This window comes from Leptodactylus fuscus, chromosome 11 (genome assembly GCF_031893055.1).
Source record: "Leptodactylus fuscus isolate aLepFus1 chromosome 11, aLepFus1.hap2, whole genome shotgun sequence".
NCBI classification, from domain to species: domain Eukaryota; kingdom Metazoa; phylum Chordata; class Amphibia; order Anura; family Leptodactylidae; genus Leptodactylus; species Leptodactylus fuscus.
In genome coordinates, this window is record NC_134275.1 from 2,537,905 (window position 1) to 2,609,993 (window position 72,089).

The window sequence follows — 72,089 nt, forward strand, 5'->3', positions numbered from 1 at the left end:
ACACAAGCAAGGAATTGAGCGTGAGAATGTGCAAGCACATAAATAATATGAAGAATTATGTCAGAATGGAAATAGAAGCGAGGAGACTGAACAAACATCCCCCGGAACACGACAGATTAAATTGATGTATAATTCAAATTACGGAGAATTGGCTGCTAAGACAATTTGTCACCTTGCCACAAGCATTCAAGGAGGCGACCTAGACAACATGCTATTGAAAGAGGAAAGCCAATGGATTTTTTGGATGACGGACTAAATGAATCTTTCAACTTCAGTTGTTTTTTCGCCGAATAACAATGTCAGCGTGCAATTACCACCTTGATATACTGGAGGCTTCCATGCAAAATAATGATCAGTCTTCAAATAGCAATGTAGCATAATGCAGGGTTTAATATGAAAAAAAAATCAGAGTGGGTAAGATTGCATAAAGACACAAAAATCCCCCATAAGGAGAACAGTCAATAGTCCATTTTTATGTGAAAAAAAAATCTTTTGCAAATATGACAATTAGAATAAATCCATGGATCGACGTCCCTGTGAATGGTTTAGGAATTGCAATAATTTTTCTAAAGCCTCCTCATTTCAGGGGTTCCAAAGTAATTGGACAACTCAACATTAAATGTTTATTTTTAATACTTTATAGAGAATCCTTTTTAGGGACTGCTTGAAGATTGGAACCCATGGACAGCACTAAATGCTCGGTCTCCTCCTTTGTGATGCTTTCCCAGGCCTTCAGTACAGTTGTCTTCACTAGTTGCTAGTTTGGGGGTCTTAGGTTTCTTAAGCATGCTCAATCGGGTTGAGATCTGGTGATTGACTCGGCCATTGCAGAAAATTCTACTTCTTTACCTTTAAAACCTCCCGGGTTGCTATTGCAGTATGTTTTGGGTCATTGGCCATCTGTACTGGGACGTACCGTCCAATAAACCTTGCTACATTTGGTTGTATCTGAGCAGAAAGTCTATCCTTGTGTTGATATCCCATACACAGCAAATACTTCAGAACATATCACTGGCCCTGTAACATGCATTTCTGATAGGACTCCCTTCAAATAAATTGTGCTTGTGATATAACATTGTAAGTGTCAGAAATCCTTTGCTATGGAACTTTCTAGTCCTCTGATAAAAGTATTCATGTGTCAGTAGTCTTTGATTTCTCAGCTGTATATTATATATGGTTTGTGGTGTGATGACTGATAGATAAAAAGATGATCCAGTTCCTACGAGGATGTAGACAAATACCGGAAATAGTATCTGAAATTCAACTAGATACAAAATAATACTGAATATACTGTATATTATAAAGCAGTATAGGTCTGAAATGGATCCAATACGTTTCCAATAGGATCTAATCCTATAATATATTGCATGGGGCAGATTTGTGAAAGATTTATAGCGAGCGCTACCTGATGTTCATGCCGATGAGTCCATAGATTATCATTATTTCAACGTATACCAAGAATCCTTAATAAACCTTCCCTGCCTTCTCTCTGTGAGCTCCGGCTGAAGTTACAGCCAACTTGTGCCGCTGCCGAGTTCTGCTTGGGTGTACCGGTACATCCTTGGAGAACAAGGCAACCACCTTCCAGACATTTATGGTCTATGGACGGCCGGAAGTGGTTAAAGGCTATTTCAACATTTAAAATTTTTTTCTGATTTCTACTGCAACTATTATATTAGCCAAAGTTACAGGAGGAATTCAGGTTCCTAGTAGGGTTGAGCGATCCGGAAAGATCGGATGCCGATCGGCAATCAAGCAAATTTCATGATCGCAATCGGGATCGGCTGGAAAATGATCGGAAATCAGATTTTGAACTCTCAAGATCAGCTCAACTCTGCTGTATATATAATATACAATTAGGGTTGAGCAATCGGGATCGAGAAGAATCGGATCCCGATCGGTGATCGAGTAAATTTCATGATCGCAATCAGGATCGGCTGGAAATCAGATTTTAAAATTGATCCTAAAATCTCAAGATCAGCTCAACCCTAGTTCCTAGCACTGCTGGATCAACCAGGGCCTTTTGGGTCCTAGAAGCTCTTGCAGTTCCCTGATACCTGGCAATCACATGACTACTATGCTGGTATGTCAGTCACAGGTAGCCTCCATAGCTGTATACATAGCACTCATTGAGCACTATGTTTATAGCATTTGGGAAGGTAGAGACATTAATAAACTTTCCTTTTGGGACTCCAGCTGTGGCAGCCTTCTCCCCATTTTCCTACAAGATTAAAGAGTTTAAGATGTATATAGTCACTGAATGGTCATTAAGGGGTTAAGAAACCGATACTTTGCACACAAATGCCACTAGTCGCAGCTTTAAGATATAGATCTGGCTACTGCTAACCATCCAGATACACACAGACATATTGATTTCAATGACATTTGCATCTTTTAAATAATATATAAAAGTCAATAATAGGCAATAAAATGCATAAAAAACATCTTCAGTTCTATCGAAATAGACCAGCTAAGTGTTTAGTCATAACTCTGCATCATGAATTTAATCTAAAAAAACAACTTTGAGGACTCATAAACCATAATAACCAAATCAATGTTCACCCCTCCTCCTTATGTCCTCGTAAAGTTATTATAAAAGTCCAATCCATCAAGTCAACCTGTTCCAAAAAAAATTCTGTCTTTGCAACTTTATTAAATTATTTTCCATATCATCTGTCAAATGTATCACAAGCATTAATAATGCACAGGAAAAAAAACATTAAAAATTCATAAGTAAAGAGACTTAAGTTGCGCACTGAAAATCATAGACAATTTAATACAGAATTTTACGGTAAATTGAAGGGAACGTAGAAGTATTTTAGCTGCCATTTAAACATCTTATTTGCTTCAGTCTTGAGAAATAAGTTGAAGATAAAATATGTGAAATCTCATCTCGTATAAGACTTTATGCTTCTGCATTGACTTACATTGTATCGCCTTATCAAAGGGTCAAATAAAAAAAAATAGATATAATACATAATAATATAAATAATACCAGCAGAACAATATCGTTATGGGTTACAATGTATTCACTTTTGAGAAGCGGAATCCCATTTTATTTAGTATACTGTATGTTGCTTTCTTTGAAGGTATAGAAATAAATACAGAAAATATCTGATCCATATTTCTGACGGTGCAAAGTGAGTCAATAATCCTATCAGTATTTAACAGAACGTCTTCTAATAACATCACCTTCCTACCATTTCTCTGTTATTTCTCATGAAATATGGATGATGTATCCGACACTGTCCAATCCTTTGTAATTGTGCACATTTTTGAGAAAATGAACAAATGGTTCCAAGGGAAGGCGGACCAGATGGTTCATTGTTTTGTTCTATAATGTTATACTTTTTGCAGAATATTATATACATTGTTACACAAGGGAGCTGCAACTCTGCTCTTGCTTGAATTGGAAAAGAGCCACTTCCGGCAATATACCATATATACCAATATACCCCAAAACTGCTGGATATCAGGGGACAGGCATTGACATAGTCAAGTTCCTAGGTGTTCCCCCTCAATAATAAGCTGGACTGGGCTGATCACCTGGAGGCGCTGCACAGAACGGGTCACAGCAGGTTCTACCTACTCAGGAGGCTGAGGGCCTTTGGAGTCCAGGGGGGACGTCTTAGGGCCTTTTTCAAGTCTCTGATAGTATCAGCCATCCTCTTTGCAGTGGCCTGCTGGGGGAGCAGTATATCAACCAGGGACAGAAATAGACTTGACAGGTTGGTTGGAAAGACCAGCTCTGTCTTGGGGAGTGACCGACTGCTTCACCCCAAGTGTGAGAAGGAGTTATTGGAGATCCTTACTCCCAATCATGGTCAGGCTGTATAATCATCATCAGGCTAAGTGAAGATCACTCTGCACAGAGAACTCAATGATCCTGAAGTCTTTCTTTTCTTCTTAGTTGCTATAACTCCTAGGATATTTTCTATCTGCTATAAGCTTGTATGTGTCTTTCTTGTAATATATTACTGTATTGTCCATGCTGCTGTAACACACTGAATTTCCCCATGGTGGGACTATTAAAGGATTATCTTATCTTATCTCATCTTGTGTTATACCTGAAGGCAACTGAATCAGCTAATTGAAGCTGGTGTCAGACCCCAAGTGATAAGATGCCAATGATCTATCCTGGGGATCCTTTAAGACAGAATATATATATATATATATATATATATATATATATATATATATATATTCTCAATTCCAAATAATTGAAAATCTTACATACTTGGAACTGATATAGGGCTCTCCGAAGATGAAAAGACTAAATAACTGGCACTGGAAGAGGAACTTTCACCATCTCCACCAACTCCAGTTCTTTTCATCTTTTAATAGGTTCCTCTCCTCTGATTCCAGCACAGCTGGAATTATTTATCTATCCCCAAGCAATCAGTGGAGTCAGTTTTGGATTCTTTAGTGTCAAGTAGGTGGATCAGGAAAGAGAAGGGAAAAGGACGAGATTCTTGGTTCTGACCCTTTTTGGCTCTGATTGGAGCTCTCTTGCCCCTCGCTTGCTTTGCCTGACACAAGACACTTGACAATACAAAGCCTAATTAGCATATAAATCATCAAAACTTACTGAACTGATCGCTCAGGAACAGTGGGGCTAGATAAATATTTCCAACTGTGCTGGAATCAGTGGAATATCACTTATTAAAGGATTAAAAGATCTGGAATTGTGGCGGTGGTGGAAGGTCCTCTTAAATTGCTGCTATTTTAGTACTTTTACCTGCAGTGAGCTCTATATGTCTTTAAGATTTTTTATTTTTTTTTAAATAAATTTAAAAAAAATAATAATTTTTTCACGTCCCCATAATGCTTGGTATAAAATCTAGTCATAGGTTTACTAGCAAAGAGACATGAGAGTCCAGTTGAGCTGACATTACACCTGAGTTACTTTGTGCATTATACAGTATGTGAGTTCATCTATTACATACACTGTCTTTAAGCAGAAACAAACATGAGTATATGATTCTTTGTTGTATACATCCATCCTATAATTACCCCCCCCCCAAAAAAAAAAAAAAAAAATCAATGCCACAGAATAAAGAAGGGCAAAGCAATTTGCAAATGAGCGATATATTTGGTAACAATAACCACAGGGTATAAAAGAGCTTTGGATTTACTTTCTAAAAATAGAAGCTAATGACAGACTAGTGATTGTACGAGCATTATACTTCTGCCAGACAAACCGAAAACAATTTTTCCGCTACTTTGTATCTGCTCTTTAGAAATAAATATTATTATTGCTATAGACAAAGTGTCGACAACATATCTGATAACAAGTTAGATATTGGTGAAACCCTGAGGATTTGTTGGGCTCGGTTTAGGTGGATCGGCCTCAAGATACAATTTAGGTTAAAAAAAAAAGGGTTATGAATTGGAATTTAAATTGATTAAGAACATTGTCAAGGCTCCCATGACCCTATCTAGCTTGTTTCTAGCTCTCTAGACAGAATTACCTTCCAATTGCCAGTTCTGAAGTGGTTTTCTTTGCTGCAACCATTTAGTTACATTGTAGCTAAAACAGACAAGATTACAATACAAGTTACCAACCCTATAGATAACTCCCATAATCCCTCATTATTACATTCAGTATTGACAATTAATAAAGTCACAGGCTGTCTACCCCCTTCCTTGCACAGAGCATGTCTTCAAAATTCTCTCATAGACCTTAAAGAGATCCTATCATCAAAACTTAACTTTTTCTCACTACCACGTAGGAATAACCTTAAGAAAGGCTATTCTTCTCCTACCTTTAGATTTCTTCTCCGCGCCACCATTCGGTATATAATACTGTTTTTGTCAGTATGTAAAGGAGTTCTCTCGCAGCACTGGGGGCGGTCCTTAGTGCTCAAACAGCACTGGGGGTGTCCCCAATGCTGCGAGAGAACTCTCCAGTGCCAACTCCATCTTCTTCAGGAACGGGTCTTCATCGTGTCTTCTTTCAGAGGTTGGCTTCAAACTTCTAGGCCTTGGGCCAAGGGCAAAGCTGACTGCGCATGCCCAAAGGCAACAGGAAAATGGCCGCTTACACAGTATTGTAAGCGGCCATTTTCTTGTGGTCGGCAGGCATGTGCAGTTGGATGCCTGAGGCCTAGAAGTTTGACACCACCGCCGGAAGAAGATGCGATGAAGACCCGTTCCTGAAGAATATGGAGGCGGTGCTGGAGAGTTCACTGGCAGCATTGGGGTCACCCCCAGTGCTGTTTGAGTGCTAAGGACAGCCCCCAGTGCTGCGAGAGAACTAATTTACATACCAATGAAAAACGGATTATATACCAAACAGCGGAGCAGAGTAGACATTTAAAGGTAGGAGACAAATAGCCTTTCTTCAGGCTATTCCTGTGTGGTGGTGAGAAAAAATTACGTTTTAATGATAGGATCCCTTTAATGAATTGTCTTATTTTTATTGCTGTCTATGGCCATGGTAAAAACATGGAAAATAGGATTTAAAAAATAAAACAATCAGAAAATTAAAACAGATTGGAAAGATGGAATATATTTCAATATCTGGTTTTAGTAAAGAAATACAAAATTTGATGATACATTCCCTGTAGGCTCTTCCTTGACTTGCTCTCAATTTCTCTCCTATCTTTAAGTGCTGTGTGCAGAATCTCTAGTGTATCTTATAAAATACAGTTTCAGTCTGCTCTCCATAGCATCCTGAATCTGATCGATTTCCCCCTTTCAGCTATTACAAGTAGAAGGCAGAGGAAAGTTATATGAAGCAAAATCTTATAGAAAACACTGGAGATTCTAGACAAAGCACTCACAGATAGGGAAAGGAAAGTGAAAAAAAAATGATATTCTGCAGCTAATACAGGGACTTATAAACTGCTACTGTAGTATGTCAGAAAGTAAGGCAGAAATGATATTTTCGGCAGTACATTGCTTTGTGTGAGGGAGGAGGTGCTAACAAAAGCCATGAAAAGCTGCAAAATACAATATAGCCACTAGGTGGTGTGAGAAGGTGACAGACAGAGTGCTGGAGTCCAGATATAGCAGCTCTAGGTTTCTACCATATGTGTGGTCCAGGGCGGATCTGGAGTAGGCCTCAGCCCAAGTGTAGACCCTTGGCTCATTACTGGGCCAGAAAAAGGCTGCAAATCCTGCATTCCAGTGCAGGTCCATGGGGTGAAAGGAGGTATATGGTTCTGTCCTGTAACCCTGAGAGACAATATTGTGCTTGTTTTGTTTGTGTGGCTGGTAGTAAGCCACACGTGTACTTAGGTTATCAGTAGGGTTGAGCAATCGCTGGATCCCGATCGGTGATCAAGCACATTTCATAATCGCAATTGGGATCAGCTGGAAAATGATCGGAAATCAGATTTTAAAATCGATTCTGAGAACTCAAAATCGGCTCAACCCAAGTTATCAGTTCTAATTAGTTAGTTGCTCAGACGAGCAGGATTTTATTTTGTTTTGCTCATTTTGTTTATTTATTTTCCATTTTTTTCTAAATAAACCAGTTTGCTGCATATTTTGTGTCCCTGTCTTGACTGTTTTGGTCCGCACCACTGCTTCTACCCAGCTAATTTCCCCACGGTCAATATACCTAAACATATAAAGAATAGCTAGCATAACACTTTGTGATAATGTATCACATGACCATGCGGTTTTTAAGGCTGCTTAATTTGTGATGTATCCATTTGTGACAATGTTGGGCATATCCAACTTAGAGAATAGGTAAGGAAGAGAAGGATAGCAACTGACTTCTGGTTTACACAGAAAGCAAGCTCTCAATTGGTGACCAGGGTGCGATGACATCGATGCCCATAATGAAAAGTTGTAAAATGTGGGACGAAACACATTACACTAGTAGAATATTGTTTGCAAATGAGCATTATACGTCCAAAGTATACGTACTTCTTTAATAACTACCTGCAACATAAACCATGTGATAGAGCTTCCTATTATACATTATGTACATTTCTTAAAGGTCTTCTTGTAATTAACATATCTATTATGAAAACAGGCAAACATTAAGAAATGTAGTAATTTTCCATATTCACAACTTTATTTCCTAATTTCTTAGAAGAATGCCTGGCAAGCGATTTCATTTTTTTTGCCAGAAGCCAATTTAACGTTTCCCTCGTGAAGACGAATTCAAGTTGTTTACTCAGACTATGGAAATTCTGCATTATATGCATGAAGAAATTTCACAAAGCATAGGCGTAAATGTATAAAGATAATTAATTAAAATACTTAACTACATAACCAAAGTGTAGAATACATTACATTTACCTGGATTATTAAAATAATTACTCAGTCAAGGTTGAAAATCGGAGACTAAATGAATCTTTTAACTATGATTGAAAATCAGCAATACCTGCTGCCGAGAATAGAATTAAGGTTCTCCGAGGACACAAAGGCAACAGGAGTTTTAGAAAGTTAAAGCTACTCTGCCTCCAGCAATCCCTTATTAAACACTTAAGGAATTCTACAAAGATTCCTTCTTTTCTCTATAGTTAACTAATTGTCTCATTTAAACGATATCCAAAAGACTCCTAAAGAATCGTTTAAAATACCGAATTACATAAAATACAAATGGGACCTGGTGTTAAATGGGATATTCATATCCCGGGGGGCTGCTGTACTCAAGAATAGTATCGCTCAGTCCTATATAGGTGGTCTTGCTTTAGACTAAGACGCCAGGTAGCGATCCATAGTGAAAAAGTGCTGAAGGAAAACCGCGGTGGAAGCGCATTATGGTCTTTCTCGCAATGCTTTTAACTGAAAGCCCACAGAGTTTTCCTCTGCAGACTTTTTGCTTCCATTATACCTATAGGGTAATTGTTGGCATTGCCACAGGTAAAATTGACATGGCGCAATTTCCTAAAACGCTGGGATCCCATCCACTTTGCAGGGACCGTAAAACGCCACCGCCAAAGCACTCCTACCTTAAAGAGCTAGAAAGGTGTAATATAGAGTACTAAGGGTATGTTCATGTAAACTTCTGCGCGGCTAGCTGTGATGGGATGCTGATGCAGTCCATCGGAATTCTATCATGGGTTCCCGCTCCTGACAAGGCCCAAATGAATGGGTCTAAATAGGAGTGTGACGCGCCACGGCTGACTCAGCAAGATAGGTCATGTTGCTTCTTTTTTCCCGCTACTAGCTAGCAGAAAAATAAAGCGAGCGGCTCCCATTGAAGTGAATAGAAGCCATTTTTGCATGCAGATTTTGAGGCGGATTCCACATCAAAATCCACCTGCAAAAACTCCATATGAACAGACCCTAAGAGTCCTGAGAAGGACATATCCAACTTTTTAATGCAATTTGCACTATTGGGTTGAAACAAACTGATTAAGACTAAACTGAACTTTTGGTCCAATCACAACCCAAAAGGAATTTTGAAAAGTTAGCTCAAATAGAAACAAATAAATATTTTTCTGAGATGTTCATTCTGACAACTTGTTACAAAGCTATTCTCCTCTAGAAGTAATACGAAGAAGGAATTTGTAATAGAGTGCAGCATGTAACACTGTACAGCAGTCTATAGCCTATAGCTCTCCATCACAACGCTGCAGGAACGCCAAGTGCCTACGAGCCTATGGATATATATTGGATATTTTGTACATGAAAGATGCAAACCAAATTATAAAGGTGTTCTCCTCTAGTAGCAATACATTGGAGGACCATACATTGGCACATAGTGTGTGTACAGGATTGCAATATAGACTCATAAAGATACAATGTAGCACTATGCTAAAGATGATGCTGCTTTAGATAATAAAATCATATCATATTCACAAATTAATAGTATGAATGAGGTCCATGAATACAAATAATGCATATATTAATGCATAAGAGACCATCAGCAGTGTCTGGAAATATTATTTCATTGAAAGTTGGGCCTTGGAACAAACGTCTATCAGATATAATTGGGAAATATACAGTAATTAGTTTACACCTTCCTGGGATAGATGCATGTATATCTGGGGGGCCACATGGTGGCTCAGTGATTAGCACCCGTGTTTTTTTTTTTTTAAATGTAGATAGTGAGCCCCACATAGAGCTCACAATGTACATTTTTTCCCTATCAGTATGTCTTTTTGGAATATGGGATGGAAATCCATGCAAATACAGGGAGAACATACAAACTCCTTGCAGATGGTTTTATGCCCATGGCGGGATTTGAACGCCAGGACTCCAGCGCTGCAGGGCTGCAGTGCTAACCACTGAGCCACCATGTGGCCCCGTTAGGGCCTGTGTTTGCATGGATTTCCATCCCATATTCCAAAAAGACATACTGATAGGGAAAAATGTACATTGTGAGCTCTATATGGAGCTCACAATCTACTTAAAAAAAAAAAAAATACATGTCTATCCTAACATAAAATGGAAATAATCTAATATATATTACTGTATGTGATAGGTGGTCCGCATGACATAAGTCACAAATACCCGTCTTAATCCTGGGTCATCCAATGCAACTCTTGCCATGGCCAGCAAAACTCCTGATGTCCAAACATACATGTCCCAGCGTGAGTTTTGAAACTTGAATTGGACTCAGCGCCGAACCTCCCATGAGGAGACCTGAAGCGACCGCTTCAGGCGGCGCTATGCCAGGGCCACGGGGAGAGCGGCATTTTTGTTGACCTAAGCCAGTCCAGGACAAGCTGTCCTGGACTAACTTAGGGTCACTGTCACTGAGCGGTGGATTGGGGAAGCCGCTGGAGCAGCGCTGCTCCAACGGCCGCCCCTCACGCTCAGGCAGAGAGCAGGTCCTCTCCCTGCCTGCTCTCTGCCTGCTAAAGACACTCGCTCTTTTCGGCCCCGCCCCTCTGTGCGGCCCTGCCCCCTTCCGCACGGCCCCACCCCCTCCTCTCCGCCCCCTCCTCAGGCGGCAGAAAGCCATGGTTCACCCCTGATTGGACCCCATGCTGTTTGGACTAAAAGGAATCTTTCAGTATGAGCTGAACAGATATAAATATCAAACAATAAACTATTGGAGACTAGTCCTTCTTATTTGGTACATTTTCTGCTCTTAATGTATTCTGAAAGCTGACGAATTATTGCTAATCAGGTTTACGAGCACTTACTGTAAATATGGGCTGCTTTCATACCTCACTAGCTCCGGCATGCTCGACCTCACGTAATGCAGTCATTTTATGCTTCATATATTTCTGGAATTGCATGAGATTTCTCACTGTAATAATATTTATTTTTAACTTTATGAAATTGCTGAAACAAAGCCAATCTATGAATGGCGATCACAAGAAGCGTATTACTGCACAGCTGGCTGAAAGACATGAAGGACTCTACCCTAACATCAGCAGTGAATTGTGGACGTTCAGAGGACAGTTACACAGATACATTGATAGCTTGCAATTCTGATGGCTAATATACAGTAGATAAACTTCAGTCTGGTCCACGCCAACCAGGAGAAGTGGAACTATAGAAAGAAACTTTAGTTTTATCGGTTAGCCCTTTCCTTCCATAGGACTCCTAGATTACAAAATGTCTGCCTGTTTTATATTACATTACAAAGATGTGATCTAAGTCCTCAAATCTTTCATCTCCAGTTAAATAAAGGATATGTGGGAGACAATATAATACATCCTCATGATATTAATGTATAGAGCTCATATATCATAAATAACAGGGAACACAGCATGTAATCACTTAAGAGGAGTCTTCATGTCCTCATGTACATGTGGCTTTATATACCGCTAGAAGGCTAACAGTGCGCTGAATTTAGCGTTCCCGTCATATACCCTGGGTGACGAGCTATTGGTTCCATTGCCGATAGCTCATCACTGTCAGAAGAGCGTTCCTGACAGTCTAGCTAGAAACGCCCCTCGTGAAAGTACTGTGTGTAGCACTAGTCAGAGGAGGCATTCCTTACAGGTCAGCCATGATGCTGAGTTGTGAGGAACACGCCCCCCCCCCACATAATAGTCTATGGATGAGTACTGTCTGGAGGAGGGGGTGGAGAGTTCCTCACAGCTCAGCGTCATGGCTGGCCGGTAAGGAACGCCACCACACAGAATAGCTCTACACACAGTACTGTCAGGAGGGGCGTTCCCAGATAGACTGTCAGCAACACCCTTCTGACAGTGAAGAGCTATTGGCAATGAAAGTGAGTACATAACGGGAAAGCTGACAGTGCACTGAATTCAGTCGGCTATCTGGCGGTATATAAAACTGCATGTGCCCAAGGACATGAAAGGTCCTCTTTACAGTACTGTAATCACAGTGGGGGCTCCTGCTCTCCACAGCTAAATTTTCAGGCTGAAATTACCACCATTTGGCCGAAATTTGAAATAACCTGCCCCCACGAAGCAGCTGCCATCCCTGATTGCCGGTTCTCCAACCCTGAAAACCTACCCGAATGTGAGCACAGACATTTAGCACATGGCAGGTTGTCTACCATAGCTCTTTCCTGTTGCTCCTTTCCACTCCAGGACCTATGAAACGCTGCATGGCAGGCATCCTTATTCACATTGCCTACAATGAGGACATTGGAGACCCTCCGCCCTGTTCCTTTCCACTGGTTCTATCTTTGCATTTGTTCCTGACTTCATCTGCGCTCTGTTCTGTCGTGCTGACGGCAGCTACTGAAAACCTCTGAAATCCCAACACTGGACTCTCAGGTCATCGTAGGGTAGAAGGAGACATTGGAATAGTAACAACCTTCAAATTGTAATCTATAGCAATATAACAATATATCAGGTAAAGAGAAAAGGCAAAGCAGATACAATCAAAGCCAGACACAAGAGGATACAAAGAATGGCCGGAGATATGGAGACAAGTAATCTGGTGAGTGTTAGAGAAGAATGAAGAAAGTGAATTGAGGATAATTGTAGAAATGGCTTAAATGTTATATTAATAGGAGAGAATTATAGAGTTTAAATAAATTAGGTCTTAATATGATTTTCTTAGATGGATTTTCTATTTTAATATGATTTTCTTAGATGATCAGTCCCTAACTAATAAATCTCCTCGCTTTTCCTAGTTTAAACTTGACAATGAATTCAGAAACATTCTACAATGGCTGGAATATCAACTAACAATACCTGGCAGGGATTTATCTTTTTATTATTTGCCACAATGTATCCACACTCACATAGACTACATATTTGTACTTTACATCTGCGTATGGGGTTGGTGATAGGGTCAGACCATCCCCTGTAAGGACAGATTTGTCACTGGAGACATAATAAAAGTTTATTTCTTAAGGAACATTGTATGCATTGTAAACCTTATTTGTATAATAATAAAAACTCTCTGTCTTCTGAGGCTATGACATGGGAGACCAATATGGTTGGTGGTAGAGGCCATTGCAATGCTATGGATTCTTCTCCTAAAATTGCAGGGCTTCAAAACAAGCTGTGATGTCTTGAATGAGCGATGTCTACTAACCATACAGAGCGCACCTTTAAACACCTTGTTGATGTTAGTGCACAGATTAAGGAGATAGTGAGTCATAAATGATTAACTGTACAGTGTTTAACCAAAATGTTTAAACAATTTCAGATTCTAATAAATCTGAAATTCTTATGATTTGGCAACTCAAATACAATGGAGGCCCCCATGTAAAAGTATGAAAAAAGTAGAGGAGAAGGAGCATGTGACCTTAAGGATCATGAGGGCTTCCCAAAAACGTCTTGTAGAAAGCTCTTAGCTGATCGTGAAAGAGTTCATTAGTATAAGGTCATGACGAAGATGAAGTAGGAAGAGAAGGTTTCTATTTTATGGGGTCTAAGGAGATAATAATAATAATAATACATTTTATTTATATAGCGCCAACATATTCCGCAGCACTGTACAATTTATAGGGTTCAGATACAGACATACATAACAAAGAACGTCATTTCACACAATGGGACTGAGGGCCCTGCTCAAAAGAGCTTACAATCTATGAGATAGGAGCATCAGACAAAGAGGAGAAGGAGAAAATACAGTCAGTGTGTGAATTTTGACGCGTTTGTGGCCATTGTTAAAAGTCCATCCATTTTGTAGGGGTAGAGATAGATAGATAGATAGATAGATAGATAGGAGATAGATAGATAGATAGATAGATAGGAGATAGATAGATAGGAGATAGATAGATAGATAGATAGATAGGAGATAGATAGATAGATAGATAGATAGATAGATAGATAGATAGGAGAGAGATAGATAGATAGATAGATAGATAGATAGATAGGAGATAGATAGATAGATAGATAGATAGATAGATAGATAGGAGATAGATAGGAGATAGATAGATAGATAGATAGATAGATAGATAGATAGATAGATAGGAGATAGATAGATAGATAGATAGATAGATAGATAGATAGGAGATAGATAGATAGATAGATAGATTCATTCAAAAGCGCTTGTTTTTCAGCCATTTTCCTGTAGCCGAATGTACGCTCGTGTAAGAGGCCGCAAGAAAATAACTGACGGATATGCACCGTCAGCGCTTTTGGATGAAGACGCGGTGAAGAGGTGGCTTCAAGAAGAAGATAGAGGACATCACTGGAGAGTGCGCTGTTTGAGCGTAGCGGGACTGCCCCTGTGCTGTCTGGAGACTCATTTGCATACGTCAAAAATGGGGAATATCAATGGAACGGAGGCGCAGAGCAGAATTATAAAGGTAGGGGGAGAATAGACTTTCTTAAGGCTATTCCAACGTGGTGGTAAGTGAAAAGGGATTCTAATGCTAGAGTCCCTTTAAGCATACATAAAGCTGTTAGCTGTAGCAAAGTAGACTCAGAGGAAGCTGTAATAATAATACTGTTACATTTTATTTCATTAGAGTTTTCTAACCTTTACATGATGGAACAGAACCAACTAAATACACTTTACTGAATGAACTCAAATCTTTAGCAGTTGGATTTGTATGAACCAGCAACAATGGTAACCACCAAGAGAAGACATGAAGGAAGCAGACACAGAATCCGATGATATTAGGGGTTAGGTGGCACTACTATAAGGGGTTAGGTGAGCTCCCCTATAACGCCTTGCACGCACTCCTTATGACATGGGACAGACAATCATAAGGGATTATCATTCAGAAGTCACTGATGACTTATAGGCAGTATAAAAATCTCCACTAGAAAGGGAAAGTGGACATTGTATGGGGGAGAGAAAGTGAGATAAGTCTCAGATAGCCAGACGGAGACAGATAACAATGGTACACACATAATGTATTGAATGGATTCTGGAGAAATGTAGTATCATGCCCGGGCAAGAAGATCCTGATTTAATTGACAGAGAAAGGAGTCACCATGTCAGACACTGTCACTGTGTGTCGGCGGAGTGATGTGCTGGTGTTACTGTACTGCAGCTGATGCATCAATCAAAATCACAAATCTAAGAGCGGAATATTCCAGGTCAGTCTGTACTGTGTCCAAGACCAGACAACTTAGTGATGCCACATGGCACTTTTTTTTTTACCTATCTATTGCAATTTGAATATTTTTATTTCCTTGAAGTTATATACATTACCCGTTTCAATTATTTTTCCCTGTAAGAATGGCGCAGTAAGATATGCCCTGTTTTTCCTTGCCAAACACAATAAAAGAGTGAAATAATGTTTTTAAATTGGCTGTTTGTAACCATCGCTACCATCCATATATCCATCCATATATCCTTCCATATATCCATCCATATATCCATCCATATATCCTTCCATATATCCATCCATATATCCATCCGTATATACATCCATATATCCATCCATCCATATATCCATCCATATATCCATCCGTATATCCATCCGTATATCCATCCATATATGCATCCATATATCCATCCATATATCCAGCCATCCATATATCCATCCGTATATCCATCCATATATCCATCCGTATATCCATCCATATATCCATCCATATATCCATCCATGTATCCATCCATATATCCATCCATATATCCATCCATCCATATATCCATCCGTATATCCATCCATATATGCATCCATATATCCATCCATATATCCATCCATGTATCCATCCATATATCCATCCATATATCCATCCATCCATATATCCATCCATATATCCATCCATATATACATCCGTATATCCATCCATATATCCATCCATATATCCATCCATGTATCCATCCATATATCCATCCATATATCCATCCATCCATATATCCATCCGTATATCCATCCATATATGCATCCATATATCCATCCATATATTCATCCATGTATCCATCCATATATCCATCCATATATCCATCCATCCATATATCCATCCGTATATCCATCCATATATACATCCGTATATCCATCCGTATATCCTTCCATATATCCTTCCATATATCCATCCATATATCCATCCATGTATCCATCCGTATATCCATCCATATATCCTTCCATATATCCATCCATATATCCATCCATGTATCCATCTGTATATCCATCCATATATCCATCCATATATACATCCGTATATCCATCCGTATATCCTTCCATATATCCATCCATATATCCATCCGTATATACATCCGTATATCCATCCGTATATCCATCCATATATCCATCCATATATCCATCCATATATCTGGTTCAGATTAAACTGGTATAAATAAAATCAAAGTTTTGGTCCTAACAGATGAACCTGAATTGAATCCAGACAGTTTTGTTCATCTCTATTATTAATACTCTATTCACATTTATGAGATTGGAAGTAACTGGGTACAGACCTCGGAGACCTCAGAGTCTTCTACATGACTTTCAAGGGCAATTGGAGAACTTTCAATATGGAATGAATGTATTTAAACTGCAACAAATCTAAGGTCCAGAACAGCAAAATCTAAAAGAAATTTGGAAAAGTTCTCACATCTGTAATACGCTCCTTCTGTACGGCAAGCAGAAATACTATGAGAGAAGTAACACATTGCATACAGCTAAACAGCTGGGTAATCAGACAAGTTATATCCCAGGCTCTTCATAAAGGAGACGGCCAGAGATTTGATGAGCCTAATGTCATTTGTGACTATTATATTGCATACATGATAGGCATTGTGTAGGCATTCTGACCTCAGTACTACTGTGATGTATTAATTTATGTTTAGGTGATGTAACCTGCATACGTGTCTTGTTATACTCAGATAGGCAGATATTTCCATGTACAATCCGTGCTGAAAGTGAATGTACAACTTTGACTTACCTGTTAATTTTTTGGATCAAAATAAAGACAAAGTTAGACAATTACAGGATATGTTAAGGAAAACTCTTTATTAACCATACAATATGAAAGCGGGATCATTAAGTAACCGCAAGTAAATAAAACATTGTATCCCAGTAGCTGACAGTATATAAAATACTATATTATATGAGCACCAATGTGCTCCAACGGTTTGTGAAACTAAACCAAGCAAACGTATTTGCTGCCTTTGGGAATTTTATACTTACAATACAAATATTGATTGTCACAGATGTCATTGTGTTCCTGGAAGAAGACCTTGTGTTTTTAAAATGAGGTATTTCCAGGAATAAGATTAAAATATATCAGTGGATTCTTATGAGATGATTGATAACTGTGAAATATTAGCACTATTAGAGAGGGTGGTAAAATGAGAATGGCGCGTGCGGACTATCATTATTCTTACAACGTGTGTTATATGTCGCATACAAGTTACTACTAAATGATTCTGTTCTGGGATGTTCCGTTCTTTAAAGGGGTATCGGCACCATTAAAGACAGTCTATCACCTTCCCCAGGTATATTTACCTGCCACCTCCATGTATACCACACACCACAATACATGTGCGAAGAAGGTAATGGAAAGCGGAGTCATGTTGACATCTCAAATTAAGAGAGGAGCCTTGCTGGGAACCAGGAATGAGAGCAATAACCATGCTGGGATCCAGGAGGGGGAACTATGATAAGGACTACCATTAAAAAGGATGTCATGTTAGAGAAAAGGAGTGCGAGGGAAACCATGTTGAGGACCGTGGTTTAAAAGGCAAACATGCTAGGGTCTAGGAATGAAGAATAAGAGTGGTACTGATGCTGGGATCCGGGAGGAGCGGAGACAACTGTGCTCTGGACCCCAATTTAAAGGGACATCATGCTAGGGACTAGGAATCAGAGGGGGAACCAAGGTGAGGACGACAATTTTAAATCGATACCATGTTTGGCACCAGAAATGAGAGAGCAAGTGATGCTGGGGACTAGGAACAAAAGGAAAGCGATCAGAGAACAAGATCTAGAGAGATAACATACTGGGTACCAAGAATGATGGGAGTGTGTAGGTCACCAGGAAAGTATGAAAGAGTTGCGGCCTCCAATGTTGGCGTGACTTGTGTATAGTACCAAGGCTGTTTTATTAGTACAGTTATAGGCATGTACTATATTTCCATTATCTTGCCATGAAGCTTCTGAAACGCAGTTTTTGTGCCGATGTTAATGCCGGTGGAGGTTAGGAACCCTACAGCTATTGCCAATGTAGACTACATGGCGGCGATTTTATACACGTGGCAAAGCAGCTTAATGAACCACCTGTATTTAATGACTTATGCCTGGTTCACATCTGGGTTTGTTAATCCGTTCGGGGAGTCCACATGGGCACAAGGTTTGGACAAGTGATGGCCTGCAGGCAGCGCAGCTTTTATGACACGACTACCTTGGACTACCTGAAGCCAAACCTACCATGGAGGAAATGTCAGAAATTGTAGTACATGTAGTTTCGGACATATTCTCCATTGTAGGTTTGACTTCAGGTAGTTCAAGGTAGTCGTGTTATAAAGCTGAGCTGCCTGCAGACCATCACTTGTCCAAACCAAATGATGATTATTCAATGTGACGTTTCGTTCTTGACATAGAGACTGAAACGTCCATATAGAAAGAACTGTTTTATTGCACTGTAATATGGAAGGCAAAGTGCACACATCCATTTAAAGGGGTTTTCCAGGGCTTTCATATTGATGACCTATCTTTAGAATAGGTCCGTAATATGTAAGGGCTAGTTCACAAGGCACTGAACACATTGGCAAGCGGTGTGCAGTGAAAGCACATGGACCCCATAGACTATATATATACCCGCACGAGTCATGCAGACAGGAAAGTAGATCACAAAGTAATTTTCTGTCTGCATTCTCCATTATAGTCTATGAGGTCCGTATGCTCCCATAAGCTCTCTGCTTGAGAATGCGTTCGGTATTCCGTTCCAGGGGGTCCCCAGGCGGACTCCCCGAACGGATTACCAAATGCAGGTGTGAACCAGGCCATAGGGGTATCTCCCAATACTTTTGTCTTTACAGTGTATATAATTGTACATGCCCAGCCAATAGTACAGGTATGGAGGAACTGTAGATATGGAAAACCAACTCCCCCAAGCATATTCAACTATCACTCCCACGTTACAGAACAAATTATACTTATAAACATTGTACCTGTGTTATTTATGTCAGTTTTGTAGATTTGGAGAGAAAATCATTTGATGTATAAAGCAATTGAGATAGTTGGTGCACTCAGGATAGACCTTTAGTCCTTGAAGAACTGCTCATGGTTCTCAAGAAGGATGGGTGATGGGTGGAGTCAACTCTCACTGCACAGGGTGGTGGGAGCAGGAGATGGGAGGAGTGTAAGTGGCTTCAGGGAATTGAATGCCCACCCTCAATGCACCGATTCAGGTTGCCTTTTGCCGAATCTACAGACATGACATATGTATATATAAGTGTGTTGTTTATCACCGTAATCTGCTCTGTAACATGTTGCGGCGAGTTAAATATACTTGTGAAATAACATTTTCTCCTAAAACTGAACGGCTTAGATCTGCCTGGAATTATTACTTTTATTATGAGTGTAAAATAACCAATAGAGTTAAAATGTACTTAAAATAATGAAATAGAACAAGGGCAAAACAATGAAACCGAACACCAGCAAAACATAGCCGAATTATTTAGTCCGGTAAATATGAATCTTTGCAAAAAACGGACTTTAATTTTAACGACTTAATAAACGCCATAATGACCAGCGACTGTCAACCGGTATTAAATCTTTTAGAGAGTAATATGGGACTATGTATTGGTTTAGTATATTAGTAAATCAATTTGTAATACTGCCTTGAGGAATAATTAAACTTTTCCCTTTCTGCGTTCAGCCTTAGATTGCGAGATATTCTTACTCTTTAACTGAAGCTTGTTACATTCTTACTTGTGCACTCGTTTTATTTTTATGGGCTCGGTCTTACGGTTGATGCCTCCAAGTGGTACATGCTTGACGAATTAAAATATAACAATAAAAATGACTGCTATTTCTAAATACTATATAAAGTTATTGCTGGAGTCCTGCAAAACGAATATGCCTTTCTTTCTTAAGGGCTTTGGATATACAGGATGGATTTGTCAAGAAACAAATGAAGCAGTTTTATAAGAATCACACAGTAAAACAGTTACGAGACAAGTAGGATTTTTTTTTACTACAAACAAGGACAATGTTGTCAAGTCAATGACAGTATATAGTGTTAAGAATAGTTAGAATAGAAAATACAGGACTGAAGGTCCGATATTATTAGAAGCGTACTAGCTGCGTGTTGTTGGCGTCGATGATCTGTTTATATTGAGCAAATTGCTGCTGTTGTGGTTGGCCTGCTCCGGTGTTTCGGCAGCTCTCAAGCTGTCCTGCTGCTGTACTTGTTCCTTGCGACATGCCTGTGATTGTCCCGGCACCTCAGCAGCTGGCAGGACTCGCGTTTTTCGTGTGGAAACCAGACGAACACCGATAGTCTATGGGATCTGCAAGTTTCCTCGATTACCGCTTTTTATGTGGATAGGTTTCCATTTGGGAAGTCACCAAGTGGACTCCTCAAACGGAAACCCAAATGCAGATGTGAACCGGTCCTTAGTGTGTAAAGTGTTTTATTTTAAGCCAGTGTTAAGTACAATACAAATTGACATAAAAGGCCATTTGGGGCTTCATGGTTGAAACCCCTTCGCCAACATCTCCTGTATATTTATAGTGGATGATAAGTCTTTACACACGGAGTCCACTCAGGAGCAGAGCGGGCACCATAGCCGGTGGGTTTTACCTTTGTACACAGCAGAGATCTGTGAAAAGTGTCCATGGTCAGAGACAATTCCAATTGGAAACAATGTCTCAGATTCCAGGGTCAAATGTGACCAAGCCATCGGACAGTACTAAAAACAAGAGAGAGCACAAGAACGTGAAAATAAATGGTACACAGTATATAAAAGAGCAACAGCTAAATGAAATGGGGCAATTGGCAAGAACCTCATGGGGTTTTTTTTGCCTTCCTCTGGATCAACACTGTAGGGATTATAGGGTTATAGGTTGGACTCGATGGACTGATGTCTTCATCCAACTGAGTACTGAGCAGCTAATAACACCTATAACCAAATGTACAAGTGCAGTGTAAAAAAGTTGCATTTGATCAATCTGTTGTACTGTACCGAAAGATAAAGGACACAAATGTAAAAATTATACAGGTCACCATCTACAGTGACTTTATACATTTTCCACAAATAGACCTCACACACACATAGCTGTATTACAAGCCCAACATTGCAAAAATGCTAATTCAAAAAAGCGCTGCATGTGACACTACCTGCAAAGGGGATGGGATTGTTACTGGTTCCCATTCACATATTGCCAAAAAAAATCTGCAGTGGAAATACTTTGATTTCAAAAACACTTGTGTTTTTGTAACTTTCTGCATGTTGAGTATACCTATGGAAATGTTGGTGTTTTCCATATAGATATAATAGGGGTAGAAAGTCTGCAGAGGAAAACTGCGAACTTTCTGTGAAAAACGCTGCAGAAAAAACTGCGTTTTTGGTTGTGGTTCGCTAAATGGGCGGCCTTAGCCTTAGGGTTTTTTTTTTTTTTTTTAAGGATCTTGAATACTTTTCTGTTACATTTTGTATTGTTATAAACAGATATTTTTTTTTTTGCTCTTGGATTCAGAATAAAAACATTTACTTTCAATGTGATGAGCATATTGTAATATAGGAAGACTACAGAGCCTAACACGCAACGCACAATACTGCAAGACAACAACCTTTAATATGGCCTAAATATAATATTGTCCCACATCTGAACATCTACAATATATCGATTAGTTCCCTGTAATAATTTGGTCAGTCCATGTGTCTTCAGTCTTCAGTTCCTCAGTAATCATTTCATCCTTTCTTAATGTAAAGCAACCACTTACAAGAAAATCTGATGAATGACATGTCTAGTATGGAAACCGCAGTCAATAAAGCAGTGTTTCTATTTCTAACCATCAGCTTGCAGTTAATGAATAAAATCTGGGGCCATTGTATCATGTGAGATTTGGAAGCCTTAGATGAAAACACTTTGTTCTATGCTTTGTTATTTTATTGAAACTAATGGAGAGGGGTCTGAAATTTTTGTATTATTATTACTATTGCTATAAAGGGTTTGGCTATTGATTCCTTGTCAGTATACTGCGAGACTGATAGTTTAATAATGGGTTTTAGTGTTTTATCAAATCAGTTCTGTGGCTTGACCTTGAAAGGATATTAATAGTTTGTTCTTCTGGCTCCTTCTAATTACCGATTTCGGTATGGACGGTACTACACTGATCTGCCACTCGTCAAGTCCACGTGTTTGTTAGCTGGTTTCATTTAACACATCCAATTCAATTTACTTGATCATTTTCACATCTTTAAAGGACATGACTATTAAATATTCGCTCCTCCTCCAGTAGTTCACTAAAGGATATCCAATGAGCAAATTCTAGAAAACATTAGGAATAGAGATAAGTGATTTTTTTTCAAAAATTTAATTTTGCAGCAGAATTTCCCGATACGATTTGATCAGAATTAATTTGTGGTGAATCACATTAAAAAAACAGCTATTTCCTGGCTGAAGAGAGCCCGTATAGGGATGTAGTGGTTTGTGCCTTGCAGTGGATTTTAGTGATGTTCCACTAGGGATGCATAGGCTGACTTCCTCACTTCTGGACAGGATCAACCAGGTACTGGGGGCTACTAGCAGCCCAGGGTCACTGGCCAGACCCAGGACTTCAGAAGATGCATATATTCACCCTCCAACATGTGTGGAACATGTAGCATGGCAGAACCCCTTGGATGCTGCGGTCAATTTTAACCATGGCAAACAAAGAGTTAAAAACCACGATCGGAGCTGTTGCTCCAAACAAGGTTTATAAAGCAGGGTGTTAGATGTCAGTTACAGCTAACACCCATTCCTAATGTCGTGGGCAATCATGAAGGGGTTAAAGGGCTGTGACATCACAGGACTGGCTGCTGGCATTGTGGGTGATCCAGCCTGCCCAGAGTTCCTTGCTCCATGTTCTAACATGTGCAGCAGTTACTGTATGACATAATGTGATTCTTACCACAAAGCATGAGGAAGTCCAGATTTGATGCAAATTGATTATTTCCTGAAATTTGGATTGAATTCCACTTCATCAGCTTTGATTTGCTCATTTCTAATTATGAACATCCATTGTATTCTCTTTCTATTTACTGTGATGTAATACTCACATTCTGAACAGTTACAATCTAAGGAGTCACTAGAATTCATAGAATCCCAAAGCAAAGCTTCCATTACGTGAACTGCTGTAATGCAAAAACATTAGAAAGATTCATAACAGGCCAGGGCCGTGATTGCCATTGTGCAAACAAAGATTGCCATGTTGCCCTGCGACTCCTTCACTAATGTAACTGAATGGGGTCTCATTACGACCCAAGGGTGATAAAAGTGAGATGGATATCAAGTCTTGCTGGAGTTTCTACAATGCACCATACCAGGAGATTGCATATGGAGCCATTAGCCCTATTTGTCGCTCCATGTTGCTTTGTTGTGGCACCGCATTCTCACCATCAAAAGCAGCAATGCACCAAGACTAGAATATGTTTTTTTCTAGTAAATTTCATATGGATCAATGAGACAAAACTGATTGCATCTTCTTTTTCAGTTGATTATACTATGGCTACTGTGTTGCAGTCATTTTCTGCTGTCTTTGATTTTGGCAATGATCTCGGGGCTATCTTGACTTCAAGGTTTGTGAGATCTCTTTCTGACAAGGTCTTATTTGTTCCTTCCTATTTCTTTTATCGGTTCTGATTTGCTCGTTGACTTACAACAGATGAATTCTACGTTGACTTTTATTTGACCCTCCAGATTTTTTTTGAAATAATCCTTGCTTCAATTACATTTCCATCATTTTCTAGTAATGTTTCTTATCGTTCCTGGTCACTCTGGAATTAACAAAGAGAGTTATTTTATGGTCCATCCTTCCTTTTCCGATTGATTCCATTCTCTCTGAGCTTTACTTAAACATATTCTATTTGCTGAGTATTAGTAAAAAAAAAAATTCTGGTATTTATGCAATATAACAAAAACTTGGTAAATTTGGCAAACAATTCAAAGGTCAGGAGCAAAAAAAAAAAAGAATGAAAAATCAAACATTGACTGTATTCTTAAGGGTTTAAGCCACCATTCTGGCACATTCAGTTTAGTAAATATTCCCCATGGCGTTGTGTATGAATCACGGATTACCATGAGTAGTAATTTAATGGCGTACGCTCGGCTCTCCGCAGCTTATTCATTTATATTGTGCCTTATTTTAGTACGTTTAGCAAGAATAAAGCTTAAGAGAGGCATTCAAGCTGTCTGAGTCCTCGGAGCATTCATAGTCATTCTTAGAAATACTTTATTATATGTTTTGTATGTTATTTATGAACAAGTAATTGTTAACATGCAGTGCCGCGCGCAATTGCTTTGAAGATCACAAGGAAAGTGCTAAGATTGCTAATATATGATTTTTCGGTATTAAGTATTTTAATTGCATTTATCAAGGCGGGAGGTATTAGGCGAGCACGGGCAACACAAAGATACAAAGAAGCTATAATTGTTGTGTGCAGAACAATATGAAATGATTTCTAATTAAAAATACTTTATCCATAGAGAGCGGCCACTGAGATACAAAGTGTTAGGGGGTAAATCACCTAAAATCCATATGGACTTAGAAAGTATGGGATATAACGAACTACAAAAGAAAATTGACCCGAGCATTGCATTGTATATTTTATACTTATTCCTGGTTCACATTTGTGTTCAGTATGGGGACCATCCCGAACGGAATAATGAACACATTGACAAGCGGTGAGCAATGAAAGCACACGGACCCCATAGATTATAATGGGGTCTGTGTGTTTTCCACGCAGTGTCCACACAGAACATGTGAAACAAAAAGTACTTCATGATGATCTACTTTCCTCTCTGCATGATTCGTGCAGACACCATGTGGAAAACACATGGACCCCATTATAGTTTATGGGGTCCGTGTGCTTTCATTGCTCACCACTTGTCAATGCGTTCATTATTCCATTCCAGGGGTCCACAAGTGATCTCCTTGAACAGAATACTGAAAGCAGATGAGGAACAGGCCGTAGAATTCTAAGCAATGTTTCCTTTAAGCCTTCTTAGTTAGTGGATTAGACAATTTGCAATCTAAATATTGTTCCTCTAATTTAAGGGTTTAGCAGCAAATAGATTGCTTAGCCCCTTCCTGTGGGTGAAATATTTCAATCTTCATTTCTGACACTCGCCTTCCAAATCCCATAGCTTTTTTATTTTTCCATTCACACAATCATCCACATCATCATTTTCTGCAGTGTTTCCGCTGTGGGCAAACTGTAGCGTTTACGCCATGAGGGGCCCCAGCCTAAAACAATGTTTTTCTTAATGAACAATTCTGGAGGCGTTCTTGGAGATGAGAGAAAACTCTCCAGCACCGCCTCCATCTTCTAAAGTGGCGCTTCTCCTCCATGTCCTCTGCGTTGTCTTCTTCTGGCGATCCTGTCTTCGATCATGCTCTTGTGGCCGCATACATGAGCCTACTGCTCTTCTAAGTAGCCACAAGAAAATGGCTGAACTGACAAGCACAGTCGGTTCTTTCCGAAACCCAAAGGCAGAGCTGACTGTGCACGCGTGGTATTTAGATCCCAAAGACAGGATTGGCAGAAGAAGACAACGCAGAGGACGCAGTGGAGAGGCGCGGCTGTAGAAGATAGAAGTGGTGCGGGAGAGTCTTCACGCAGCCCACGGGACTCCTCCAGTTCTGTTTAAGCGCGGGGGAACTCACCCTGTGCTGTCTGGAGACTCATTAGCATACCGAGAAAAATCGGCTTATCTACGAAACGACGGAACAGAGAAGAAACCTAAAGGCTATTCCTACACGGTGTTAGTTAAAAAAGGGGTTCTAATGATAGGATCCCTTTAAGGTTATTCATTACTGCCTGTGTTTTCTACAATATGGAACACGTGATTGTAATTTATTTAGAAAAGGTTTTCAATCCTTTCTTTTGTACTTTATCTTGTGAACTATGCCTAATGTAAACCATAAAACTATTACTATTTTCTACCGGTACGTTGTAGAATTTTTTTTTAGAACTTGTGTATACACCTTACCTACACAAAAATAGAAAAAAAATCAATGTGTAGACAATAATAATCAATAATGTGGATTGAATACCCGGCATGAATTCTTATCTTGCAGTTAGTTTTAGTTCAAGTATTTTTGTTTTAGGAATTCACACGGAATCGTATTATGATTAGCCTTGTGAACAAGAACCAATGTTCGGAGTATAAAAGATGTTAACATCACAATTCATAGTTTTACCAGGAGCAGTCAGCGTGACACTTTTCCTTTCTTTGTCCTCCAGTAGTTATTGTGTTCTTTGTGTTTCAACACAAAAGTTGCAACCACCTAAATGAATGCAAATTTCACTTGTCAAATAGAACAATATTTAATCATATGCTGAAAATTTGGAACAATACACTTGATGATTGAGGATCAAATTACTGTACCTGCATCACCGAAATGTATTCTTAAAGAGAACTTGTCAGCCTTCATCTAATGATGGTAAATTTACTAGAAATATCTTTCGAAGCTAAATTTTTAAGATTCATAGAGCTAAAACCAGTTGTGGACAATGTGGACACTAGTGTTGAGCGAATCCTAGATTCAAATACCTCCACTCCCATAGGAATGAATGGGAGCAAAGGGGTTGAGAGCTGGTAGCACGCCGACTGCTCCCATTCATTCCTATGCAGCGAGGTATTTGAAACTAGAGTTTTGAATATATTCGCTCATCTCTAGCGGACACCCTGATGGCGTGGGCTATATTCTTCTGTGCTTTCAAAAATAGGATCCGGGTGTTTTTTTGTTTTTTTTCTTTTTACAATGGAATAGTTTAAGAAGGATGGTGGTATTTTGAGAAGATCGCATTGAGGAAGTCGATGATCTTGCACCATCCTGATCACAAGAAAAACAAAGACTGTTGGACTTACTAGAAGGATGCTCAGAAAGCCGCGCCAATGTCTTATTAATCCAAACCTTTCCACAATGCCAAATAAACTTAATCATTCTCGAACGCAGTGGTGGACCAAGATCACACACTTTGCATCTAAAACATATCGGTTTTAATGAGATTTTCCCATTTAAATGATTAAAGTTTTGTTTTATTCTTTGTATCATAATGATTGGATTTATTCTCTAATGTATATTACAAATAATGTATTGGGACAATAAACACAATAATGCGTGGATCATGTAATATGGACAACAAAAACAAAAATACCATGACCACTAAGAGAAATAAATAAAAGAATTTCATGTAATTAGTAAAACACAATAGCAACACAACATATAATAAGGGGAACAAACTGTACTATGATGGTGCAGGGAGGGATGATGGACAATCACATAATAGTCAGGAGATGGGAGGGCAGGAAAGGGGGGACTAAATAGCATAGGAGAAACCTCAGTATAGAATATAGCACATAACATTATAGTCTACCCTTTACCCCATAAGAACAAGGATATACCCCAAGAATAAATATAGGAATACCATTTTTACCTTGCCACACGCTCACCTCAACTCTGTTTCACTCTAAGGCTTCATCAAGGGGGCGAAACACGCTCACCCCAACGCCATTTTGCCCCAAGGCTTCATCAAGGGGGCGACTGGATAATGAAAATGAAGTTTATTTGTCAATAAAATTATTTGAAAAATGTAAAAAGAAACCCCTGAAACTCATTCATAGTATAATAAGATAAGAAAAGATAAGATAATCCTTTAATAGTCCCACCATGGGGGAAATTCAGTGTGTTACAGCAGCATGGATAACACAGTAATATATTACAGAAAGAAAATATACAAGCTCATAGCAGATAGAAAAGATACCAGGAGTCAGAGCAACTAAGAAGAAAAGAAAGACTTCAGGATCATTTAGTTCTGTGTGCGGAGTGTCTCCGCTTAGCCTGATGTAGATTATACAGCCTGACCGCGGTTGGGATGAAGGATCTCCGATAGCTCCTTCTCACACTTGGGGTGAAGCAGTAGCGTTAGATTAGGAAATGTCATAGACCTGTCTGATGTGATGTGTTTTTAGGATACGCCTGAAGCTGTAGAAGGTGGAATTAATTTGATATTGATTTCCGGATAGAAGAAGATATTGAGATATTATATTGGACTGTCCTAATGACAAAAATGTGATCATTCAGTGCAGTATATGCTAAAACAACATAAGTGATACACTGAAGGACCTCTTATTGACCTCTTATTCTGTAAGCAATACTGATATTTTTTGAATTAAGGGTTATGTTTATAATTTCCAAATTTGATATAGAGACGAAGTATCTGTTATGCCTTCTGTTATACAGATCGTATCAACAAGCTGACAACAAACCACACTGTTCAGATCAGTCAAAGAGCATGTTAATGACAGTAAAATACAAACTGATCATCTTTAAACTGATTTCCATGATATTAAATAGGACAACACTTTATTGACAAAGTTCTTAATATAAAGTTATTAAAGTCTATTATATAATTCTAGGACTCAGTACCAGAGCTAAGCTTGGATTTTTGTTATAAAACTGGGTTATTAAGAAAATAATAGTTAAAAATGGCTGTGTACCCTCAGTGGCGTAACTAAAGTCTTGTGGGCCCCAGTGCAATCTTTTGTCCGGGGCCCCCTATCTCACCCTACAGCAAATTCTTGATAGTAATGGTTAAAGGTGATAAGAAGTTTAATCCACCTTAGTGTGGTCGGGTAATCTGTGGGTCTCCTTGGTTTATGGGCCAGATGGAAGCTGCAATCCCAATACTGATGCCAGTGCTTATGGTATCTGTACCCTCTGCACACCTCAAGTGACGCCCCTGTGTACCCTACAATGAAATGATAAGATCTACTCTAGGGTTATGAAACACAAGGTAATAATAAGAAATAGGAAGATCTAGAATGAAAGCCAAAAGTGCAAATAGAAACAACCCATCTATGTTCTGTGAAATGGAAATAAAATGATATTTGAGCAATGACATATAAATGAAGGAATTATGACATGGTTATCAAAGAGAGGACAAAAAATAACCTAAAGAGGATCTTTCACCATCTCCAAGTCCATTTGGTGTCAGTCAAGTTCTTTACATAAATTTATAGGCACTGCTCTACTGATTCCAGCACAGTTGGAATGCTTTCTCTAGCCCCCACCTTTCCTGAGAAACCAATGCTGTTAGTTTTGGTGTCTGATACTATTTAGAGTCTGTACTGTCAAGAGGGTGGTGTCAGGTAGGAGCAGGTAAGCGGTGCGATTATGTCATCTGACACTGGCTGAGGAATAGGTGGGGGCTATAGAGAAACTTCCAACCGTGCTGGAATCAGGGGAGTGGCAGCTATTAACAGATGCTAAGAACTGGATTTGGTGGAGGTGATGAAAATTCCTTTTTTATATAGTGATGTTCAAAAGCTTTAGGCTTGTGTGGTGAATTACTGGAAAGTAAGACTGCTTTCGGAAATAGAAGTGTTAATAGTTTAGTTTATTGCAGGACTTTTTTTTGTCTGTGAATTTCTGATGGACGGAGACTCTGAACAGAGAAGCTGGCTGGGGTTGAGCCGATCTTGAGATTTCAGGGTCGATTTTAAAATCTAATTTCCGATCATTTTCAAGCCAATCCCGATCGGGAAATTTGCTCAATCGCCGATCGGGATCCAATCTTGCTCGATTTTAGTCTAAGCTTCTCTATGGGAAAAGTCATTTTGGGGTTGAGCCGATCTTGAGATTTCAAAATCCGATTTCTGATCATTTTCCAGCCGATCCCTATCGGGATCCAATCTTTCCCGATCACGATTGCTAAACCCTAAAGCTGACACAAATCTAATCTCTTTAAAAAAATAAAACCTGCATTAATGTGTGCTGCCGGCTTTTACACGAAGATCTAGTCCATTACTAGAATATCTGCACTGGGGGAACAAAGAAATGCGTTGAGTTTTTTTAGTTATTGTAAAGTGTTGTGTTTTTAGCTACAAACTTAATAAGCCATTTAGTTTAAGCAAACAAACACCATAACGATAAAAGAGCTACTTATATAAATATATGTGTAATTGTGTGTTAATAAAATGCCTACGAAATAAGTTTGTTATTCTGAAATGGCGTTCTAAGCTCATTACTGTACAGTAAGAATGGATGGCTTGTAATTTGCACTTCTTGATCGTTTTTCATTTTTGCCTCTTAGGAGGATTTACAAATAATAGTTTGCAAAGTATTTCTGAAGTTTTTTTTTTCTCATCACTGTACATGTTCAGATTACGGCAGCCGGAAGCTTAATTACACATCACTTAAAAAACTTACAATATTTATTCTGAGAGCTGATTATTCACATTTTAATAGCATTTCTATAATTTGGTGTTTTATACTAGAGCACAATTAGATGATGACATATTATCATGGCTGTACCCATTAGTAGATCCTTGAACTCTGTAATGCGGCACCTTCATGCAATGTTTTTTATTTTTTTAATGAATATGCATTATATCACTTGCTTTTGTTCAATTTGTTCCTGTGTTGATTTACTTTTCAGATTTGTATTTGTATTATATAATGAACCCACATTTTATAGTCACTAAGAGGCATGCTAAGTGCACCGATGCTGTGCATAAATGATAGACGAGCTCAGGTGCATAGGGGTCACATCTTCACTGCTAGCTCCTTTATGTTCAAATACATTTAGAACACTTCAAATCTGAATGGAGAGGTAAGTTCTATTTAGTAAATAATAACAATAATTCCATCCCATATATTTTGTGGGGATAATGATCCTAGACAATACTAGATTCTGGATTATTGCTGTAATGTCTCTGCCTGTTCGGGTTACTGCGCCACCCTCTGCTCGCATGCTGCGGAGCAGGAGGCATGTGCAGTTTAATTCCTTGCTTAGAGTTTTTGATTCCACTGTGTGAACACGACTCTAGTTCTGTAATTGAATTTCCACCACACCCATCTTCTGCCCTTGTTTGCCTCTGTTCATTAAGTGGTTAATTTTAGCCTTGCCCTGTGATTAACAGCCTGTCCACCTATCAACTCCAGGGCGGGCTCTTCCTCCCTATTTATTCTTGGCTCACATTCCCATTGGTGCTTGCTATTTCCTTGTGCGTGCTGGCTTTTCTCTTGCTGTTCATTCTTGTATTCTAATTCTTGACCTCTAACTTTCCCTATTGACTTCTCTTTTGGATATCGATTCTGACACTTCATTGCTCGACTGTTACCGAACACTTGGCTTGCTGATCTCCCTGCGTTGTTAGTCTTGTCCACGTTTTGTGTCACGTATTTAGGAAGGGTTTTGTCATCCAGTTGTCACCTATTACCTAGGATAGGACCGGCAAGCAGGAAGGGACAGTGGGGGGATTCAGACCGGGGCTCACTGTCTCTTGTGCCCCTTCCTCCAGGGTTCATCTACAGCACCGGGAAACTGCTGTCTGGCACTTCCCTAACAATTGCATAATTTCTTTGATTTAGTGAAATTTGTCTAAGTACGGAGCCCACAAGGCCTAAACACCGCAGTTTGGCTAGAATGGAAATGATGTAGAAAAAACTGCAAACTTGATTCTAGCAAATCCCATCCACACATTGAAGAAAAATGCCATCACAATTTTGGAAATTGTAGCATAATGATAGCAGAAAATCCATGCTTTCTGCTAAAGGCAGTGGACAGGACAAATAAGTATCACTTTGTAACGTCTCTACCTGTTTGGGTCTCTGCACCGCCCTCCGCTCGCATGCTGCGGTAAAAGAGGCAAGTTCAGTTTGATTCTTTTCTTAGAGTTTTTCGTTGCACTGTGTGAACACTGCTCTATTAGCTCTCGTCTGCAATTGAATTTCCACCACACCCATTTCCTGCAGTTTGTTTCTCTCTGTTTATCAAATAGCTATTTCTAGCCTTACCTGTGTGATTGACAGCTTGTCTACCAATCAAGTCTAGGGTTGTCCTGGGCTTCCTAGATACAGGCCATCAGCCCACACAAGTTTGCTGGCTATTGTAACTCTGTCCTTAGACTTTGTCCCTGCTAGGCTCCTCTTTCTGCTACTATTATGTTTCTGACCTCTGACCCTTGGCTACCCATGTGACTACTCTTTGGACTACGATTTTGCACTGTTTTGTCTCTCTGGCTTATGGACTCCTCTTCTGTGTTATTTGTCTTGTCTGCCTTCTGTGTCATCACATATATCTAGGAAGGGCTTGTCGACCAGTTGTCCTCTGTTGCCTAATTCAGTGAGGCAAGCAGGTGGTGGGTTCAGGTTAGGGCTCACTGTTTTGTTGTGCCCTTTCCTCCAGGGTTCACCATCACCAGAACTTATCTCCAAAGCCTCATGCTGGCCCACCTAGTTGCACTTATTTGGCAGATATGCTCAAGTTGGAGATGGTGATAGAGTAACAATTCTCTACTAAAAGATCTGTAGAAGGTTCTTCTCCCACACTTTAGGTCTTTTTGTCTGACTTTGAACCCTAAGCCCTAGTACTCATAAAGATAGAAAATATATTACTCTATGCAGTAGATACAGGACAGTTTCTCTTTTTTCTTTTCCACAATTCTGTATTGAGGCGCCTTCATTTTCTTCAGAAAAAAAACAGCAATTCTCATTTTGAGGAAGATATTTCTCAAGGTATTGCTCCAAGTTTTGATTAGTTTAATGAGGACAGTCAGTGTTTGGACTGTGACATACTCACATTAATAACCCAACCATGATTGTTGCCATTTTGTGGATATAGAAATTGAAGGGAGAACACAATCGATTTCAAACAGGAAGAGATGGTAAAGATGACACAGAACGTAGATAAACAATGATAGATAATAAGGATCGGTGGGATATTTTGAGAATTGATTCATTTTACCTATATAATTACTAGTCTAACAGTAAAAGCAAAACCTCACTGACAACATTACTCTTGTATCAGGTCCATGTCTGGTATTGCAGATCCTGCAGAGTCAAGTCAATAAAACAAAAAAACCTGTGAGTGAAGGAATCTTAAGTGTAAGTTGTTGGGTTTTTTTCAACCTCATGGGAGATACATAGATGTAGCTGAGTTAACCCATACTAGAACCAATGAAAGTCATTTCCTAATGACTTTTCACAGTTTTTGGTGTATTCTGTGATAATACCTGTATATGAGGCAGCAGCAGTTTAACCAATTGCAGAAGTCTGAGTTAACTCTGCTACATCTCTATATATAAAAAGTGTGTTATCAGTATCCTTAGGTCATATTGGGTTAACCATATAAATGCATATATGCTGTGAGAAGGTGACAGGCATAGTGCTGGAGTCCAGATATATCAGCCCCAGGTTTCTAACATATGTAGACCCTGGGCTCATTAATGGGCCAGAAAAAGCTGCAGATCCTGCATTCCAGTGCAGTTACGTGGAGTGAAAGGAGGTGTGTGCTTCTGTCCTGTAAACTGAGTCCAGTGAGACAATGCTGCACTTGTTTTGCTTATGTGGCTGGTAGTTAGGTTATCAGTTCCATTTAGTTAGTTGCTCTGTCGAGCAGGTTTTTATTTTGTTTTTGTCTGAAGTTAAGGCTATGTTTTGAACTCAAGATTTATTTATTTTCCTGTTTTTTCCTAAATAAACCAGTTTGATGCATATTTTGTGTCCCTGTCTTGACTCCTTGGGTCCGCACCACTGCATCTACCGTGCTAACTCTCACATGATCACATTATCGCTATTACTAATACGGATCAAACAGGAACTAAAACATAAAGACTACAATAAAAAGAGAGCTCATGCATTAACACTCCATATATTGCTACATTGTAAGACATAACTCTTTCATCTTGGCTGGCACGGTAACCCCAGAAACTGCCTGCTACTCTGCTCCAGCTATCAAGTTTATATCTTTATTGTGTGGTATACTTATCAGTGCATAATGGCAAAAAAAAGTCGTGTGCAGTTATGGCCCCTCAGACCTAGAATAAGATCTTGTTCTTGTTGTATACAAGGAAATGTGAGAATTGCAACATTTTAATAAAAAAAGTCTTAGAGATTTCATGAGCCTGCAACAACTAAATAAATAACAGCGCTCAATGCTCCCCATAAAAACAATATACCTTATTGGATAAGCCACATAAAACAGAGGTTGCTGACATATTCCTGGCAATGCCCATTCTTAGTCATAGCTATGACTAGGAGCGGTTAACACTCGAAAAGTGTCAGCAAGCTGTGTTTTATGTGGCTTATCCAATAAAAAATTGCTTTTATGGGAAACATTGAGCACTTACTTTTCTTTCCTTGAGTCTTCTGAGACCAGTTATCCCACTGAGTTCATGCACTGGCCCAGAATGTGTTCAAGCCATATGAGTGAGCTGATACTGCTAGACAGTATCTAACTGAATAAAGAAGTCTTAGACATACTGTATGAATAATTGGTATTTGTAACAGCTCACTCACGTGTCCCATATGAAACAAACTTCCATTATTTGTGTGGTGGGTTAAGATGGGAGATGCAGGGATCTTGAAAGCCCCTCGGCCTGGGGTCAAAATCCAGTGAAAAAAAGATGTATCCAGCGATCGATCCCGTTTTTAAAACTTAACTTTTATTTGTAAAATCCAGGAACTTGACATAGTCCAATAAAATTTTTTTCAAATTCAATAGCTCATGATGGTAGGAAGAAAAGCGTCTGGCTGACGCGTTTCGGAGCTTAAAAATGCTCCTTACTCATAGCCTAAGGCACTGGCTTTCTAATTACATTGTGGAAGTCAGATTTGCATATTCTTCCCATATCTCTGTGCACAGTGGAGCACTCATGGCCTAATACGACTCCACACACCTAATTGGTGGTCTCTCCCTATGGAGTGACGATATCCCCTCAACCCTATAATATAATACTGATCCATAGTGTAGTATGCTATTGCCCTATTGCCCTTAAACTTGTAAACCAAGACATAGAAGTTGCAAATTAAATGAGTATGTAACAAAAAATATCTATCTTCTATTCATAATATAGAGGATAAATTGCTGATCACTGGGACCCCTAATGATCCTAAGAACAAAAGGTTTTCACCCCTCACCATTGTGAATGTAGTAGTGAAAGGTGGCTGAACCCATTGTAGACACCAATGCAACCCACTCCCATAGACTTCAATGGGAGCAACGCGTATAGCTGAAGTCCAGAACTCAACTATTTTAGGTGCTCCAATTGAAGTGAATGGCAGATGGGGCACATCTATGTACTGTCATAATTTCCATGACTACCAGGGGCTACACGGTGGCTCAGTGGTTAGCACTGCAGCCTTGCAGCACGGGGTCCTGGTGTTCAAATCCTGCCAAGGGCAAAACACCATCTGCAAGGAGTTTGTATGTTCTCCCCGCGTTTGCATGGATTTCCATCCCATGTTCCAAAAAGACATACTGATAGAGGAAAAAAAATGTACATTGGGAGCTCTATGTGGGGCCCACAATCTACATAAAAAAATAAAATAAATAATAATAATAATAATAATAATAATTTCCATGACTACCCTCACAATGGGGATAAAACACACCATGTTCTCTGGATTGGTGAGGATCTCATTGGTCAGATCTCCACCCAACCGTGTCCTCTATAAATAGAGGATAGCAGGGGGTTTTTTATAACCCCTTAAATAATTTTAAAAAATTGTTGTTTGCTCCATCAATTCTTGTAGACAAGGATAAACTATATCATAATTTGGACCATGGGGATAAAAGTTATATGTTTAATGTTCTACTGAATGTACTGAACTGTAAAATTTATTCAATAAGCCTAATATAGAGATTCTTTCTATGTTTCTTTCACAGTCATTCTAATATACAGCACATTAACACAGAGCTTAGATCATGTTATCAGTGTGCGGAACATTCTACTTGTAATATTGTAACTATGCAAGGAATCTAAAATAAAATTTTAAAAAACTAATATTATCCAAGGTTTTAGTCTAACATGTCAGAATCGCTCTCTCTAAATAATATATTTTTCATTTCTGAGTTCACATTTAGTGCAAGTCATATGTTTCTATAGCATGAATGGTAAATGTCGCCTTAGCCTAGGATTCACTAGAGCGAGCATCAGGAACATGTCTGCACTCTTTATTATTCCAATGTTAGTACTGTCCTTCAGAGGTTTAGATGAAGGTTTAGATTACGGAAATGCTTCCAGTCTTCCTTTCCCCCACAGATATCTGATTATTATCAGACAATCAGATGTATACTTGCAAATGTCTTGCAGAGTTTGGCCCTTCATCTTTATTTGTCTGTTTCTTGACCTCCACAAAATGAAAGGGCGATATTTTTTTGCCGTCGGCATCAAGTGTTCTTAAAGAATCGCTATCACAAAACTTTTATTCTCTGCTCCAGATAGAAGGTTACATGATAGAAGTTTTAGTGTAGTTAACCTGGTTATCTGTGTATTTGTCAGTTATCCACTACCCTCTGGTCCTCAGCTGTGTCATGTGACCGCCAAAAAGATTCTCCAACTGACACAATTTCTTATACGTGGACGGCAAGTCTTTCTCTCTTTTCATTCCTTTGACAGGCTCAATATACGAGTCTTATATGAATGAATAGAGAAATAGAATTCCTGTCCACATAGATAACATTGTGTCAGTTGGAGAGACTGATAGCTACTGAGATGACAACTGCAGGACTTTGTGTCCAGTTAAAAAAAAATGGTTTCCCCGCGGACAGGCAGAAGGCGGACATGGGCGGTCACCTTTACAAAGCCATTCAAGTGAATGGGTTTTAAAACTGCCCACTGGGTTTCCATCCTATGTCCAGTTTCACCGGGGCTGAAGACGGAAACCCAGCGGAATGCACAAACCGGACACCAGGCACAGGTGTGAAAGTCCCCTTGGTCTCATTTCATAGAGAATGTGAATCTGGACCAAAATGTACTTTAATTAATAATGTGGCTGCTTTATGCCTGAAAAACCTCTCTAAAGTTCCTGTCACTAGTTTTCTACCTTCTAGCTAATTTGCTATTCACTCTTTTGTTACCAAGGAAGTCTGTCCATAGATACAAGATAAAGGCAAGGCAGAAAGATGGAAGTGAGTGTAGAAGGCGGTCCTTTTCTCTCTGTACACAGTGGAATCTATAAATCTTATGTCTTACAATGTAAGAAAAGTCTACTACGTACTAATATCTACTTTTGGTTACAGATGGGATATTATTCACAGACAACAAGCAGCTTTCCTGATTGTACCTATAGATTTTTCTTGTATTTGCCCTATATTCACAGTCTAGTGTTATTGGATCTCTGATATTATGGTCACTTGGTCTTTCTTTACCTATTTTCTTGCAATTGTGTAGTTACGCCTGGAAATTTGGCATAACAGTATCAGAATAGATCGGGAAGTGGGCAGACTACATCTTATTGTACTTAGTGGTGTAGCCATAATGTGTTTATTTACAGCAGGGAATCTGATAGTACATCCTATATGAAGGCTTATACAGTCATAGAATAGACTGACCAGTAAAACACTGCACATATTTCAATGTTTCATAAAAAAAATCAGGTACCCCTTTAAATCGGAGAGCCTTTCTATGTTAAGAATGTAAATAATTTTAAATGATTAAAACTTCTGCAAAAGTAAAGTTTTTGCCAACTTAGTTTATTGTTATTTTACATTTTATCCTTTACCCATACAACTCCATTTTTTTTTACCTAAGGCAATATCCACATTCTGTCATTTTATTTATTGGAGTAGAAAAAATCCCTTTAGTCACTTCTTTGACATTACTTTCTTTGCTGTAGGAAACCATAGGCTTTTTATATTAAAATAGGCAGGGAAAAAAAATAAAAATTGGAAATAGAATTTGGAAAAATCACGACTTATTTTGATTGGTATTATGATTAAAATGTGTTTTGTTATATGTGAAACTAATATGTGAATATTGTGCGCTGTAAACCACTTCTCCTTCCACAGTATTTTGCACTTATAATCCCTTAAATGTTTCTTTCATACGAGAATAAAAATTCATAAAGCACTTCTGAGACTATTGATTTAAACCATAAGGAGGTCTTTGACCTCTCTGACCTACTTTCAATAGTTGAGAGTAACCGATCCAAACCAGTGACAGCTGTATACAGAACTCTCATGACATCGCAGTGCAAATTAAACCCATAAACAGTAATGGTTCAAAAAAGGAAAGACATGAAGCATCAATAATAGATTTAAAGAAAAGTAAGACGAGAATAAAAGAGGTCGAGGTTCCCTAGCAGTTAGCCATGAAATGTGTAAATGTCATCAAGAGAGCAGGACTTGTCTGTCCCAGTTCCTCTGTGCTCCAACCATGGATACCATATCTCTAGCTAAGTTGAGTATGATCTCTTCATCCAGCTCAGTAGCTCTTCAAATCTTGCTGCTTTGATGAGACTTTGCAATCCATTGGTCGAGGGATGGAAGGATCTCTTGGTGCCAAGCTTGTGAGATGAGAGTCCTTACTTCCAGGAAATGGCAGATCAACAGTTGTGAATGAAGATACAGGACTAGGGTTGAGCGATCGGGATTGAGTAAATTTCACGAATGGGTTCCGATCCCGCCTAAAAAAGATCAAGAACGGAATTCCAATCACAATTGCTCAACCGACTTACCTGCACAGAACTGCTGACACTCCCCGGAGCTCCTGGCCATTGTTCTCTCCTCTCCTCTCTCTCTTTGCATGCTGGCAGAGCGCTGTGCGCGCCGTTACTGCTGGAAGTAGTGATGCACTCACGTCACCCCGGCCTGTAACCGCCTACACTCTCCTAAGCCACAATAAGCCCCGACTTCTCCCAGAAGCAGTCACACTAGCCTGGAAGGCAGGGGAGCACACAGCGCTCTGCCAGTGTGCGAAGAGAGAGAGGAGAGAACAATGGCCCGGAGCTCGGGAGAACGGCGTACACATCGGGAGAAGAGGCATTAGCAGTTCTGTGCAGGTAAGTGGAGGGGACTAAGTAGCTGGCGGATTTTTTAATCACTACACAGCATGGAGGCTTCAATTTTTGGACTCCACGCTGCGTAGTGAACAGGATCGTTTTTAAAATCCGATCTTTGATCATTAAAAAAAATCCCATTGACTTACATTAGGATCGGAATTGGGATCGGGTTCGAATGGAAAATGATTGTAAATCAGATTTTAAAATCGATCCTGAAATCTCAAGATCGGCTCAACCCTATTCAAGACTGCCATTGGGCAGAAGAAGAATATGAGGTCTGGGGAGAGGGTGAAACTCAACAGGACCACCACAGGTGAAGTAGAATACCAGCCTCTAAGTAAAATCTCCAGCATTTAGGGGAGTCTGCAAGTTTCTGAAAATATAACCAAGTGGTGGACCTTTACCATCTTGTCAGAAGCTTAAAGTGGTTCTCTTGGATGCTTACACAAGTGGAGAAGCCATTCTTTATCCTTCTCTCAGATCTACACTTTAAACAACCATCACAATTGGCAGTCAGTCTATACTCTCTGGTACTTTGGTCAAACACATGATGCAACAGTGAACAGTTATTAATTTATTAAGTTGTGGACTCCTAGATTTGCAATTTCTGAATTTCTATTGGCTGTCTGGTCCTGCTACTCTGGTGCCTTGTTTTTGTGGAAGCGCATTTGATCGCTAAGACCAATCAGTGGCTTCACCGGTCTAAGGAAAGGACATGTGACATCACAAGTGTCATTTTTGAGCGACTTCCCACTTATTTTATTTGGGCCGTGGCAGGCACTTCTGCCAAAACAAGACACTGGAGCGGCAAGACTGGACCATGGTGGCAGACACCTAAGCACCGGGAACAGGGGATTATGTTTTTTTTTTTCACCTTTCCCGGCCTTATATAAAGAAAACAGTTATCTTGGACAGATGCTCTAAGCCAGTATCTCATATGTAACATGAAATCTGCTTGTATTCTGACTTTGCAGCCTAAAACCTAGCCTGTCTTGTCTATATCTGGTATACCCTGAAACAGCGGCCTTATCATGTGCACCCTAAATTCCATGGCTAAATACTATGTGCCAAGACCTTGATCCTGATGTTACTGACACTGCTCCAACTGTCTGCTGATTCCATCTGTGGGCATCTCTTCTTTTATTTGAGGTGTCCATTGTCATGTCCTGCTTGTGCCATATGCTGCCTGTGTGATGTTTTATCCATGTCACATCCTGCTTGTACAACTCTGTCACTTGGAGTGTTGGTGTGTAAGTTGTCACTACTGGGGACATGTAATATACTTTTATTACTTGAATTAGCTCCCCTTCTCACTTCCTGTATTCTGCGGCAAGCTGGGGGGAAGCGGCTCCGACTCTTTGATGAACAGGACACTGTTTAGCATCAAAATATAGATTTTATCTTTACCATTTATTATGATTACTAGAAATCTAATATAATTGCCAATCAAATAATCTAGACAGTAAATGTACATTAAATTACAAATGTTTGTATAGATCACTTATCATGCTTCTAGACAACACACTCAGTGTTATCTTTGCTTTTAGATAGAAAGCCAACACACAGCTCCTTAAGTCTTTATTAGCCGGCAGAACTGTACATAACAGTGACAGCACTCAGCCCCCCCAGAGAGCAGAGTCTCACGTCAACCATCCTACTTATCAGATAGGCCATGCTCCATGGAATTGCTGTGTAAAGAATGGGAGGAATAATTTCACATAGCAGGCAAACAAAGCAGTATTGATAAATCAATGCATTTAGGAAAACTCTTGAATTGACATAAGCTAGCAGTATAGATAAAATCCTTGAGATGGGAATATTCCTTTAATGAGAATTCTACTTTGATGTATGTTGCCATCTGTTAATAAAACTCACAAGCATATCTGTTTGTGTAAAGTTACTATATGTTGCTTTGAGAAAACGTGCTCAACTTGTTTAGACATGTCCATCCAAAAAAAAGGTAAAGAAAAACCTATGGTAGAATAATGCCTTAGTTTTAGTGATCTAAACCAGCCAATGAAGTCTGTAATCAGATTAGGGCTGCCATTGTCTGTTTCATCATGTGGTCCAGGAGGTTACTAAGAAAAGTTGAATCTGATGTTTCAGTTTTGTTCCAGTTTGCGGGGAAGCCATTCTCTATCTTTATTACATTCTCCTTCATTTAACAAAATGGCATCATAAATTTAAATGACAAGTTCTGCAAAATTCCTGCAAAGCTTGTGTCAACCACAACAATGATTAATTTACCTAAGTTACAAAAAAAATCCTCTAATAAGCAAACTAGCCACAAAATAAGTTGATTGAATAAAACTTTCGATTTTGATTAAACATACTGAAAGCTTGCTTTTCTATAATTTTCCAGCGTCAAATCTTTTGTAATTTGATTAAGTTGTACAACAATAACACAAGGTTATCTCCAGCTTATAGAAAAATTGGCTTTAATATTTAACTGAAGGTAAGGACAATGCGTTATCCTGAACTGGCATCTGAAAAAAAACCTAACTTTCATATTTTTTTGCTTCCTGCTTGTCCTTGGAGTAGAATGGAATAGGTCAAAGGTCAAGACATCAGAAGGGGAGACCAATGTATAAGGCAGTTGCTTAAAAATCTCCCATTCAGAGGAAATGGAATGCAGAAAATTTATTAGTAAGTGAGACCTTATGCTGCATTTAACCCTTTCCTGGCATCTGACGGACATCAGACATATGATACCGTAGAGAGCTGGTGGCAATACATTAGCCTCCTAAAAGCCTTCGTTAAAGATCATGGAGGTGACATTATTCCAACAGTGCATAGGCATCACCATTTTGGGGTAAAATACTATGATATTAATATGACATCCAGGAGTCTGTTGAAGGTTCCTAGGCTAGTCATTCAATTGCTTCTATTACAGGAGGTAAAGCAGCCTGTAATAGAAGTACAAGTATTTCTTTGTACATTGCAACGTATTAGCATTGCATTTGTTGTCAGACTTCCTGGGGTTCAAAAATGAAATGAGAAAATAAAATATAAAGTATATATATATATATATATATATATATATATATATATATATATATATTGATGTCCAGAAAGTAAGTACACTAAATGAAAGGGTGGACTTTAGCCGGTATATGAAGTGTTTTTTATTAATGAATATGTGACCGGAAATGCACCGCTGTGGCACTGAAGGTTGACCGAGATGTCGGGTTCCTATCCCTCGCTGCTCCATGTGAAAGGAGAAACGAAGAAGAGAAAGTGCTTTAATCAGTTTAATCCCTATTACTTATTTATAAGAATTGCTCAAAGTGCTGGCCACCTGCCTCAATGCAAGCAGTGCAACGCCAGGAGATGGATAGACACACCTGTTCACAGACTCCTGGCCCTTACAGTGACAAATGCAGCCTGGACGTGGTTCACGAGCTCTTCGTGGGTTGGCACAGGCATTGCTTACACAACGGACTTGACATATTCCCACAAGAAAAAATCAAGTGGGGTCAAATCCAGCGAGAGAGGAGGCCACAGCACAGTTCTGCCACATCCATCTCCCGGCGTTGCACTGCTTGCATCAAGGCAGGCGACCTGCAATTTGAACAATTCTTGTAAATAAGTAACAGGGATTAAACTGATTTCCCATTAAAGCACTTTCTCTTCTTCGTTTCTCCTTTCACATGGTGCAGCGAGGGATAGGAATCCGACATCTTGGTCTACCTGCAGTGTCATAACAGGACACCCTGTATAGACAAAATATATATAATACCGCACCAGTATAAGCATAGGGTGATCACCAATGGGAAAAGGATCTGTCCCGTTCAATATAACTCCAAAAAACAGGCGGCACACCAAAGAGTATGTGGAGAAACAAGTGAAGGAGGTTTATTGCCTCATGCTGCAACGTTTTGCCTCAAAATGGCACCTACCGAAGAATGGAAAGAGTTGGAGTTGGGGAATTTGTGAATGGTCCCTTTTATAGTTAAGATATTGCGGATGTCTGAGATTATTTTTCACACTTTTCCTTCTCCACGTCTATATTCCTCTTCTACACTGTTATTGCACGTTTGTCAGTTCTCTTTTTCTGTAATACGGTAAATCGGTGCACAGAGTTAACAAAGCTAAAGTAAAAGTCTCTGTGTGATCCTTCAAAAAGCAAAATTGGTCTCATTTCAGATTAGAAGGCAATCATCCCTAAAGCTTGCATCTCTTTTGATGCTAATAGTATAAATAGAAAGTGCCTGATGCCAGGAAGAAAAAGAACAGAAGAAAAACTTGCTATCACATAAATCACGACTACATCCAAATTGCAGCTCTCCGTGTACAAGATGCCACGGTTTATAGAGGTTATTTGTCGGTCATGTTCTATCAAAGCAAAAAAAGAAGAGATTGATAAAATAATTCTTCTATAATTCAAAATATCTGTATTACACTAGACTGCAAGTCTGACCCAACTATTCAATTATGATATAGTACGAAAGACTGGGCATTACCATACGGCATCTAAGTGTGCATATACAGCTGGTTTAATATGGGGCCCAATAATGATTCCTGAAATGTCTGGATTTGTACGAATAAGAGTGGTGATTGTTTCCATAGCCAGAGCAAAAGGCCCTGGTGACAACAGGCACCCCTCATGGGTACCTCTTAAAATGTGAATTGGTTGAGAGGAGGAAGTAGGGAGCTATAGGTACGCATGCGGATGAGAGTATAACACCTCCAGAGAGTGAATGAAAGGACCTCTAAATGTCATATTCTGAAGGATCCTATCTATACTGTTAACTTATCTAAATTAAAGACTTTTCCTAAATATATTGCTTTAGAAATTCTGCTTTGTTTGCCTGCTATGTAAACTTATTCCTCCCATTGCTTACACAGGGTTGCTGTAACTACGGACCTGGGAGATAGGACAAGTGACATCACTTACTCAGTATGTGTTCAGGTAATTGCAGTTTTACTGATAAAGCCGAATCTGTTATCTCTCTATGTAAACACACAGACAACACTGAGTTCATTATGTACAAGCATAATATCTGATATGCAAAAGCCTTGTGTTTCCTGTTCAGAGGGAGGGAGAAGGGAGGAGAAATACAAGAAGTGAGAAGCAGACACTGCAGGCAAAACTGAAGCAAAGAGATGGGAAAACCCCTTTAACCCCTTAACGACCGGCCCATAGGGAATCTACGTCGGCACTGACAGGTCCTTCCTGACTGCCCTATAGGAAAACTACGTCGGGCAGTCAGGGAAGGATTCCCTGTCAGTGCCGATGTAGTTGGAGCAAGTCTTAGCTGTATCTTACAGCTAAGACCTTGCTCCATAACCCCCCATCGGAGGGGGCTCCGATGGGGGGGTTTTAACCCCTTCAGTTCCGTGATCAATCATGATCACGGAACTGAAGCGGTTCCGCTGTGTTGCCGGTCAGATCGGCACCCCCCGCGGCGAGATCGGAGGGTGCCGATATACAAAACATGCAGTCTGGGGTCTGGCCAGTGACCCCAGACTGCCTGAGCCTCCATTACCTGGTTGATCCTGCCCCCAGTACTCAGGAAGCCAAGCGATGCGACTACATCGCTTGGCTTCCTGATACAGACTGGAGACACATGCAGCCTGTGTCTCCTGTGTCTCCAGCCTGTAATACTGATTCAGCAATGAAATCATTGCTGAATCAAGTGTCCTAAAAGGGAAACATAAAAAAGTGAAATAAAAAGTGAAAAAAAGTGAAAAATAAATAAATAAAGCTTTTGAAAAAAATAAATAAAGTTATAAAGCCCCCAAAATCCCCTTTTTTCTATAGAAAATGAGTTATGTAAAAAAAAAACCTAAAAATTAATAAAAACAATACATATTTGGTATCGCCGCGTCCGTAACAATCTGTACAATAAAACTGAAACAATATTTAATGTATACGGTAAACGTCGGGGGAAAAAAAACGGAAAAAACCCGCCGGAAGTAGTGATTTTTCGCCATCTCACCTTAGAAAATATGCTATAAAAAGTGATCAAAAAGTCATATGCACCCGACAACAGTACCAATAAAAAGCGCAGGTTGTCCCGCAAAAAATGAGCCCTCAACCAACACTGTCAACCAAAAAATAAAAATGTTACGCCTCTCAGAAGATGGCGATGCAAAAATCACTGATTTATGTCCCCAAATGTGTTTTTGTTCTGCAGAATTAGTATTGCATAAAAAAATACTATAAATGAGGTATCGCCGTAACCGTACCGACCCACAGAATAAAGGTCACATGTTACTTATCCTGTACGCTGCATGGCGCAAAATTTAAAAGGTAGAATGCAATGCCAGAATTGATTTTATTTTTTTTAATCCAGCAAAAAAAGAGTTAATAAAATGTATTCAATAGAATATAGGCACCCAAAAATGGTGTCATTACAAAATACATCTCATCCCGCAAACAACAAGCCCTTATATGGCCGCATCACCAGAAAAATAAAGAAAATATAGCATCTAACAATGTGAAGACAAAAACCCGCAAAATCGCCAAATCATTAGAACACGACTGGCTGCATCAGGAAGGGAATATATAAGCGGTGCGAGCGGATATCAGGGGACACCCCAGATTTACAGCTTATGAGGGAACAGACACCAGAAATGACCCCCAAAGTGACCCCCAGAGTGACTCCCCCAATCATAGGAGCTACTGGGACATAGTAGGGAATTTGGTGTCTGCAATGTTCTCCGCACAGCTTATATACTCCCTCTTCGCCATCCGCTGTGCAGTCACGTCCGGGATACTAATACTCACTACACCCCCTGAGAAATTCTATGAGGGGTGCAGTTTTCAAAATGGGGTCACTCCTTTGGGGAATCCACTTTTCTGGTACCTTACAGGCTCTACAAACATGACATGGCGTCCAGATACCAAACATCCAAATCTGTGCTCCAAAAGCCACATCGCGCTCCTTCCCTTCTGCGCCCTGCTGTGCGCCCAAACTGCAGTTTATGTCACATGTATGACACATGTATGACACTGGTGTACCCGGGATAATGTACGTAATGTCATATGTGGGTATAAACTGATATAGGGGCACAGCCGGACACAGAAGGGAAGAAGGGTTATTGGGTTTTTGGAGCACAGACGGTTTGGTTTTTGGATGCCATGACACTTTTGTAGAGCTGAAACGCCAGTAAAGTGGGATCCCCTGATATGTGACCTTATTTTGGAAATTACACCCCTGAAGGATTTATCCAGGGGTACAGAGAGCATTTTTAACCCCCAAGTGTTGCTATAACTTATTATCCATAAATGAATACGAAGCTGATTGTGAGAAGTGAAAATACCAATTTTTCCAGGAATCCGTCATTTCAGTGCATAATATGTTGTGCCCGCCTTGTATCAGAGATGAACGCTCTGAAAGCTGTTGTGCCCGGGATACCCACTTACCAGTTTTTGGAGTGTGTACCTCTGCTGACATAAGTTGGGCACAACATATCGGGCACTAAAATGGCAAATCTCTGGAAAAATTTCATTTTTAACTTCTCATTTTCAGTTGCGATTTCATTTCTGGAAACTAAATAAATGCAACCCTCAAGGGTTAAAAACGCTCGCTACACCACTTGATATATCCCATCAGTGGGCTAGTGTCCAAAATAGGGTGACATGTCTGCAGATTCCACTTTATTGGCAATTCAGGGTCTTCGCAAAAGTGGCATGACGTCCAAAAACCAAACTGCGCCAAAAACCAAAATAGCGCTCCTTCGATTCTGTGCCCGGCTGTACCAAACAGCCATTTCTACCCACATATGGCATTAAGTCCGTTATCTGGGGTACACCAGTGTCATACATGTCGGCATACACTGCCATTTGGGTACACAGCAGGGCGCAGATGTGAAGGACCGCTATGTGCATTTGGAGTGCAGATTTAGATTGTTGGTGTTTGGACACCATGTCACATTTACAGAGACCCTAAAATTGCCCCTACAAAATGGGGTCACTTATTGGGGAATTCCAGTTTACTGTCAACTCCAGGGATCTGCAAAAACATCATGGCGCCCAGAGGGTCCCTCTAAATCTGTACCCCAAAAGCTAAAAAGCGCAGTGCTCCTTCCCTTCTGAGCCCTGCTGTGTGCCCAAGCAGCAGTTTACACCCAGATATATAATTTTTTGCCCCTCGGGATGTCCCCTTAATAGTTTTAGGAGTGCAGGTCTCTGACAACACAAAGTGGGGGCAACGTATTGGGCACCGAAATGGCATATTCTTTAAAAATTTCAATTTTCATTTTGTACATTAATTTTTGGGAAGCATTTTTAGGCTCAAAATGATAATACCCCTTGATACATTCTTTGAAGAGTGTAGTTTTTAAAATGGGGTCACATTTGAGGGGTTTCCATTGTATTGATACTTTAGGGGCTCAGCAAATGCGACATGGCACCTGAATACTATTCCAGCCACATCTGCCCTCCAAAAGCCAAATAGCGCTCTTCCCATTCTGATCCCCACCATGTTCCCATACAGCAGATTATGATCACATATGGGGTATTGCCGTGTTCAGAAGAAATTGTGTAACAAACTGTGGGGGGACTTTTTCTCTTTTAACCCCTTGTGAAAATGAAAACTTTGGGGATAAAGGGACATTTTAGTAATTTTTAACCTACACATGCCAAGGTTAGTAAAATCTGTGAAACGGCTATAGGGTCAAAATACTCACTATACCCCTCAATGAATACCTTAAGGGGTCTAGTTTATCAAATTGGGTCATTTATGGGGGTTTTCAATTGTTTTGGTAACTCAAATCTTGTTTGAATGTGCAATGGGCCTGAAATATCTGCAAGCAAAATTTGTGTCTTGAAATCCAGTTGGTGCTCCCATCTTTTTGGGTACTACCATGCATCCGTACATAGGATTAAGGCCACAAAGTGTACATTTTTGAATACGGGAGAAATGGGGCCATCTATTTTGGGGTGTTTTTCTTTATTTTCATGGCATGTGTGCAAAAAAACTGCCTTTAAAATGACTCTTTTGTGTAAAAAATATGACAATTTTTTGTTTGACACAAATTCTTTTAAAACCTATGGGGTCAAAATACTCATTATACCCCTCAATGAATACCTCAAGGGGTCTAGTTTATAAAATGGTGTCATTTATTGGGGTTTTAAATTGTTTTGGTAACTCAAATCTTGTTTGAATGCATAATGGGCCTGAAACATTTGGAAGCAAAAATTGTGTCTTGAAATCCAGTTGGTGCTCCCTTCTTTTTGGGCCCTACCGTGCATCCGTACATAGAATTAAGGCCACAAAGTGTACGTTTTTGAACACAGGAGACATGGAGTCATCTACTTTGGAGTGTTTTTCTTCATTTTCATGTGTTATGTGCAAAAAAACTGCCTATAAAATGACACTTTTGTGTAAAAAAATATGAAATTTTTTGTTTGACGCAAATTTTCTAAAAACTTATGGGGTCAAAGTACTCACTATACCCCTCAATGAATACCTTAAGGGGTCTAGTTTATAAAATGGGGTCATTTATGGGGGTTTTCAATTGTTTTGGTAACTGAAATCTTGTTCAAATGTGCAATGGGCCTAAAATATCTGAAAGCAAAATTTGTGTTTTGAAATAAATTTGGCACTCCCTACCTCTTGGGCCCTACTATATGTGCGTACATAGGACTAAGGCCACAAAGTGTACATTTTTTAACACGGGAGAAGTGGGGTGATATATTTTGGGGTGTGTTTCTTCTTTTTGATGTGTTGTGTGCAAAAAAACTGGCTTTAAAATGACACATATTTGAAGAAAATGAAAATGTAATTTTTTTCATCATTTGTAATAATTCTTGCAAAACAATATTTTTTTGATCAAAATGCTCACTAAACCCCTCAAAGAATACCTAAAGGGGTCTAGTTTTACAAATTGGGTCATTTAATGGGGGTTTCTGTCATTATGTCACCTATTCCTGTCTGCAAACATGGCTTGGTACAGGAAAAAATCACATACTCCAAATTTCCAAAATTTGCTTATAAACTTGATAAACTTGTAAATTGTCTAAATTACTCAAATATGCTAAAATTATTTCAAATATGCTTGAAACACAAAAGGAACATTTGGAAGTATATAACTACTAACTTTTTTGCCCTGTATTATTGTGCATATATTGAGATATCGCAGATGAAAATGGAAAACATTGAAAAAATTTCAAAATTTTCAGCATTTGCGAGTTTTTTAATAAATTTACACAAGTTATATCAGTCTAATTGTACCTTCTCAGTAAAGTACAACATGTCACGAAAAAACAATATCAGAATCGCTTGGATGCGCTATACTGTTACAGAATTATTCACTAACAAAGTCACACAGGGAAAATTTCCAAAATTTGGCTTGGTCATTAAGGTCTAAAATAGGCTGGTCACTAAGGGGTTAAGTTCCAACAGTTCTACACGTGTAGTGTGGTCTTGAAAATCTTGTTGCTCTGCCTCTACAACATCCCCTAATCTGTCCCCTTTTGTTCTCAATGTCAGAGACATGTTGTTGCCTTTACATTTTGCACAGTGCCCCAACTTTTTGGAATTTGGGTTGTAATAAATGCAATAGTATGGAATAGTATGATATAAAAACAAGAATGTTTTTATGTTTCTCATATCTTATAATAGTTTTTTATAAATTAATTGAGGACATTAGAGGAGTTATATGCAAAAAGTGAATTTCAAAGCCTGTGAGACATTAAATCTAATTACAGACAAACGTAACATCAACATTACTTTGTATCAGGGGTCTCACGTGTAAGAGCGTTTCTCACACCGATGAAACAACCCCTTTAATAACAATTCCATAATTATTTCACGAAGACGGAGGTGAAATATACCCTTGAAATAAATTCTTTATTTACCATTACATTGCACGTTTTTTACGATTGTTTTTGCTGCGACTCTTGGAATACGTTCACTTCCTACACTGTTAAGGTTTTGGCATTGTAATCATTTACTATATAATATCCAAGTGAGTCCATTTATTAGCTATTTACTTTCTCTTTGTAAAGTCCACTGGTGAAGCGGGGACACGGCAAGAGCAAAATATCTCACGGTTAACAATTAATTAATTGTAAATCAATTGAGTTTCTGCAGAGTACAAGAGCACAGAGCGATCTGAAAGGAAAGAAATTCCCATCCCTGGTGGCTTGTAAGGAATAGTTAGGTTTAAAACGATAGCCGGGCTCTATCGATTTGTTGACTGACAGCTGAGCAAATAAAAATGATAAAAAAAATTGAAAAATTATTCTTATTAAATATGGACGGTTTCATTTGGAGTTGGCAGTTTAATCGATATTCAAATATTCTAGTAAGAGGATGAAGTAAATAATAAAACAGTACAGGCTTCTTAATACATGAAAAGGAATGTTTATGTATCTTCTGCTTTTGTATCTTCTGTGTGTACAATCACTCTATTTATAATGTTCTACTCTAGTACTGCCATATTCTGTTTGCCTATTCGTCACCTTCGTTTTTATACTCTTATCTAATTGGTCCAATTTTAATTTCAATATAAAATTGCGTTCTGACTATATTTCCTGTGTTTCTATTTTATGCATATGTATTAGCCAGATGAAGACGTCAGTACTATGCGGAAACATGTAGCCCTTATTTTTGTCCCATTCAAACCAATAAATTGTGTTTTATCATTAAGTTTGAAGTTTCCCTCATCATTGGACCAGATTCTTGTCATGTAGCTGCATTCTTATTATTTTGCTCCTAAACCTAACTCATCTTGTAGGATACTCCCCTATAGCTCAGCACTGAGACCACCATCAATCCTGGTCCAGCATCCAAAACCTTTAGCTGGGAAACAACCCCATATCATCAGGCTTCCTCCACAAACCTTGACAGTTCCTTCAATTTCTCAGTCTGTTAGCCCCCTTTGATCGCTTGTGACATTATGTTATCACATTGTAGCAAGGCATTGGATTAAAGTTAACAAGAGCTACATCTATATATGTAGTAAAAGAATTTAGTTAAACCAAAGCAATGTTACAATGTGACATAAATTCAGTAGGATTGCTTAATTGAAATGGATACAGGCAAGTAAGTTGTGTTGGTCTTTCTGTATACTAAATGTAATGGAAATGACCCCAAAATATCAAGAACCAATTACATGAAGATGACAGACGTTTAGAATGTCACAATCTTGTAGGATTGAGCGGTTCTTCAGGCTGACACTTGGATTCTGATCTCTTTGCCTCTAGGTCATGGTTCAGGTTTAGCACAGACTTGACATGACAGAAAGTCTTTGGAAGTGACAGTCTATCTGTGACCTAAGTAAAATTAGTTGCTGTTTCTCGGATTCTGCAGGGATTTTTTATTTTAGGAACAATAGTTTACCCACAAAGGTAAGACTCTATTAGGTTGTCAAGTATCTGTATGTATCAGTAAGAATGTGTTTTTCACAATGTGAATGTGTAATGATTTACTCCATACCATACACAGCAATGCACAATCTAATATAAAACTGCTGTTATTCACATTTAATGTATAGCTTGTCTGCCAAGCACTCCATTAGTGTCACTGTTATCCGGCATACGCTGCGTTGACTCATAGAAAAGCACAGTGACATTTTTCTAATGTCATCCTGACTGTACAAGTTAAAGCAAACAGCAGCCTCATGAAGACGGCAGAAATAATGTCAAAATATTGTTTTCAGATAGAAAAACACTGTGTACTCCTTTATTATCCAAAACTTGTTCACCTTGTGTAGGGGGGAGCTCGAATGAGTGATGCCATTCTCAGCACTGACTATGTAAAATATACTTTCTGCACATGGTTGATGGACATGTACGCTATCCACTGAAATAGTCAATGGAAGGTCACAAGACATCATTTCCTAGTTGTAGGACATATAGAACTGATGACACTTAAAGGGGCTCTATCATTGGGATATGGATTTTAAACTAAGGGCACATCGGAATAGCCTTCAGAAAGGTTATTCTACCTCTAACTTTGGTTCAGTCCTCAACGCCATCATTTTTTCTATCTACACAAATGAGGCTCAGAAAGCACAGCGGACGTTCCCCCTGTGCTCTGAGCACAGCTTCGTCATGACTTGAATACCGCCTCCTTGGACATTGCATCATGCCCCCTGTGATATCTTGGTCCTCTTGGTTCGTGTAGGAATAGAATAAAGATGGCTGCCAAGCATGTGTAAAGCCAACATTGCATCCTCGGTGGCCATCTTTATTCTATTCCTACACAAGTGTATTGCACTCATGTACATCGCATGCATGGGATTTCATTCCCACTGAAGATAGCGGTGCTGCTTAAGCAGTGAAGAGGAGTACCAGGACATCTCAGGGTCAAGAAGGAGGCATTCAAGTCATGATGAAGCTATGCTCGGTGCACAGGTGGAACACCTGCTATGCTTTCTGAGCCTCATTTGCATAGATGGAAGAATCAACTTATTTAAAAAAAAAATAGCATCATTGAGAACTGAACCAAAGGTAGGAGTAGAGCAGTAGAGAGGTAGGAGCCTTTCTAAAGACTATTCCGATGTGTCCCTAGTTTAAAATGCATATCCCCAATGAGAAAGCCACTTTAAAGTATTCTTATTGTTAGGTAGTTGTAGACATCATGCTTGCTAAGTAGTGATTGGCAAACCTCACAAGATTTGTTTCATGGGGTGAGACACCTTCCATGACCACAAGGGATCAGATACAAGCCTCAGCGGTCTCCTAGGCTTGTTGGCATCATCCAGGACACAAGAAGAACCCAGAACACTTGAGGATAGAATTCAGGATATTATTGTGAAGCCCCGGAGAAGTGACGAAAGGTAAATATTAGTTGTTTATTAATTTTGCGTACCTCCCTTGAGACACCAATTTTTATTGGGGTGTGAAGAAACCTCAGTGGATGAACAATTCTAGCTATGATGTGCACTTTAACCAATGAACTGTCTCCACTGCTCTACGGTAGCGCACACGTTTGGGAACCAAGGTTACAACATGGAGAAAAAATGCAGCAAAAACGCATTTCAATTTTTGCTGAATTTTTTTTTTTTCATTCTCTACGAAATCTATAGTGAAAATGCCCACAATACCGCTCATAAAAGTAACCTGCTGAATTTTTCCAAAATGTACGTGTTTTGAACGTGTGGATGAAATTAAATAAAATTTCATTCACAAATTTGGTACTGTAAAATACAGGGTGTGTTCCGCTGGATTGTTGTGGTAGCCAAAATGTTATGTTTCCACAAAGTGGGGCCTCGGCTTAACTTTTAGTCCTTGCTTTAGTTAATGTTCATTTAATGGATACTTGTGTTTTATGAGAGGATAGTGAGAATCGGGAAAGCCTCTAATTTCATTGATTTTAATAAAACAAAATATAATAAGCAAACACAAAAAAAAAGAAAAGATAATAAGCAAGAATAAGTAGACACTTAACTCCAGCTCAAGTCTCTCTCCGAGGAGTTGCTTTGTCGCGCGTGCTAATGCTCCGAGCTATGCAGGCAATTCAAAGATAGAAGCAAATCAGGAAGACTAAATCGAAAGATCTGCTATGACATCAAAAATGTATATATTTCCCTGGTTACCTGCCAATGTGCTTCATACTGAGATGACGTTAGTTAATGTAAGTGGCTGTATTGTGTACATGTCTTATGCACATTGTTTTGGAATGTAACCTCTTAGCTATCCAGTTTTCCAAAAGTTTTGTGTTTGTCAGAGAATCAGGACATTGGTGAACCACAGTAACCCAATCTCAAGCCTCTTCAGTGACCCAGGGGTGCATGACATAACCCCACAAGGTCGTAAGGGGCCAGAAGAGAACCCAAGAGCACTAGAAACAGTGAAGAGGCCCAGAAGCGGGCAGGGAAGGTGAGTATAACTGTTTGACATTTTTTTTACACCTCCCTTGGACTCCACTTATTATACTCTAGGGTAAAAATTTCACTTCCTATTTTATCCGAATATGTTAAGAAATGACCAAAGGGACATCTTTTCTGAACCCAAGAAAAGAGAAATCTTTATAGGTTCTCCCATCTCTAGTGGCCACTTAGTCGATGTATTAGAGGTTTTTTTTGTTATATTATGAGAAAACAAATCTATACGGCCCGAGCAGCTTCCCAGCCAAAATTTTACCAAAATTTTAATTGGACTTTGGTATAAAGACAGAAACTTTTGAGTTTCATAAAAACATCAAGCTTTTAAAGGGAATGGATTATGGTGTTCCTTCCTCAATACTGACAAGAGAACTGATATGAATGCAACAAATTAATGACACAATTGTAATAGATTTCCACTGTTACATTACATGTACATACAATCTTAATACATTTGTGACAAACATTCTTGTCATCTAGATTTGATGTAACATTTGATGAATAAACACTTGTAAAAGACACTTTCATGTGTTAGTAAACAGCATTGTTCTGAATTAATATGTTTCGATCTGTCTGTTTGACTTGATTTCCGGAAAAAAAAAAATTGCATTAACCCCTTCCCGCCGATGGCATTTTTTGATTTTCGTTTTTTGTTTTTGACTCCCCTCCTTCTAAACCCCATAACTTTTTTATTTCTCCGCTCCCAGAGTCATATGAGATCTTAATTTTTGCGGGACAATTTTTTCTTCATGATGCCACCATTAATTATTCTATATAATGTACTGGGAAGCAGGAAAAAAATTCAGAATGGGGTGGATTTGAAGAAAAAATGCATTTCTGCGACTTTCTTACGGGCTTTGGTTTTACGGCGTTCACTGTGCAGCCAAAATGACATGTCCCCTGTATTCTGTGTTTCGGTACGGTTCCAGGGATACCAAATTTATATGGTTTTATTTACATTTTGAACCCTAAAAAAAATTCCAAAACGGTGTTAAAATTTTTTTTTTCTAAAAGTCGCCATATTCCGACGGCCGTAACTTTTTTTTACATAGGTGTACGGGGATGCATAGGGCGTATTTTTTTGCGGGGCCGGGTGTACTTTTTAGTTCTACCATTTTCGGGAAATGTTATTGCTTTGATCACTTTTTATTCAAATTTTTATCAGAATTAAAACAGTGAAAAAACGGCGGTTTGGCACTTTTGACTATTTTTCCTGCTACGGCGTTTACCGAACAGGAAAAATATTTTTATGGATTTGTAGAGCGGGCGATTTCGGACGCGGGGATACCTAACATGTATATGTTTCAAAGTTTTTAACTACTTTTATATTTGTTCTAGGGAAAGGGGGGTGATTTGAACTTTTAATACTTTTTATATTTTTTAATATTTTTTTTTACTTTTTTTTTAACTTTTTTTTTTGCATTTATTAGACCCCCTAGGGGTGTTGAACCCCAGGGGGTCTGATCACTAATGCAATGCATTACAATGCTAATGCATTGCAATGCATTGCAAAAAATCATCATCTCTTTTGCAGGCTGTATACACCAGCCTGCAAAAGAGAGAATTTGCAGACTGGCTGGGAGCCTTTAACAAGGCTCCCGGCTGTCATGGCAACGGGGGGTCGGCCCTGGAGCATGCTCCAGGAGCCGGCGATCCCTGCCAAAATGGCGGCGCCCATGCGCCGCCGGGAAGATGGCGCCTCCGGCGCCTTTGACAGCAGCGCCGGAGGGGTTAATGCCTCCGATCGGTCCGGGGACCGATCGGAGGCATTAGAGCCGGTTGTCTACTGCTTAAAGTAGTAGACACCCGGCGGCTATGACGGCCGCCCGGCTCCCGGGCGGTTGCCATAGTTACGGACCCGACACGCGCTGTACTATTACGGCGCATGTCGGGAAGGGGTTAAATAAAGTTTGTTTTGGTGCGCCCAATAGAAAAGTAGTAAAAGTAATATTAACCATGGATTGCCAAATGTATGCCACAAGTAGTCATATGTAATACAATCGTTATAAAAATAAAATAGAAATATAAAATAAATAGATGGAAATGTTACAGTATACGTATAGCATATGAACTGTGATTGGTTTGAAAGGATGACCTATACGGGGATACCCCTAATATTCTCTCCTTTAGGTTTGGTCCCAAGTTTCAACATAGTGGGGCAAATTTATTTGCCGCAAATTTATTTGGCGCTTAGAACCAGAACCACTTAACCTCTTCATAACCCCATCAGAGGTCCCAGAACAGCATGGGAATTTATGCTAAGTAGGCACTGGCATACTTATCTCTTGCCAGAAATAGTGTGAATTATAATAAATCAATCTCGGCCTGCCTTGCTCCACCCACATTTGGGGCTATTGATATGCATATTTGGCACAAGAAAGGTCTTGCTCCAAACTTTCATCTCAATATCAATCTGGCATAGAGGGATTGATGAATTCACTCCCCCCCGCCCTCCCCCCGCCCCAGCTGAGGGGGCTCTGTGCAAGAACAGTTATGGGCCCCTTGTTTTCCAATATCTCAGGACAAAACAACCCCTTATGTCTAACTAAAAAACATGAAATTCATTAGGTTAGACATTTATCAACAATCTAATAGAAGAAAGCTTCTGATGATGGGCCCCCTGACCTACCGAGCCTCTATGCAGCCATGGACTATTCAGCAGGGTTGAGCAATCAGGTTCAAAAGAGATCGTATCCCAATCGGTGATTGAGGAAATTTCGCAATCGGCTGGAAAATGATTGGAAATCGGATTTTGAAATCTCAAGATCGACTCATCCCGAAAAGTGACTTTTCCCATAGAGAAGCATTGACTAAGGTTGAGTGATTGGGTTCGGAAAAGATCGGATCCCGATCGTCGATCAAGCAAATTTCAAGATTGCATTTGGGATCGGATGGAAGATGATCGGAAATCAGATTTTAAAATCGATCCTGATTGGCTCAACCCTAATATTCAACCATGAAATTCAGCCATGAAATTCATTAACTTAGACATTTATCAACAATCTAATAGAACAAAGCTGTTGCTGATGGGTCCCCTGACGTACCGGGCCCCTGTATAGCCAAGGACTATGAAGCCAAGGACTGCACACAAATGTCATCTATGTGATGTTTGTGTTTCATTTTTCACAAATTTATTGGTTTGTGATGGAAAATAAAGAAGAGGCAGTAACCTTTAAAAAATAAAAAATAAAAAAATTGGATCAAAAATGAAAATCCACCAGGATGAATACGATTTTTAGAGTCCTCCAATGGCATGTGTGATTGAAGAGGAAGGTAACTCCTTTTACACAAGCTATTTGTTCTTGTACATTTCTGAAATTTTTGTGTATTTGAAAATGTTCCTAAATGTTTTGTGGTGTCTAATATATTGCAATGCATAACGTGAAACGTTTGTGTCAGTAGAGTGGAAAAATGTCTCTCCAGCGCCGTACATACACCATCTTTAAATTCTGAAATATGGCCGTTCCACAACACTGACACTTCTTAAAATGAAAACATGGGCCTCAATCTATCTTTGTGAAGCAACTCTGTAAGTTGATGCAACCGAAGATTCTGCTGGCGGAAGGGAAACAAGATGCACTGTTATTATTTAGAGACAATTACAAGATTCTGCCACCAAAAATTAGTGATGGTGTTAACTTCAATATCTGTAAGCGCTGAGATTGACATAAGTGACAACTGTCGAGAAAATGTAACAAATGACTGGTCTCCAAAGCACAATAATGTAAGCGCTGAACTCCTGCAGTCTGCTCTGACTGTCAAGTAATGTCAGCTCAAGTGAACAAGCCCCAAGGGTCACACCGCTGGAACCAGAGTTAACTCAAAGTAATACCTCCGGCAAACGGAACTAATTAACTCGGAAACAATTGGCAATATTTGCTGTATTTTAATTGATTACGGAGACAACAAGTATTCAGAAATATAACCAGGCAAGTCCAAAGAAAGGAGAAAAAAAATCTGTAAAGTTGTCTAGCACATGGACCTATAGTAGTCACCATATGTAGCTTTCACAGCTGTCAAGACACATTGAATAAAATATTTGGAATTAATAAATTTTGCAACATTTTTACTTGTGCCGTTATTTTCAGGTCTCCTTAACATTTTTCATACTGCTTTCTACAAGTGTTCAAAAGTCTAACCCCTGGTTCACATCTGCGATCGGTAATCCATTCGGGGAGTCTGCATACCAAACGCATTGACAAGCGGTGAGAAATGAAATCACACGGACCCCATAGACTATAATGGGGTCCGTGTGCTTTCCGCGCACGTCATGCCTGTTCTATGTGGACACCGCGCGGAAAGCACAAGGACCACTTTATAATCTATGGGGTCCATGTGTTCTCATAAACTCCCCGTGGACTCCCCAAATGGATTACCGAACACAGATGTAAACCAGGAGTTAGTCTACACTCAACAGATCTGCTTGGAGTTTGGCTGTAGTGGACATCCCCCAGCAGACCTGGTCGCAACAACCAGCTGGGTTACAGTTATACCTATAGGGAAACCATTGGCATTTCTGTAGGTATAACTCACATGGCACCGGTGCAGATTTGGAAATCGCTGCATGTCTGCACTGCAGTTTTTACCGCAGAGAAGGCATTGGATTTGCTAGAATCCCATCCACTTTGCCGGTACTGTAAAACACCGCAATTTTTCCCACGGTGTTTCTGCCTCGGGCAAATCGCAGCATTTCCATCCCGTGGGCCTCAGCCTTACAATCACTGTGCATTGGAGGGAGACTCTGACGAATCCCATTCCCACACTGTGATAAAATGTGCGCCACGGATATGCTGCAATTTCCAGAACTGTTGCGGTTTTGGAATTTGCGGTATGTCAATTATATAATGCCAGCGGTTTCCCTATAAGTATAGTTGAAACAGAAAGCTTTGTGCAATTTCTGCACAAAGCGCTGTGGGAAAAACCATGATGTGTTGCCGCCACGTTTTTTGGGTAGCACTTTTTTGCTGTGGGATGCTTCATGTGGCTTTAGCCTGTATATCATGCCATCTACAATAAAATCATGAATTTCTCAATCCTTGAATCCAAAAATATAGATCAGTGCTTAGAATAAAAGAGAACATAAAATTCAGTATGAAAAGATGAAAACAATTACAAATAATCGAGAATGAAACATTTATTCCTTTTATTGTGATATTATTAGGATTTTCTGCATGACAAGGGGCCCTTCAATGTCACTTGTCACAAGCAGTGTGCGAGGCGATTGTGTGAGGCTTTCAGTGGTTGGTACTTGGCTGGTTTATAAAATATAACATAGGCTTCTATGAGTCTCAGACATGTATGAGTCAGGTAAGATTGTACAGAAATCCAGTGAGTCAAGTTTCCAATCTATAGTACACGATTAAAAAGAGGAAACAGCTGCGGAGGGCTTATTGTTGTGGCAGTAGAAATTGTGTTCCCGACAATAACAAGCCGATATATTTCACACGAAGAGAGCAACAGTATGTGCCAGACTAGTCAACTCTTCACATTTCAATTTATTTTGTGGAAATGTACTGTTATAAAACAAGAGCAAAAGCAAGTCGACATACATTTAGCAATTTGACTCGCTCACACCAAGACCTGTTATTATGAAGCCATCCTAGGCGAAATGCGCGTCAGGCGTTCAATAGTTTACTCCCATCGGCGCTGTGCAGTGGACTCCGTTGCTCACTATTTTACCATGTCTCTGGGTATGTAATTTTTGATATACAGTACAGACAAAAAAAGTTTGGCCACACCTTCTCATTCAAAGAGTTTTCTGTATTTTCATAACTATGACAATTGTAGATTCTCACTGAAGGCATCAAAACTCAGAAGTAACACATGTGGGATTATAGACTTAACAAAAAGGTGTGACACAGCTGAAAATATGTCTTATATTCTAAGTTCTTCAAAGTAGCCACCTTTTGCTTTGATTCCTGCTTTGCACACTCTTGGCATTCTCTTGATGAGCTTCATGAGGTAGTCACCAGGAATGGTCATCCAACAGTCTTGAAGGAGTTCCCAGAGATGCTTAGCACTTGTTGGTCCTTTTGCCTTCACTCTGCGGTTCAGCTCACCCCAAACCATCTCGATTGGGTTCAGGTCTGGTGACTGTGGAGGCCGGGTCATCTGGCATAGCCCACCATCACTCTCCTTCTTGGTCAGATAGCCCTCACACAGCCTGGAGGTGTTTGGGGTCATTGTACTGTATTGTATTGGGTCAGTACTGTATGTATTGTAGCTGTCTGTACTGTACAATGCTGCTATCTTACTCTCTAGTTGTTTAGCTGGCTAGTAGCTATATTCCCTGGGTGGAGTGTTATATATGCGCCTGCTTTGGCTCAAAGATACTCTAGTATATACCTATGACTACGAGTTGTACCGCACTTGGCTGAATAGGTTGATTTATGTGTCTGCTCACTATTTTTAGTGAATTATTTTTGTATGTCTCCCGGTGATTTTTGAACTATTTGGTTATCAATAAATATTTTTCTTACTTTTTATATATATATTTTTGCATTTATCTCATGTTTCCTTTGGTTGTTATGTCTATTACTAAATGGAGCCTATCACCAGGAAACGCAATACCAAAGCCATGGTGCATTGGAGAGGACGTTATACCAAGCACGTTATACCAAGCACTACCACGGCTTTCATCCTCAGGGAGATGAGCATCCACTGGGTCCATGGCTTCTTATATACACAAACCAGCATTAATTAGGATCTCCAGCCCTGTGCTCATTAAGAAAATTGCAGCAATGATTAGGGCAACTAATTAAGATAATTACAGCAATAAAGTATCTGATACTTATATACACAATACTAGAACATTCCAATCAGGATAAAATTCAAATAATTAATATTATTTTAAAAATGCTAATATTAATTTAATTTTCCAATATATATATATATATATATATATATATATATATATATATATATATAGATGCAATTGTTTTTTGACCCTGCTGACCAGTACCTGGAGAATGTAGTAATTGTATTTTTGGCACTGGTGCAGTATCTATTGTATACATTTGCTTTAATGTATGTATTTTGGTGTTTTGTACTTGGCGATAGATCCTTTTTTAAATGATCCATATTACCAATTGAAGCAATATATTTTTTGCCTAAATGGTTAAGGTCTGTGTCTCCAATTTAGCCGACCCGGCTGGTTTCCGTCTTCTGCCCCACGAAACATGACAGTAGACCGAAACTCAGCGGTCAGCTTTCAAACTCATTCACTTGAATGGGTTTGCAGAGGTGACCACTCATGAGCATCTTGTGCTTGAGCACGGAGAAACCGTTTTTTTACCGGACAGAAAGTCAGACATGCAGAACTTTGTGTCCAGTTACAAAAAACGGTTTTCCCGCAGACAGGCAAAAGACGTAAATGGGTGGTCACCTCTGCAAACCCATTCAAGTGAATGGATTTGAAAGCTGACTGCTGGGTTTCCGTCTCCTGTCCAGTTTCGCGGGGCAGAAGACAGAAACTGGCTGGATTGTCTAAACCGGAGACCGAGCACAGATGTGAACCTGCCCTTACAATGAAAGCTTTCTAAACTTAAGACAGTATTCTAGTATCTGCACTACTGGGTTTTGCCAAAATAGCAGAGCAACAGATACTAACCCACATATCTACAAAACACCATCCTAAATTGCAAAATATTGACGGCCAAATGTCATAGAATCCCTCCGATGCCTTTCGTAGAGCTAGACAATGCACAACAGAAGTATGTACCTTGCCTAAAGGCTGCGAGGCGCTTTAATTAATTTGCGATTAGTCTATGATCGCTTGGAAAGTTTGTGAATTCTTAACAAATCATTCCAGGATAGCGGGAAGTTTTTATAAGGTCAACCTATTCAAATTAATTTGAGCAAGGCTGTTTTAAGAAACCCATTACAGGCATCTTGTTTTATGATATTTAAGATAATCCAATAGCAAACTAATTAATGCCGAAAGTAATAAAACCCACAAAATGCCTGTTACTGTAATGATATCCAAATGAGATAGTTGTGAAATATTCTTAAAATGAATCCCAAATGAATTTTTAATGATAAAAGTGAAAAGGGTACATTTCTGGAATAGTGTGCCAGTAATTAGGTAACAATCCCTGCAGTCAAATTACAGCGCATGTAGAACAAGTGTGAACCCCGAGAACCACATTTTTATCATTTGCATGTATTACGTATTCTTTTAACATCCTTAAACAACTCGTCTCTCGTAGCAATATTGTAAGGCACACGGGCACTTGTTCACTTACTGAGAGTCCTTCTACTTTCTAGCAACTACATTAGACCGTACCTAACATGACAATGTAGGATTTACTATAGACCGGGAAATAAGTGGGTTTGCCTCCATAGTGGAGTCACTGAACTAATACTGTATGTGATATTCCTGAACAGAGGTCGTAGTTTATTACACATGGCTACATGTAACATTTAATTCAGTATTAATCTAACTATTTCTTTATAGGATTCCGAGTTCTGTTTTGTTTATACAAAGATCCAAATTCCATTTTTCTAAAACCAGACACCAAATCCCATTTCCCTTCATACAGTGATATAGATATAGGATTCAATTCTGTTTAGAGCAACCTAGAGGGAGCTCACTGCAAAGGGATTTATACAACTCACTTTGATCTCTCGGATAAATCCATATTCTCTGAGCCTTTTCTATTAGCTGGAGAAGGAACATTGTCTGGAGCTTGGTATATCGTGGACAGCTCGGTGGAGGGTTTGCAGTCAAGAAGAAACCCTTTGTAAGTGGCAGTGTAGACTTCACAGGAGGGTTCCGTTCTTTGGTATCTTAATGGCTGCTATGTGATATTGGATAAAGGCAAGGACCAGGCAGTCAGTCGATAGCTTCTCCGGCTCCTGAAAAATTATACAGGAAGGCAAGGGTACAAAGACCCAAAAAAAGAGAACAATCTGCACTCTTAGGAACGATGGAATCCCAGGTCACTCGTATTGGAAATCAAAACTCTTTATCAGTAGAACAAAAGCACCAAGGATAGTGTAGTCCTGCCAGAAAATCCGAAATAATGACTGTGTAAGACAGAAAAAGAAGTGATCAAGATGGCCCCTCACCTTAGTAGGTTGTGGAAACTTCCACAACCTACCGAGAACTCGCAGAAAAAAGAAGCGAGCTCCCCATTCTTGCTGCGGATTCCACGGCTGAATCAGCCGCAGACATCCACGTTGCGACAATCCCTCCCGACAAGGCCCATTCATTTGAGCCTAATCCCTCCGGAATGCAGCGACTGTCGGAATTCCACAACACTTGCGCTAGCCAAGGAGGTGGTGGTGGTGGGGGGGTTGGACCAGATTCTCAGATGGATTCCCACGTCAAAATCCGGTTCAAAAAACCCAGTGTGAACCCAGCCTTACACAGTCATTATTTAGAATTTTCTGGCAGAACTACACTATCCTTGCCGCTCAGGTCTCCCTGTTTTGTCTAGTCCTGCAAAATTATGTCAAGTCACCGAAACTGCAAGAATAAGGAGATCGCAAAATTAGCTGTCATATTAAAAAGATTACCTATGACTAGCTGTTTTATTTGCACAGGGTACTTGTATCACTGCACTTGTTTTAATGACTCATGATTATCCTAAAAGGGAAGAACCCAGATGTACCTACATAGGGGGTGTTCATTTTATGTCCGTCCAAAAAATAACGGTTTCCCTGCGGAGAGGCTGCATATGGACACCGGTGGTTTGCTTTAACAACCCATTCACATCAATGGGTTTTAAAACTGACCACTGAGAAGCCGTCCCCTATGCAGTTTCTCTGGGGAATAGGATGGAGACCTTGTGGGCGGACATGGGCGCAAGTGTGAACGCCCCCTTACTGTGCACGGAGAGATGTCTACATTGTGCCACTCTGGAATGGCCTTCACATCCAGATGATTCTAGTAACATTGGGCTCCTTATAAAATGACATTTTCCTGCACCGTTGTGGTCTTTTGGCCAGAACCTCAACAAACCCCAGTGTTAAGCGGGCAATGGTTGTGTCCTGCCAAGAGACTGTTGATCCCACACTGGAATAATATGTTTGGCATCCTAAATAAACTTCTGTCAAGTTTGAGCCACCATTGACTGTGCAACTGATGTTAACTTGTGCTGAACAATTACTATTTCTGTAAAGTACCAATAAGACCTGCAGACGTGTGAATCCTTCCTATAGCCATTTTCTGCAAGCACAGACTAGCTCAGACCCGGCTACTGGGCTGTTAGATTGGGTAGCTGAGGAGGGCTCCCTCATGGTCTATGGACACCCAGGTTCACTTTACAAGGTTATATACATCACTGTGCAACCTCTGTAATGAGCCTTGATATGACAGACTTCTATGAGGCTCTGATGTACCTTGTTATGCAGGTTATAACACGTGAATCCCCCCCATGGGCCCCTGAGCCATAGTGGGCCTCCAGCTCACCTATGACTATGGTACAGAACACTCATTAGACCTTATCTAGATACTCATATGCATCTCATGCTATGTGATAATTTTATATACTAGATAGATAGATATTTTTTATTTTTATCTGGCCTTAACCTCAATCCAGCGGTAGGTAGTAAATCTTTTTATTGCTTCCTTGCAAGAAAAGTCTCATACACTTTATACAAAAATTACCAATTTTATTTGCTTAATTTTATAGCAATTTTTTGCTGTATTTCATTTATGCTCTGCTTAGTTATCTACTGTTCTGCTGGGGAATGCAAGTGGGCGAGGGTTAATATTCTTCACCAGTTGCCATGGGTAGCCAATTGCACTTTGGATCCATTAGCACATTTGGCTCCCTGTTACCTGTCAAGTTCTGCCTTTGACAGTGCGGTGCAGACCGTCTTTGCAGCTTTGGAGTGTACTCGGTCTCTGCTGTCAGAGAAGCACAGCAGGACCTGACAGGGCTCGGGGGTACACAGGCTACAAATAGCAACATGGAGAATATTACCATCACACCAAGTAGAAGATGACAGAGAAATAATATGATAGAAAATAGAAATAATAAAACACGGAATGGAAATAAAAGTGTTAGGTTTAGTGTAGAAAATGTTGCTAGGATATAAGATCAAAATATAATTTCCACATGGCAGACACACGTATTTGTGAAGGTGCAGCACGTCTATGCCAGATTTCTGGTCTACACGTTCTACAATGTGAGGAATTTTTGGCACAATCCCCGTTTTGAGCATCACCTGCCACTTTTCTGCAAATACGAGCTGAGAAAGAGAAGACTGGTGTAGATTTGCATTTTGGTGCACGGATGTGCACCTGATTTTTTTGGAGGCCGGAGCTTTACCCCTCAGTATATTTTTGGCATGTGGGAGAAAAACAGGATAAAGCCATGCAAACGTTGGGAGAATACACAAACTCTGTGCAGATTGGATTTGAACCGGGAGAATGTTTCAAATTGGTTTTTAATGAATTGGAACAATCGTCTTGGACAAGCTATAACGGCCACTGCCACATGTAATGCACTGAAAAGTAGAGAGGAGACGCGTGTCTTGTGAGCCAGTGTGACGTTCTAGCACCCCTGATGTCAGCTGACAATGGAAAGGACCAGGATGTTACTATGTTACAAAATCATGTTATTTTGAAAAGCTGATCATCTTGTGACATACATGATATGCTGTGATATGATATAGATTCTGGATATGTTGGACCAAGAAGTAGGTAAGTATTGGCAAATCTGAATATCAATGTTCATGTCTATAAGTTGTTATTGAGACCTCTTAGCAATGCCATCTCTCAAATCTTTATAGTTGCTTGAAAAAAAAACAACCGTATGGCACTGTAGACGCTGCTATTATAAAGTGACAATACTATAATTACATAAAGCAATGTGGTGGCTCAGTGGTTAGCACTGAAGCCTTGCAGTGCTGGAGTCCTGGGTTTGAATCCTGCCAAGGACAACATCTTCAAGGAGTTTGTATGTTCTCCCCATGTTTCTGTGGATTTCCTCCCATACTCTGAAGACATACTAATAGGGAAAATGTACATTGTGAGCCCTATATGGGTATCAGAGCCATCGTCTATGCATCTACATATATTGTTTATGTATCCATAGCTGGGGTAAAAAAAAATAGAATTTTTTTTTGCTGAAAGCTTGAAGAAATCTGCAACATTAATTCATCACATTTCATACCTGAGTCTTGTTAAAGACAGCAATGAGGAGGAATGAACTCCTAATCTATTTCGGCATACACAGGTGGGTCTACAAGCAAGTGTTTCTTTAATACTTTATCACGGCGTGACATTTTAATTTCCCGGTGAGTATGATTAATACCGCGAGGAAATTATTTATCACGAACACTAATTCACATGGTGCATCATCCTCAGAGTCATTGGCCAAAATATTGTTACTCGGATGATATTTTCCTCACTTTGATAAATTAACAACCTTTGATCATTATTACCTTATTTATTCCTCAGCCCTGACAGATACAGTATGAAATCCCTGCCAGCCTTGTCCCCTACATTTCAAAGACAGTTTGCTTTGATGGGTGAACAATGATAAATTATATGTCATCTATATTCCGAGACGGTTCCCGAGGCTTCTTAAGATATTCCACATCCAAATAACCAATACTACCTATACGAAGTCGTATCTTTTGTGCGTTACATATTTATATGACTTTTTTCAGCTGTAAAAATTCATAGATTCCAAATAGATATACAAATCCATCAATAGACAATTTCCATTTATGTAAATTATTCGTATAGACTTGGTATCAAATTCTTTTAGATGATAGACGTTATAGAACTTAGATCTGTATGACTACGGAGGTAGGACACAATGTCAGTTTTATATAGCTGGCACCGTGCTGTCATAAGATACATTGTATAAGAACAGAATATAATATATCAGCTAATATGTCTCCTCTTTATGGAGAGAGGGTTGCACATAGAAGCTTGAACAAAAATAGAACTGGGGATCTGGGTTTAGGTGGGACCGAGCATGATATCGACATGACACTTGCAGATTTTTCCTGTATTTTCTTGGGCTTTCTTCAAAGTACAAAGATATTTAGTACAGAGAGCTCAACCGAATTCCTGTTAAAGGGATTCTATCATTAGAATTCTTTTTCAGGCCTACCCTGTCGGAATAGCCTTAAGAAAGAGATATCTAAAGAGATGTCTTCTCCGCCATGCTGTTCCAGTGATATTCCTGGTTTTCACCGTATGCAAATGAGTCTCCAGACAGCACTGGGGGTGGTCCCTCTGCGCTAAAACAATACTGAGAGTGTCCCCTGTGCTCCCTTAAGACTCTCCAGTGACGCCCTCCATCTTCCTTTCGCGACAGCCTCTTCTTCGCATCTTCAACAGAAGGCACCAATTGCACATGTGCAGCGGCCATTTCCCTGTGGTCTCTAATGTGATTGTCTGTTCGGCCACAGGAAAATGGTCGCTGCACATGCCCAATCTGTGCTTTCGGTTGAAGATGCAGAGAAGAGGTGGTTACGAGAAGAAGATGGAGGACATTGCTGGATAGTCTGCAGGCAGCACAGGGGACACCTTCAGTGCTGTCTGGAGACTCATTTGCATATGGTGAAAAACGGGAATATCACCAAACGGCGGCGCACATAAAGTTACAGAGTGGGCTACCAAGAGCAGAGACCCATAGTACATAAAAGTTGCCTGCACTATACTAAGTAACTGCCTCATTATCACATAAACTTTGTGCTGTGAGCTTCATTACATGGAATTCCATAGCCAAGCATCTGATGTAGAGGTTAAAGAACACCACAACTGGGAATTATATTCTATGGAGTGTTAAGTGAAAAATCATGTTCTCTGTCTGGGAGTCTGGTGGATGAGTCTGGATTTGGCTGATGCCAATATAAAATGACCTAAGGATGGTGTAAATTATTGAGAGATCGTAAAAACTAACCAAACAGTAGGGTTTGCAAATAAATAGCTGAATGCAGAATTTGATGGTCACCTGGATTCCACCACCCTAAGTCCAAATAAAGATCTTATGGGGAAACAAAAGGATTGAGAAAAAAATACCGCAATAGCTATTATCTCATGACTGGTTTGTAACTAATGGTGATTCACCAGAGGGATTGTGATATAATGAGGTGGCTGGGTAATGAGATCACCTCTAGTCATTGGGGGACCGGCCATGTCATCACTGGGTGCCTGATGGTCTCCAACATTTGGTATTCGCTCCAGTTTTGCAGAGTTCTGATTGCACTTGAAAAAGGGCCTGCAGTGGCCCGAAACGCGTCGTGCTGTACTACAATAAATTTTCTTTCTACTGGACCATCTGGTCTTCACATCATTTTCATACCAGCGAGCGCAGATTCAACACGAACCTCTGGTTCTTGGCTCCTACATTTCTCCGGTCACTTGGTGTATTGCTGATTCTGCTGCCACTCCCACCTGACTTCCAACCAAACGTGCATAGAGGTTGTGACTATTCACAACCTTTTCAGGTGACGGACCAACTGGTTTTTATTTCCACTACTGATTATATCCTTTTGACAAACTAACGTTGATACTACACTTAGAGCACTCGGTGTCTCTCTTTTTGTGTTTAGTATCTGATATGGCAGATTTGGGATACCCTACTACTTGATCTTGATATAGTACTGTAACATATCCCAAGTTAATAGTAACACTGGAACCGTATTGGTACTGTGACTTGGGTGCAGCAGTATTGTCGCGCACATGTCTATGGCTAACCATGAGGAGCAATTACACAAGTAATCAATGTCCATTATTGACATAAGACTACTTGGAGGGGGCTGATTCCTAATTTACGAGGTCCCAATTATAGAATCAATAGGGATCAATTGAATGTAATTTTAGATAACAACCCTTTTATATATATCATATTTAAGTTTTTATTTTTAGTGATTTCCTAACGTTCCATAGACTTTCCGTATGTTAATTATTATTTTGGGTGCAACTAACAGTAAAGGAGTTCAGTAAATCTTATTCCTAACTTTTAAGTTATCAGTGAAATCTGTCTTTGCAAAAAAAAGTCAATGTGACAATGCTGGGCTGGAGTGAGATATGAAATATATATATTGCTGTCAAAGTGACATTACTAAACCTGTCTGAGCTTGAAAGTTGTTGGACAGTCCTAAGAGATCTCAGATGGGATTGTCATATAAGAATTTTCAGGGCACTTCAATTCAGCCCAAATTTATTTGGACCAATTTGATTCTGAGAACCAATTTAATTTAATTGGATCTGAAAGGAAATTCCAGAAATTGGCTAATCTCCAGTTAATAGATTTCCTATCAAAATATAGCGATAATGTATATGAGACAGGGAAGGGAGTGATGTAAGTGATGGCTATATAAGTAGCAGGTAAAAGCCATCGTAATAAACTTCTGATTTTCATTGTTCGCTCTTTTAGTGAATCAATTGTTCCTAATGTTTATGAAATGCATACAAATTCAATTATCAGGGATAAAACATGAATTAACCCTTAAACTAAACCCCCTCCCCCAACTTTTAATTTAGCTCTATTAATTAAAATGTATTATCCATATCCCTGGGGTGGTCATGTGACCGCCCCAGGGACACTTTCTGATAATTTGATGATGTCCTGTTTCACTGCTTCCAAAATGGAACTTCACCAGTACTCTCCTCACCAAACCCATCAATACATACGCATCTTCCTGTGTCCGGGAATGGCTCCTCCTCTCTTAAAGTGGTTGCGCAGTCTGGAGGTGACTACAAGACATGCATAGTAGAGATGGAAATTCATCTCTACAGCACAGGTCTCACAGATACTTCCGGTCTGTGTGCAGCAACTCCAGCCTGCGCACTGTAAAGAGGAAAGGAGGAGCCATCCCCCAGCTTGGAAAATAGGTAAGTATGATGGGGTAGGGGTGGAATTAGATAATTAATTGAGAAGGGCTAGCAGTGGGTAGGGAAACCTGGAGGGAGGGGGTGCCTAGTAGTGGGCGAGATAGTTTAGTGTAGCTTAGCTAGGGAGACAGGGAGGGAGGGGGTACCTAGTAATGGGCGGGATAGTTTAGTATAGCTTAGCTAGGGAGACAGGAAGGGAGGTGGCACTAAGTAGTGGGCGGGATAGTTTAGTGTAGCTTAGCTAGGGAGACAGAGAGGGAGAGGGTACCTAGTAATGGGCGGGATAGTTTAGTATAGCTTAGCTAGGGAGACAGGAAGGGAGGTGGCACTAAGTAGTGGGCGGGATAGTTTAGTGTAGCTTAGCTAGGGAGATAGGGAGGAGGTTGTAGCAGAGTAAGGGGGAGCAGTGACAGGAAGGTAATGCGGAAGGTACAACAGGAAACTACATATCAGGAAGCTACACCTATAAACAAATGCAGAAGATGCCTGAAGCTCCCACAGACACCTAGAAATCACCCAAAACACTGCTAAAAGTATATGGGTGTACTTTTAACCCATCAATATCACTAATAGACTTTTTGAAAAAAAAAATATATATTTTGGCCTGCTTTAGAAGACCTTGAAAACCCCTTTAACACATTTGTACTCCTTAATGGTAATTTTAACCATTGATGAAATACTGGATTAGTGATTTTCAAAGATTTCAACATCTCAAGTTGCAATTTATCAATTAACTTGGTGATAACTTCCATTAGATGATTGAAAATGTATGTCCTGATATATAATAACACATACTCATAACCATCAAAAACACAACATAACTATAGCATATAGGTTATCTGCAAACAGCTGGGTCTGCAATGACATCTTCTACCCATGTGCTTAGAATAGAGGCATAAACTCGACATCTCCGATATCTGCAACCACACTGGGTTATCTCTGCCATGTCCTACTGCTAAGTTAATGTATTGTGACTTTACTATACATTTTCTTGTATCTCATTGGATTCTTTTTTATATATTTTCAATCTTGGAGTCATAAAAATAGCTTGAAACTGTATTTGGAACAACATTTTCACAACATATTAAAAGCCCCCTATTGAGTTATACAGTTCATTTCCATTTCCTACATTTCTGAATATTTGTGGACCAGACAGTAATGCAATTTAAATGTTATCTCATTTAAGGAAATATTATTGTGATAACCTGTGCCCTACAGAGGAAGTTTTTTCTGCCGCTATACAATCAATTTCTTAATGATTCAGGAACTTTAAAATTCTATTCTCTTATACAACAATGGTTTTCCATATTGTGGTGGGATACGTTAAATTATTGAGATTTTTAACTATACTTTCTAGTATGGTCTTAGAGGCAACACCCATTCTGATATGATCTTCTTTAGCAGTAGCCATGTTTGCCTGAGGATTAGCCGTCACCTATGGTTTTGTAGGTGAAACAGCTGTCTTGGGCAAAATCCCCCGTCCCCTTCACAATGAACTAAAGTATTGCAAATAGACAAATAATAATCTAATATATAGATATAGAGCCTTGATAAATAAATTGTACATGATAATAATTATTCCCTATACATTTCTTTAAAGAGGACTTTCCATGAACTCCTCCACCTCCAGCATTCAGGAATAGGCACCATTTTCCCTAGCCATTCCTGAGCAATCAGTGTTCTTAGTTGCAGCACCAAATATGCTAATATTGTTCTCTACAGTCAGCTAGGCAGTCCCGGGCTGTTTGCTCCAACTGTGGACCACCCATGTGACAATAGAGAATCTAATGCTTAGATAATTCTTCTGCGTTGGCCGGGAATCGAACCCGGGTCAACTGCTTGGAAGGCAGCTATGCTCACCACTATACCACCAACGCTTAGATATCGAACCCGGGTCAACTGCTTGGAAGGCAGCTATGCTCACCACTGTACCACCAATGCTTAGATCTAAGCGTTGGTGGTATAGTGGTGAGCATAGCTGCCTTCCAAGCAGTTGACCCGGGTTCGATTCCCGGCCAACACAGAAGAATAGAGAATCTAATTAAGATATCAGACACCAAAACTAACTATACTGATTGTTCAGGATTGGTGGGTGGAAGTGACCCAGATAAAGGCACAAGCGCCGAAACGCTGTTTGGGGACAGAGACTAGCACTGCACTTTCATTTATATGGGTATGTGTCTCCTATTGTTTAGCCATCCTATATTGTTTCATATACATTTTTATGTATACATGTATGTATACATATACATCTTCTATGCAGCCTACTTTAGCCCATTCTTGTAATTGAATTTCACTTACTCTTA

General features: G+C 39.6%; 2 non-coding genes and 1 pseudogene across 2 annotated transcripts; 2 read left to right on the forward strand and 1 right to left on the reverse strand.

Moving 5' to 3' along the window:
* The first annotated feature begins 15,541 nt into the window (after nucleotides 1–15,541).
* LOC142184723 (uncharacterized) lies at nucleotides 15,542–32,695 on the forward strand (annotated as a pseudogene).
* Nucleotides 32,696–71,588: 38,893 nt separating this feature from the next.
* TRNAG-UCC (transfer RNA glycine (anticodon UCC)) lies at nucleotides 71,589–71,660 on the reverse strand. The gene has a single exon. It is a non-coding gene; the product is annotated as a tRNA-Gly (tRNA).
* Nucleotides 71,661–71,734: 74 nt separating this feature from the next.
* On the forward strand, nucleotides 71,735–71,806 carry TRNAG-UCC (transfer RNA glycine (anticodon UCC)). The gene has a single exon. It is a non-coding gene; the product is annotated as a tRNA-Gly (tRNA).
* The last annotated feature ends 283 nt before the right edge of the window (nucleotides 71,807–72,089 follow it).